The sequence below is a fragment of the Lytechinus pictus genome, chromosome 1, assembly GCF_037042905.1.
Source record: "Lytechinus pictus isolate F3 Inbred chromosome 1, Lp3.0, whole genome shotgun sequence".
In the NCBI taxonomy this organism is placed as follows: domain Eukaryota; kingdom Metazoa; phylum Echinodermata; class Echinoidea; order Temnopleuroida; family Toxopneustidae; genus Lytechinus; species Lytechinus pictus.
The window spans coordinates 24,858,583-24,930,671 of NC_087245.1; the positions used below are offsets into that span (position 1 = coordinate 24,858,583).

General features: G+C 35.8%; 1 protein-coding gene, 1 long non-coding RNA gene and 1 pseudogene across 2 annotated transcripts; 2 read left to right on the top strand and 1 right to left on the bottom strand.

Moving 5' to 3' along the window:
- The first annotated feature begins 10,423 nt into the window (after window positions 1–10,423).
- LOC135155157 (uncharacterized) lies at window positions 10,424–14,422 on the top strand (annotated as a pseudogene).
- A 2,378-nt stretch (window positions 14,423–16,800) lies between these two features.
- On the top strand, window positions 16,801–22,438 carry LOC135155649 (tolloid-like protein 1). Its single transcript, XM_064105363.1, has 4 exons — window positions 16,801–16,919; window positions 17,849–18,007; window positions 19,932–20,116; window positions 20,658–22,438. The coding sequence occupies exons 1-4, from the start codon at window positions 16,898–16,900 to the stop codon at window positions 20,811–20,813; spliced, it is 522 nt and encodes a 173-aa protein (XP_063961433.1). The 5' UTR covers window positions 16,801–16,897; the 3' UTR covers window positions 20,814–22,438.
- Window positions 22,439–58,457: 36,019 nt separating this feature from the next.
- LOC135155650 (uncharacterized) lies at window positions 58,458–68,764 on the bottom strand. The gene is made up of 3 exons (XR_010294811.1): window positions 68,649–68,764; window positions 67,994–68,160; window positions 58,458–62,738 (listed from the first exon to the last, which is right to left on the bottom strand). It is a non-coding gene; the product is annotated as an uncharacterized LOC135155650 (long non-coding RNA).
- Window positions 68,765–72,089: the final 3,325 nt, after the last annotated feature.

Here is a 72,089-nt window from a genome sequence, read left to right on the forward strand (position 1 = left end):
TATTTATACCGATGATTTGAAAGATGTTTTGTAATGAGTCTAGACAGATTCCATGTGGTAAATTATTGGTTATTCCTCCAATGATTGATTTAATCAGGTTGAGTTAAAAGAGAATCATACGCCTTGATACTCAATTATAGATACTCTAATCTTATTCTATTAAGTTCAAAATCAATTTATGGTAAATCACCAATCATGTATATACATATAATTTCACGAATAAGGCAATGATGATTATTGCTATTAACAGAAAAAATATTGGCCCGTTGCTCAAAGGGTTGGGATTTATCACAACTGGATTTTCAACCAATGTAAGAACCACGTATTCTGGGATTAATGCTTGTTTTATAAAAGTTGCTACATGTCTGTAGGGATTTTACATAATTATAAAAGGTCAGAATCCTGTTTACAAACAAAACTTTTTACATCTGCTGACCAGGCTCTGTGAACGCCTTTTCTAATCTATTTCGTAATTCTGTTATGAGAATAAGAAAATAAATTGCTTCTCTCTATTCTTTACTTACCTCCTAATTCAAAATAGAAACATAAAATATACACTATATTTTTTCCTCAGAGAAACATTCTTTATATTTACTCCAGCGTGCAATAAAGGATCGAAATGAATTATATCTAGAGATGGAATTATAGAATTTTATGACAACATTATTTTTTTATTTTTTTCTTCCATGATACAGCATGTAAGCAATCCATTACCGTTAATCATGTTTTAAAACATGACTGAGAAATGCAGAGGTTCAAGGGAAAATAATTATATTAAAAACTCTAATAAAGACGATATCTCTTCAAAATCGTAAATTGCGAATAATCAACGGCATACATTTTTAATAATAACCAATATATTTTGCAGTGTTGTTGCGGGTCGCGACAAAGAAAAGTGATCAAAATAATACTGGCCAAATACCTCGCAAATAAATTATTTTATCAGATTGAGGTTGAGAGTATTCTAACGAAGAAGTTTTATCGTCTTTATGTGAGTTAAAACCAACGGACGTAGAGGGCAGCAACACATAAGCTTCAAGGCCCTATATAAACAAGGTTGCGACAACAGGGGTCAAACGTCAAATTTGAAGGGTCTCGAATAGTTCCAACCGGGCCTTTTTGTCGACTGCTACCATTGGAAATGCGTGCAAAGTTTTGAATCATTTTTTTATAATTATATCGGAAATAGACATTAGAAATGTATTTTTACGCTGCACATTCATACCAATTAGCGACCACCTAAATTTATCAAATTTGTACGAGATTATAACAAAATACGTGAAATATCGTTGAGTTGAAAAATGGCAACCGAGACCGAGTTCGTCGCAAGCCGTAAATGCTCACTGCTGCTGGTAGCGAGCGGGACGCGACGCTGCACTAATTTTCCCCGGAACTGTCGAGCCTATGAGGCGCCGAATGTACCAATATTATATAGAACAATTATTTGTTATATAATCATTATTTATTAAATAATAACTATTATTTATATATAATTTACATTTTATTTGTAAATAACTACTATTATATAAAATATCATTTCTAATTATTTATATATAATTCCAAGTAATACTTCATTATTTGTAAATAATAATAGTTCGACATTCCATTATTTATAAATAATGATTATTTGTTTTTCATTATTTATAAATAATGATTATTTGTTTTTCATTATTTATAAATAATGATTATTTGTTTTTCATTATTTATAAATAATGATTATTTGTTTTTCATTATTTATAAATAATGATTATTTGTTTTTCATTATTTACAAATAATGATTATTTGTTTTTCATTATTTATAAATAATGATTATTTGTTTTTCATTATTTATAAATAATTTGTTGAGTTTTCCATTATTTATAAATAATGATTATTTGTTAAATAATGAAAACGTCTACTTCATTATTTATAAATAATTTTTTCGAGTGCACCATTATTCTCATTATTTATAAATAATCATTATTTAATGTTCGAGTTTTCCATTATTTATAAATAAAGATTATTTGTTAAATAATGAAATATCTACTTCATTATTTATAAATAATAATTTTGTTTCAATATCCCATTATTTATAAATAATCATTATTTATAAACAATTTTTACAGTTTGCCATTATATACAAATAATCATTATTTATATACAAATAACCATTATTTATTAAATAATGCCATTATTTATTAAATAATGGAAAACTCGCTATAACATGCAAATGTGGGACCGCCCATGATATGAATATTCATGATGCGATTTCCTTTTTCGTGATTTTTCTTCACAAATTTTTGTCCATTTCCTCTTCATAATGACATTTCTTGAAGCAATTTTCTAGGGATATGGTCTGATTGTAATATTCTTCATTTTCTATATAACTTCGTCTTCGTAGAAATATCAAAAAGTGTAATTTTATACGATTTTTCCTACAGTTCACAATCCCCATAGGCGCGCGTGTACGGTAGGGACAACCGGTGAATCGACGGAGTGCTCTTCATCGAAATACTACGTTGGTTGGTCCCCGGAAGTGGCGGGCGGAATTTAGCCCGAATCCTCGATGGAAGTCGATCAAGTGCATATGAGCTGAGAGAGTGAAATATCAGTGTACTTGTACAGGCCCTTCTACTTTTTATAAATATTTCTTGTTGCTTTTTTTGTTAAGTTAATTTTTCCTGGTGTAGAAATAAGTTTCAGTTCTAATAATGCACTTCAAATACATTTTGGAGTGTCTGTTTGAGGCGTTTGGGGCGATTTCACCCTGGCCCCAAAATGCTCGCAACGACAATACGGGGGCATGATGACCCCTAATTTTTTAAAAACTTATTTTTCTATTGAAAATTATCACAAAATTCACCAAAAGTGTGCACGAAAGCCTTCGTATTTCACTTTTAAAACTCCAAAAAGTGCCCAAATGACAAGCTTGGTCGCTTCGCTGTGTCGCTTTCAACTTGAGAACGTTTACGCGTCTGCTTCCCCCCCCCCCCCCCTCCTCCGAAAGAAATTCTGTATACGGCCATGCTCTAAAGAGCCTGGCACATTGATTTATGTATACTTCATTTTCATTATTTTTATCTCATTATCATCATGGCCTTACGTAGAATTTTTTCCGGGGGGGGGGGGGTGGGGGGAGCAGGACGCGCGTAAACTTTCTCATAAAAATCTTGAGAAAGCGAAGCGACCAAGCTTGTCATTTGAGCTTGGTCGCGTCGCTGTCTCGCTTTCAAGATTTTTTTGAGAAACTTTACGCGCGTCCTAGCTGCCCCCCCCCCCCCCCCCGGTAAAAATTCTGTGTAAGGCCATGATGATAATGAGATAAAAATAATGAAAATGAAAAGTACATATAAATCAATGTGCCATATGCTCTTTTGAGCATGGCTGTTCACAGAATTTCTTTCGGGGGGTGGGGGCAGACGCGTGTAAACGTTCTCAAGTTGAAAGCGACACAGCGAAGCGACCAAGCTTGTCATTTGGGCACTTTTTGGAGTTTTAAAAGTGAAATACGAAGGCTTTCGTGCACACTTTTGGTGAATTTTGTGATAATTTTCAATAGAAAAATAAGTTTTTAAAAAATTAGGGGTCATCATGCCCCCGTATTGTCGTTGCGAGCATTTTGGGGCCAGGGTGAAATCGCCCCAAACGCCTCAAACAGACACTCCAAAATGTATTTGAAGTGCATTATTAGAACTGAAACTTATTTCTACACCAGGAAAAATTAACTTAACAAAAAAAGCAACAAGAAATATTTATAAAAAGTAGAAGGGCCTGTACAAGTACACTGATATTTCACTCTCTCAGCTCATATGCACTTGATCGACTTCCATCGAGGATTCGGGCTAAATTCCGCCCGCCACTTCCGGGGACCAACCAACGTAGTATTTCGATGAAGAGCACTCCGTCGATTCACCGGTTGTCCCTACCGTACACGCGCGCCTATGGGGATTGTGAACTGTAGGAAAAATCGTATAAAATTACACTTTTTGATATTTCTACGAAGACGAAGTTATATAGAAAATGAAGAATATTACAATCAGACCATATCCCTAGAAAATTGCTTCAAGAAATGTCATTATGAAGAGGAAATGGACAAAAATTTGTGAAGAAAAATCACGAAAAAGGAAATCGCATCATGAATATTCATATCATGGGCGGTCCCACATTTGCATGTTATAGCGAGTTTTCCATTATTTAATAAATAATGGCATTATTTAATAAATAATGGCATTATTTAATAAATAATGCCATTATTTATTAAATAATGATTATTTGTATATAAATAATGATTATTTGTATATAATGGCAAACTGTAAAAATTGTTTATAAATAATGATTATTTATAAATAATGGGATATTGAAACAAAATTATTATTTATAAATAATGAAGTAGATATTTCATTATTTAACAAATAATCTTTATTTATAAATAATGGAAAACTCGAACATTAAATAATGATTATTTATAAATAATGAGAATAATGGTGCACTCGAAAAAATTATTTATAAATAATGAAGTAGACGTTTTCATTATTTAACAAATAATCATTATTTATAAATAATGGAAAACTCAACAAATTATTTATAAATAATGAAAAACAAATAATCATTATTTATAAATAATGAAAAACAAATAATCATTATTTATAAATAATGAAAAACAAATAATCATTATTTGTAAATAATGAAAAACAAATAATCATTATTTATAAATAATGAAAAACAAATAATCATTATTTATAAATAATGAAAAACAAATAATCATTATTTATAAATAATGGAATGTCGAACTATTATTATTTACAAATAATGAAGTATTACTTGGAATTATATATAAATAATTAGAAATGATATTTTATATGATAGTAGTTATTTACAAATAAAATGTAAATTATATATAAATAATAGTTATTATTTAATAAATAATGATTATATAACAAATAATTGTTCTATATAATATTGGTACATTCGGCGCCTCATACGAGCCGGATGTAAGGTTCTGCTGGTCCCCCACGGGTCGTTTTGAGAGCGAAAGGTGAGATGTATGTGGTGCCATAAATACTAGTTTCATATCCTAAATTCTTATTGTAGATTTTGTGCCGTTGTAAATTAAGCTGATCTTAATTTTTTATACAAGAGAGCTCAAAAACATGATTGATTTGAGCATATCTTTGACTTTGTGCTTTTGTCTTTGACTGAGTTTGACTTTGACTGTGAGAATTGTGTGAGAATTGATTTTTTTTTAATTTCTGATATTTAAACAGGCCACAGGGTGGCACATATCATCAACTTGGTGGTCTTCCATGTGACCCTATTAACAAAAAAGAGCAGCAAAAAAATATTACGACTACTAGATCTAAATAGGCAAGTCTAATTAAGAACAAGATCAGATAGACCTATAATACCACATAGATCTAGATCTACATGCAGTGAGTTATAAATAAACATGACAAAATACAGGCAAAAAATGTATGCAAAGATGTTATAAGAAAGGTAATTGGTATCCTTGGGAATTACGTTCATTTGATAATCAACTTTGACAGTTAGAATCAAATTTGTGAATTTAGATTTTGAAGATGAAACATATATTGCCTATTATTTGGTGGAAAGTGAGATAAGTGAGATATTCACTTTCACAAACTTTATTTTTAATTAGAACAAAATTAATTTCAAGAATTCAATTTATTTTGGGGCAAAGGCATAAGATGAATTTACAACCAGGACTGTACCAAATAATGAAGCATTTATCCAGTTTAGATCAAAAGAACATAAAAAAGAAAGTAAATAAATAAATACTTATTCATTTCAATCACCACACAGCACAGGGGTTACTAACTGAGGATAAGGTTAGGTTATGTCATAACCTTTTACTTTGGATAAGTGGTCTTGTCAGTTGTCACCAGAATTACAAAAGTCTAGAGCTAGTAATAGTAGTATCCCCTTATATTCCTATCGCTACATAATTTTTTATAGCATTCTTAATAATTCTACCCTTTATGCCCTGTAAAAACATACCATGGTGTTCTTTGGATTTTATACCACTTACATTATAATCATGCCTTACATACTTGTACCTCGGTGCTCTCGAGATTAACATGCCTTATTTTATTTTCATATATGATACAGGCCAGGGTTATCCTTATAGTTGCCACCGTGATGTAAAACTATTCCGAAGGCAAGTGAAATACCCAGGTAGGCCTAGTACAGTACTAGACCAAAAGCATCAGTCTCTGTATTTGGTTGTTTCGCTGAACTGCGTTGGCTTCTCTCACTTAGTAAAATGTCAGAAATTGTTAAATAAATCCCCAGAAACGACGGTTATTCCTGTCTAGCCTAGTACCGATTTGGCTATAAACTCTTTGTTGTGTACTGGGTGAGTTCAATTCTCCCGAGGCATATTCGAACATCATTGACCACTAGGTCTATGATAACCCTAAATGCTTTCATGGTGTCAGTACATGGACAAATGAGTTTAGTAATCCAGTTGGTTTGCATGTAGCTTCCTTTTTTTTATTATTTCATTTCTGCACTGCCAATATTTTGCCCATTTTCTAGACCAAAAAGCTCCAATATCTGTACCATCTCAGATGTTGTAACTTCTGGAGGTTTCCATGGCGAAGAAGAATAGTGTAGCAGAACAACATCTGAGATAGTGTAGTAGGTTTCATGGTATACCATGTATCTTTCTCGGGCAAATGTTGGTCCTGAAAAGGACCACCCAATCTCGACGTTTCAACAAGTGTGTTCTTATTGTCCTCAGGAGAATGATGAGATTGGGTGGTCCTTTTCAGGACCAACATTAGCCCAAGAAAGATGCATGGTGTACCGTGAAACCTACTGCACTATCTCAGATGTTGTTCTGCTTTGATTGGCTCCACTTACTCTACTGGTATACATAGTAGTCCTGGTAGCACTACATACGATTAATTACAAATGTATGAAGTTTTCAAATAAATCACCATAACTGACAACCTGTCTACCAATTTTCATGTTCTACACTTAACAAACCAGGGTTAGAAATGTAATCAATTGCATCCTAAGTTGATCTCTGTTGTCTCCATTCCAATTTTTACCAAAAAACAAGTCCAAATATGCTTACCAAGAATGCTTATAGCATTTCCATAGTCTTAGTTCTATTTACTTATTTAGGATAGAAGAGCTCTGTTGTTTAAATACATTGCTCAAGGGATAGGTTTTGTGGCCGGGGATCGAACGCCAGACTTTTGTGTGTCTAGTTAGGCTCCTTAGACTATGCGGCCAAAGTCTGATGTGCAAACCCTTCACTCGAGTTCAGGGTCTAAATGTGCAGCCTACTCATGCCTTGCATACTGAAAGCCCTCTTGCTCAGACAGCAAATTTTGTAAAAAGTGCTAGTTTTTGCGTGGAGACACACTTGTTGAACAAGTTTCAATCGGTTTGTGCCTGCTGACTAATGCGACCATGGCACCTCCACACCCATTCAATGCCATATAAAGTTCATATTGGCATTAAAATGTATTTGCTTAATAAAACACCCTCTTTACATCTATCTAAATTAACACATGATCCAACTATATTATTATTACATGTACACTAAATACAAAATAAAAGAAACAAGAGGTAGAGAGTGAGAGATTGACCCTCATGTTATGCTGTTGCCACCAATGAAAGTTCTGAACTTAAATTTGGAACTTCATGAGAGTCGAACTCATCCAACATTGCACAAAATGCGGTCAGAAGACAGGCGGACTGATACATGTATGCAAGATTTAAAGGAAATAATATAGAAAGATTAATGGCACAATGTAGCCCTACGTGTATGTAATATAATCACATCTTATTACTATCATGATGGAAATCAAACAATCATACTTTCACAGCTTACAGGCTTATCCAGTAGCTCCTCTCATCCAAAACAGATCAATCGGCATCAATCAGGGCCTATTTTATTGTCCATAATCAAATTTAAAAAAATCTACATGTAGATCTAACTTATAGATAAGTTTGGTGCATCAATGATTATCAAGTCAACTAAGCATGTATTGTCATTGGCTTTTGTAATCACTTATCACACCATACATATCAACAGAGTAGAGGTCTACATGTACATGTATGCTACATTGGGCCTTTAAATTATAAAAGTTTCTTTGAAAAACTACAAAGAATTGATTTTAATTCCAAACCATTTCAAATGACTTGGCCTAGTGAGGAAATTTTTTGGTCCAGATACCCAACCCATCCGGACATGCAACTAGTGGTATGATGGGGGCACTTATCCAATACTACAAGGTTGTGATAACATTGTCCGCAGTTAGTAACCTGTGTGGTGAACAAGATTGTCAACAAGATTGTCAATTTCCTCTTGATCCAGACTGGATAAATACTTGATTTTTTTTAACAGTCAATTTTTACTATACAGTTAATTCATCATAAAAAAAATGCCTTGGCACAAAACTAAATTGAATTCTTGAAATTATTTTTTTTCTAATTAAAAAGAGATTAAAAAGAGAGTCTGTGAAGATGAAGATCTGCATCAATCTCAGATTCCACCAATAGAGGGCCTCACAAAAATATACTCAAAATTAAAGGTTTTACAGCGCTCGGGTGAATTGAAAAAAAAAATGATTTCTAAGTCTAGAATGAAAATAACTGAATGGATCTGAGTTTTTTTATTGTCACAAAAGTGATGTTTTAAAGATTTTTTGAGTGTGCATTGTACATGTATGTTGCATAGACTCAACACACACAGGGTGGTTGAAGAGTGTAAGTCGATGGGTTGCTTCCACTCTTCCCGAAATTCGAGAAATTTTTACTTTTTCCAGGAAAGGTTCTGGAAATGAAAAAAATTCCAGGAAATTCAGGGAAATCCGAAAATTGTTTATATAGGACCTTGATAAGCTTGTGTGTTGATGCCCTCTACGTTCGTTTGTAATTGGTATATGGGCTCTGAAAACCTCACAAATTACCAGTAATAAAACCTCCCCCCCCCCTATTTAACATAAACCGTTGCAGAAAACATCCTGTTATAACAATTCGCCAAATGATCCTGTATTTTTTTTTTAAGTTTTTTTTTCTATTAAATGTTCTTTTGACAGTGTAGTCCACGATCATAATGTAATGATGTAACTATTTTTCGCGATTAGTAAAAATGACAAAGGAAATTAATGTGTTTTTGTCTAAGAATTGTATTATTTAAACCCTCAAATTACTATGACGTAAATGCATTTAGTTTTGATATCATTAAGATTGAATGACTTTAATAATAACTTTTAAAGTTATTGCTCTCTTATTGTTCATTTTTCTTTTATTGTTCGTTGATGTTTGCAAGTTCCAGTGGAAGGGTTAAATTCAATTCATTTAGTCGTTTCAATTAAAAACATTGAAATATGTACATTTCTCATTTAAGAATCCTATTGTATATGAATTGAAGAAAAAATACCCCTAACACGAGTGTAACAAAAGAAAATAATAAGATAAACTATGACAATTAAAAAAATGGAAAAGGGCGCACCTGCAGAAAACTTATTGTAGCATTAATGTGTCCAAATATATAAGTAATTGCTGTTTGATGGCTCAAATTCGTTCTTCTTTTTATTTTAGATTTTAAGACATTTCTTCGAATTCCAGTGAATTCGACAGGAATAAAGATTACGAATCAGAATCTTCGATACACCCATATGTGTGAGTATTCATTTTGTTTCTCGTAGTATCAGATAGATTAGAATTACTATCACCATGCACCATCTTTGCCATTATCATCATCGTCGTCGTCATCACCTTCATCATTATCATGTCTATCCGTACCATCATCGCCTTGATCATCTTCTCTTTCATCATTACCTTCACATTTCAATTATGAATATATCTCTATTCTGCGTTATGAACTCATTTTATCAAGTTCATTGAAATTCGTTTGAGGCTGTCATGTTTTCAAGCACATTTTGCGTTATTAATGACATTCCTTCTTTTTGCATTTAGACAAACCATGATTAATGCATATCGACTTTAACGTTTTGGTCGCATTTGCAAATATTTCTTTAGTTAATTTTTCACTATTTCTTAGATTTTCCCCCTTTTTTATTGCATATTATATTTTGAAACGTTTTGTGTCAAATAAATATGAATGCAGAAGAAAATAAAAACAAACGAACGACTTCGCTGATCACTGCGATAGTTTTTTTTTCTGCAGGGGCCACGGAAACGGGGGGGGACTGGGTTTTTTTTTTTCCAAAACTGTGTACAAAAACGTAAAAATGACCATCTGATTGTGATTTTGTGCATGGTCAGCCCCCCCCCCCCCACTTTCAAAACCGTTCTGTGGCCCCCTGATCTGTCCATCAATCCAATCTCCATCTCGGCTTCATCTCCCATCATACTCTCTCGACATTGTGCTCCTTACCGAACTCATCCCTTTTCCTGATTTCCAGCGGTTGAAGCCGACGGTGAGATAGTATTCCGCGGCGAGATGTTCATCCCTCCTCTGAACCAGCGATACAGCCACAGTGGTATGGTCATCAAGTATCTAGCTGATGCCTTCCACAACAGAGAGCACATCTGGGTACTATCCGGTCCCACCACTGCTGTCTTGGATGTATCCGTGATCTTACTACACAATCCTAGATACCTTGGGAGTCGGGTCAAACCTGACATCACATGAGAATACCACGCTCCTGTTTCTGAAACCGTCTTCTACTAGTAAGTCGGTCTATTGATAGTAAGGAGTTCACGCACCGCGATGTAGAACAGATTCAAGAACATAGAAAATATATATTGTCAGATGACCTTAATGACAAACAGCAACCAAGAAGTCTTTGTTGAAAATTGTTGAAAAGTGGTGAATCAAAACAGCAATTTTCAACCTGGACTTTCTGGACAAATACGGATTTGCAATTTTTCGTCAGCTCCGAAATGTAAGACAAAAGTGCTGTTCTTGAATCCATTTTGCGTCTCGGTGCCGCGGAAACTCCGCAATCTTGCAATGTCAAACGCGTCGGTCGCAGTATCAACGCACAGATAAGATTAGTTTTGTCTCAAAGCTTCTGTTATAAAGCCTTGTTATCATATTGATTCAGATGATCATGATTGCAGTTTTACGAGAAGAAACATAGTCCATGTTAATTTTGTATTACTATCGCTCCTAATTCTGTAAATAAATACAGTGAAATTTTCATTTGCCACTACTTATATTATATTGGGGTGTAGTTAGTTGACAATAATACTGATGACTTTAAATACGATTCTTTGTTATTTAGTTGGCAGCATGAAACTGTCAGTGGGTGCTCAGTGACGTGCGGAGGAGGGATCAAAAGCAGACGAGTCTTTTGTGTTGAGGTGAGTATTTATGATTAATAGTCAGCAAACGCGTAATATTTCATGTTTCTTTAAACTTTTGTATAGTGCTAGTTGTACAGATAACATAGAGGTTTCTGGTTCACCATTTTCTTAGTGCAGAAACGATCAGCTGGGATTGTGAAATGAAGATAAATGGATGAGAGAGAAGAGATAGAGATTGAGTAAATAACAACAGAGATGGTGTCCATATGAAAAAAATAAAATCTCAATTGAAATTGGGTGTTAAAGACGGAATGACGGAATAAGCCTTGTGTTTTTCGTGCATAATATTATTTTAACAATAATTATAAAAAATTGTTTCTGGAGGGAAAATATGCCGAAAAATTTTCGCCGCGGCCGCAGGAACGGCAGCTGGGGTTATGTTTTATCAGCATTATTTGCTTTATTAAAATTGATTATGGGTAATTCAATATTAAATATTTTGACAATAAATAGGAAACGAAAATGGCAGTCTGCAAAATTTAATGCATTGTGCTTAATAACTTTCATTAAAATAACAAAAGTTTCGACGTTCCTCCAGTAGTTTAAAGATACATGTATGTATATCTTCTTATCTGTGCAAACAGAATATTGGGGGTGTAGCAGCCGAAGTCAGTGATTTATTTTGTGACCCATCTAAGAGGCCCTCAGAGCATCGTAGCTGCTCCAATCAACCCTGCCCAGTACCTATATGGGTTGTTGGACAATGGAGTCTAGTAAGTTGATAATATATTCATATACACTTATTTTATAAAAAAAAAAATGATTTCAATATCGCTGCATAAATTCCAAAATTATTCAGAAAGAACGAACGGATATGACGATAAATGAAGTTTTTAGTCAGAAGGCAGTTCAAAGACGGCAATGTGACTTATGGCCATGCGTCTTGAACTTGCCCCACAAAAAATGTGGTTTTGTTACGCTTTTTCAATTTTCATTCGGTTAAACATACAATATCTCAATTAAACGGATTGATATTGTTATGAAATAAGTATTTTTTAAAGCTAAATATATACTCTATCATGTCTGAAAAAATGAGCGCAATAGCACATGAATTCGCGACAGAGCGATTGATAGAACGAACAAGGCATAATCGATGTTGTCACCCGTCCCAGAAGCGGCTCAAACGTTTAATTTGAAATCTTTAGATTCAGTATTGAAATCATTGTGTTTCTGAAAAATTAATGACTTGTTGTCATTACTCGGTAATCTATTTGAATGAAATTCCACTTGACACAGAAGAACAATCTCAATAATATAATGCGTTAAGTTCTTATGTTGCCCTGGCAGTGCTCAACGACATGTGACGTGGGAAGAAGAAAACGTGCGATAGCGTGCCTCCTGAATACAACTGGGGAACCAGTGCCTGGATTGTGCGATCCGAACCTCCAACCTGCAACCGAAGAACAGTGTGTTGAGGCACCCTGTCCTAGACCTACATTGGATGATAATGGTATTATCCTGTTCCGAACCTTGCATGTGATGGTCTTGTTATCTGTGAATGCATGCTTGCAGCTTTGAAAATGAATTATAGCGTGAATAACAACTAACGCATGTATATTAACAATCATAATGAGAGATGAATGACCATAATGTTATCTTTTATAATCAAATGAAAATCACTTTTGATAGCAGAAACAGAGTACGGCTTCATGAGCCGAATTATAAAGTAAAAGTTCATATCCAACCTAGATGAACATCTTTTGGTAAAGGCCCATTTATCTTGTGTCTTGGACCTTGTGAGTAAAAGAGCACATTGGTGATTGCCCATGCATATTGATTTAATCAGGCTTCTCTTTGAAAAGGAAAATTATGACAGAATCCGATTTAGTAGAAGATATTGGCCAATATTACAAAATTTGCAAAACCAGCCTTTCAGGTCAGTACATGATTTTGCATGTCATGCAATTTTAACAAAAATGAATTTTGACGTGCTTTGTGTACTAATTGCATGCTGCCTATGTTTAACCAACGTACCTGCTTGATTTACTTTGTTGCTATCCAGTGACCATGTTAATACATTCTGCAAGCTCTTCAATGGACGCGAGTGACTCGATCACCCCATCAACATCCACCTCGCAGCTGACATCATATAAGACGACAGCGACGGCGACGTCGCATCATTCTATATCGCACAGCATGCCACAAACAGTAGACAATGAATTGTATGCAATAGATAGTGATTCATTTACATCCGAGTCTCTTTCTTATATTAGTGACGTCGGCATATTTTCTACAGATGCAACCAGAAATTCTGAACCACCGAATAACCCATCAACGACTAGCAGTGAGGCCGAGACAACTGTTGGAGCTACGAACACGCATGCCACTCTTTCTAGCAGTTTTCCAACCACGAGTTCAACATCCGATGGATCAAAAAAGATTACATCTCAAACAGACACTCGTTCATCCCCGACTACAACCGCAGTAAGAAAATTGATATCAAAGTAACTTTATCCAAGTCTTTTAGTACCATCCTCAACTATATCCAATAGAGATGCCATATCCTCTTCCTCTTCTCCGATATCAACCACATCGCCATCCTTAGCGACATCATTGCCCACAACACCCATGCCCTCATCGCCGTCGCAATATCCATTGTCCCCGACATCATCATCGGCTTCGTCGGGATTATTGACTGCCCACTTACCTTTAAATGAATATTTACATGGTAACCAACTTCGTGACGTAATATATTCTTCAGATAGGGATGAAAATGTATTGGATGAATCAGTTTTGCATCCCAAACTAGAAACCAACCATGCAACATCGCCTGCATCGGTAGTGGAACCAGCATCGTCATCAGTGTCTTTGCATGGGAATGTATCTTATATCTTTTTGCGAGTCATTGTAGTTGCATGGATCGTTTTAGTTCTGCAATCGTTACCTCTCTTGGAAATACACTGAAAAGACTATAATGCATGTTCATTGTTACGAGTATAAACCAGTTCTAGCCACCCTTGCCTAGATTGATTAACTAGAAAAATATTTATAATAGTGGAATTATATATTTATGGACTTGATTGCCTTGCCTTCCCTTGCCAGAAGTCAGTTTATTGAAGAATAGCGATTCTACTGCATGATGCCTGTATACCATTTATCTTGAGTTTTGATGAATGAATGATTATCACCTACCTCACACCACTACTCTCACCAAAGCATGGCTCTTTCTCATTCCTTATCACGTATGTATATACTGTGTCATCTTCATTCTATGATTAATCTATAAATGTGCAGAATTTATCGCTAACATGTAAAGATGTGTCTATGAAAATGTTAATCAAGTTTCCCTTTAAATTTCATGAAACAATTGAATAGCACTACCTACCGTCTTACCCACAACGTTATACTGTATAAGTGATGGGAAAAAGTAAGCCATTGAAAGAGAAATTTAAATAACAATCGATAAGAATAGTAATCGTTTTATTGATTATTGCTTTCCAAAGCGTTTTCAGAATTTTCAACAGAAATGATTTAAAAAAAGAAAATATAGTATAACTCAGAAAGCAAGCATTATAAAACAATTTTCATTTTTAAAAACATACATCATATCATTATAAAAACACTTTAATAACGTGGATCTAAATTTGGATCTAAACATAATACTTCTGAATTTTCTACTACAGTGCGTCCCAAAAAAAACTATACACTTTTGAAATGGCTGCCAAATAAAAAATGTACCACTTTGGGGGAAAAGACTTATAGATATGGAAAGCCTATACAGTCAACTTTCAAATGACACCAAACAGTTGGAAAACTATTCATGCTTGAGCGAGCACTGCCCACTGAAACAAAGGGTATGAAAATTAGGGTGGGCTGGAATTAGCCTTCCAATTTCTTTCAGGTTTTTTTGTTTGGTACTTGCAAAGTTGATGGTTATTTGGTGAATTAAAGTTCAGTTGTGATCAGTTTATTGTTTGTGAAAATTTAATGCGTTATTAAATTGAAATTTAATGCATGAGTGATCATGAATTGGGTGCAGCATTTTGTCTTATCATGTGGATCTCAACAATGTGTTCACGACAGTCAGGAGAAGAGGGGGTAATATGACTTAGGTAGGTGAAGTACGTTGATGGGATAAAGGTCAACAGAACATTTAGCAACCCCTCTCTCAATCTCAACCCGCCCCGCTTCTCTCCTCCTGAGAGACTAAGCTCAGCTAGGCTGGGCAGGAATTAGCCTTACAGTTTTTTTGAGTGGTTAGTCCTTTGGAACTTGTTAAGCTAAATTAATGAGTGAGATAAGTTTTGGTTTCTTAGGCAAATTTCATGAGTTACTAAATTGAAATTTAATGCATGAGTGAACAGGAATTGTAATTTTATTGTAGCATATTCATCTTGTGAACCTCAGAAGTGTGTTCGTGAGAGTCAGAGTAATGTGATGGTACCCGTTACAAGCAAGAGGGCGAGATATGCTAAGACTTGGTTAAAAGGGCATTCCTCTTCTTTTTTTTCCTTTTACAAATTAAAAGTCATATGTACCCTCCCCTCTCCACCTCCATATCCCAGCCCCCCCCCCCTCTCTCTGTCTCACTTCCTGCATTGTAGCCTATTCAAAACTTGACTGCCAAGTGACCGGTGGCTGATGGTCAGTTTTTTTTTCAATGATTACCAAGAAATTTAATGATTATGATGATTAATGAAATAATGTATTGAAAAAAACTGAATGTTTGATTGATCACATTGCACATTGAATAAGTTGATTTACTGATAAATTGTTGATTAAATGATTGATAGGAAAAAGTTAATGTCCCAATTCAGAATTAATCATTAAATCAACATGCTGTTCTGGACTTCACGCGTACATGACAATAGCCATCAATCTCTAAACAGGAGGGGAGGGCGGGAAAGAGGGAGGGGGCGGGGGCTGAATGTTCTGTTGAACCTTATTCCATCAACCTACTTCTCTCACTTAAGTCCTATCTCACCCCCTATTCTCCCGACTCCCATGAACACATTGCTGAGATCCACATGATAAAGTTGAAATGCTGCCCAAAAAGAGATCCAATTGATAAAGTTGAAATGCTGCCCAAAAAGTGTAATTTGTGTTCACTCATGCATTAAAGTTCAATTTGATAATTTATAAAATTTGCTTAAGCAACCAAAACTGGTCATGGTTGATCATTAATTTATCACATCGCCCTTAACTTTGCAAGTTCGAAAGGATTTGCCTCTCAAAAACTTACATAAATTGGAAGGCTAATTCCAGCCCACCCTAATTTTCATACCCTTTGTTTCAGTGGGCAGTGCTCGCTCAAGCATGAATAGTTTTCCAACTTTTTGGTGTCATTTGAAAGTTGACTTTATTGGCTTTCCATATATGTAAGTCTTTTTCCCAAAAGTGCTACATTTTTTATTTGGCAGCCATTTCAAAAGTGTATAGTTTTTTTTGGGACGCACTGTAGATCGGAACTCAATGTAAATGTAGTTTCTTGCATGGTAATTAATCCTCAATAATTCTTTCTCTTTCAGTTGATATAAGATGCAATGGTATGACGAGAAGAAAGAATGGATACATTGATCAGATAAGCAGATCTACTGGTGGTGACTCGTGTACTGCTGTGATTGTAGCTCCTGTTCATAAAGATCTTATTTTCACCATTAAACAGATGTATATTGACTGTGATGCAGGTTAGTAACCCCTGTTATATTCAGTGATTTTAAACTTTTTTTTAAGTTTGTTATATAAATTTCATGTTAATTGTTTACAAATTAAAACGTGTCGCTTTTTATCACACGAATTTGCGGCTTTACCTGAAGATAATCTTTTTGACTTATTTTTTGTTTGCATTTCACCTTAATTTTCTTGGTTCACAGTCATAACGTTCATTCATCTTAATTTTTTTTCCTCTGGTTTTCGAAATGCAACATGCCATTATTATCATTCTCATTATTATTATTATTTATATTATTATTATTATTTATATTGATATTATTATTATTATTATTATTGTTATTATTATTATTATTATTATTATTATTAATTATTATCATCATCATCATTGATATTATTATCATTATTATCATTATCATCATCATCATCATCGTCATCATTATTACTATTACTATTAAATATTATTGTTCTTATCTCCTCTTTCATATGTTCTCTTCAGTTTGTCATGTATTTCCGTTGTTACGTCTCCTTTCTATTTTGAAGGATATTTAACCCGATAAGGGACAGAAGCTTGGCATCTTTTTACTTTATCCTTTACCATTTTCTTTCTTTCTGTTACCTCATATTTCTACTGAAATCATATGCATATTCCCAGTTATTTTTATGTCATTATTTCACGAAGCCATAATTCATATATCTGCTATATAAGTCAATAGATATTAGCATGTGAAATAAAATACACTGAATTCTTTAAAAGTCTGAATTAAAAGCGGAATGATAATTTATTTCCTGATACACTAAAAATGGGAAACGTGTGCTTATTGGTGACTTAAAGGTACAGATCATAGTCTTGTCTTGCTATTATAAAGGCTTACAAGTCAACTGAATAGTCTTTGTTATTTTGTTTCTTTTTTTCAATTTCATTTCTTTCCATGTGAATCATTAGAAATAAGAATAGGGGAGGAGAGAAGGAGATTTTGTGGTAAACAATACCAAGTTACTATGAAAACAGAGAGTAATGTGATAGCGATAGAACATAAAACACATAAACAAGGACATGGATATCAACTTCTTTATCATTCAAGAAAGAGTCGACATAAAAATGGTAAGTATATCGGTAGTATTATAGATTATTCTTAAGTAGGTAATATTTTTCATACAAAAGAACGTTTTAAACATTGTTTTACATGCAGGAAAGTTGGGATATTTTTAAGGACTCTTTGCAGGAACTCCTGATTGAATATATTATGTATGTCAATAATCAAATGATGCGAACGCGAAGAGCGAACTGAAAATTAGTGGTATAGCGAGCCAGTTGCGTAACTACGGGGGGCACGTGTCCCCAATCGGCTGGTCAAAAAAAAACCAGCGGAAAAGGGAGAAGAGGAGGGAGAAAGGAAGATAAAAATAGTGGGAAAGAATTATGTATTGTACTATATATTATTATATATATTATGTTATATTACAAAAGAAATATATTTTCATAACTTTATGAAACATAATTTGCTCAGGGCCTATGTGTTCATCGTTCTTGGTGCTCGCACTGTCTGTTTAACGAGATATATAATCCTGTTGTACTAAAACATCACGTTTTCAAGTCAATGTACACCAAATAAATATTTCCACGCACTTCGAGTTACTGTATTATTGTTTTATGCAGTGACATGTGCTTTTTTTCATGAATTCTTAAAGTGATTTGTTTTATGTAGTGACATATGCTTCTTTTTCATGACTTCTTAAAGTGATTGCTTCCTTTTAAGGTCTGAATATAAAACATTTCCAATCCGTGCTTACGTTCGCATGAGTGGATTGGTGAGATATGTCTGCTCTTCATGAATTCCTAAAATCAGTCCTTAAAATGTCCCTTTTTCTGATCTGAATATCAAAAACTTTCAACTCGCGTTTCTCACGCTCGCATCATTCGGGTAGTGAAATACGTATGGTCTTATTGAATTCCTACAAACAAGCCTTTGAAAGCACATCTTCAGGTCTGAAATATAAAAAAAATCAGCTCACGCTTCGCGCTGGCAATTTTTGATTAGTGAGATGCGTATGATAATCATAATTACAATGACTACAAAAACTGCTTCATGTGTCTAGATGTAATTCTAACAAAAAAAGCAAGCGCTTGGCACTCGCATTAGATGACTATTGTGAGATATGTATACTCTTAATGGATTCCTAAAAAATACTCCTTAAAATAAGCTGTTGTGGGTCAATATATAAAAAAAATTCCCGCTCGCATTGATTGTTTAGCGAGACAAGTACTATAATGATTACAAAAATTTGTTTTTAATAACCCTTTTTATAGCAGGTCTGAATATCAAAAATTTTCAGCTCACGCTTCGCGCTCGCATTATTTGATCAGTGAGATACATAACCGTTTAAGGGGAAAGTACTTAAAATGTCTCTATTAGGTCAGTATACCTGGCAATTAAGCGCGCTTTGCGCACCCACTAAGTGACTCAAATTTTTTGCTGGTGCCCCCCCCCCCCCCCTCCATGCCGTGACCGGCGGCACACCACTGCTGCGAGCTGAAAACGGGACATTTTAAGCACTGTTTGCCAAGTAAGAAAAATGGGAAGAGGATAATTATATCAGTAAGTAAATAATTCGAATGCGAAATGAGAGGTGAAATCTTTCGGAGATTTAGACCCGAAACTTGGACATTTGAATTAGCTCCATTTGTATTCATGAACAAGATGTATGTACATCTCAATTATACAAGATGTATATCTCAATTATACAAGATGTATATCTCAATTATACAAGATTTATATCTCACTTAACAAAATAACGAAAGCTCCGAGCGCGAGCAGATTCGCCCCTTTTTTCCTTTTTTTTGCACCGTCAATATGGAGACCGGGCCACTTCGATTCCCCACTAATCCGCCTTCTGTCTTTGCAATCCTTTGTCATTTTCACAACTACAAGACACATCATTACTCGACAGTCTATTTAAACAAAAATATGTTATTCGATTATTTGATTTAGTGATTCTGAGATACATTTCTTATTTTTCTTTTGCAGATTGTGATCAACTAATAACAGATAGAAAGACTATCGTTACGAGTCCAGAGTGGCCTTCTAAGTACCCAAGTAATATGAATTGTACCTATCGGTTTATAGGGGATCCCGGTAAGAGGATTACACTCAGGGTTAAAGTATTCAAACTTCAAGGAAAGGAACCAAGATGTAAACATGATAAATTAGAGGTGAGGAGCTGATTTTCTTGAATCTAATTGCAAGTTTGTTGTTTGGGATTCAATAGAATTATTTAATTGCTGTTGAGAAGAATAGTTTGATTTCAGTTGTTTCCTTTTTACATTCACTTTTGGTAAATTCCCATGCACAGGACATATACACTTACCCCCCCCCCCCCACACACACACACACTACACACGCACATCTACCCTCACACATACAAACACAAATTTGATTCTTCTATTTCCCCTCTTCGCTTCCCCTATCAAATATCCCCTGCATGCTATAAAAAAAAACATACCCTTGATGATTAGCACTTCAATCAAATGCTTTGAAAATCTGTCATTCACTTTCAATGTCAATTTTTCAGTTTTATTTATTTTCCACAATTCAATCTAAAGCGATATTCTGGGTGAAAAAAACAAGAAAATTCAAAACAGTAAAATACCAAGGATAAAAATATATATACATGTATCTGACATTTAAAAAGATACCAAATAATCTTACTATATTAATTTTGACCATTCATTTCTCCATTTCTTATTCTTTTAGATGTTGGATCTATTAACGGGTGAGAAGGTAGCACGATGTGGATCATCGCCTTCCAAATACAGCCTGCGATTGTCGGGATACGATGGATTAATGCGATTTATTTCAGACGAACCTGTACAGCTGGCTGGATTCAAAATAATCGTATATATCAAATAAAATCAGGTTAAACCAAATTATTGATTCACTGGATGGGTATGCAATACATTCTCACAGTAGAACATATGTTTTATTCTGTTGTGAAAATCCTCGAAAACACCCTCCAAATTTAGACTTGTAAGATTAACAGGGAATCTGTATTATGGTTGTCACATATTAACATGATTAATGTTTTAGCCAGCGTACGCCAACGTATAGGCTATGGCGAGCCGTTTTCTTAATCTTGGTTCTTGATGTCAAGAATTGCTTTTGTTCACAACTCAAAATAATTTAATCATATGAATAATTTGGAATTCTTGATATTTCATGTTATTGATAAAATACTTTTCTATGAAGAAATGTAATTTAAGGGAAAAATACTTCCTACCTTCGTCGACATATGCTCATTTGCTGTCTAAAACATCCAGTTGGGACCGCCCCAAAATTATACTAGCCAGTAGAAACGATCCCGCAAGGCATTTTGGGTAATTACATTCAGGTTAAGATTAAGATTCATAGTGATCAATATCGAACCAACTATATATTTATTAATGGTAGCCGTAAAATATTCGATCGGTTCATAATTTTGATGATATATGTTGCTCCAATGAAAAAGTTCATATTGATTAAGGTTTTCCCGCTCAATTTGAAGTTCTATCATTCAATTTTAATATTGTTCAGAGCGAATTCAAGAAAGCTTTTATCTATAGCGTCATTCAACATTTCATTATTTGTCATTCTTGGGAGTATTTTATTAACTTTTTTTGTCGGACAACTTTTCTGGATTTTGATTGGCCAAGAAGCACAGTTCCTATGGTAACTGTCGGATAAAACATTTTTTTGAGCAAAAATTATCCCAGATGTGATAGAAATTACCCCACATACTGTTAGGAAAATCTGCTCATTGGGAATTTGTCATTCATTTTCGTATAATCATAACTGGTTTTAAACTGAAGCGCATCTATATAAACCTATTTACCTCAGCTTAAACTCGAGCTGCCGTTTAATTCAATCGATCAGTGTATTCAAAGAATAATAGTGCTATGTACCCATTCACCTCACATGGGTCGAGTGCAGCAATAGAGAAATTTACCTGAAAAGTGATATTGATTGAGACTCATGAATATTGATTATTTTACCATACAGAGTGCGAATAACGTGCAATTCGACTTCTGTGATTGGCTAATGCTATTGCCCCACTTTTCCTAGCCCAGTTTCGTTTCACACTGCAATTGTGCTTGCACCACAATAAGTCGACTAACCCTGTTTTGGGGCAGGGCCAGATAGTACCGTACTGTTTACCGTGCTAGCCCACTTTGCTAAAACGTAGTGTGAAAACAAAGTTGGCTGAGCTTAACCCCGGGAAATTGGTGGGGCTAAGATCTCCCCTTAGCCTCAACAATTTCCCAGGGTTAAAGAAAAAAAAGTGCAGTGTGAAAAGCATATATTATAAGAGTAACAACCCTATCGTGCAAATTTCATACTTTGTCATTTATCAATATCACTTTTCCCGTGCGACTTGAAAACGGCACGTATATATACGTTAAAACAGTTTTATTCTATTTCAGATGTTTTTGTTTGATATATATTTATTGTTTCAAGCTGATGTTACTTGCTTTCAGAACGATTAAAGTTTATTTTTTCTGATATCGATTTTTTGTGTATTTGATTTTCAAGTATATAATGCTCTCCAGGGGCGGATCTAGCTTTTTTCCAAGAAGGGGATTTGATCGAGAAATTTGACAAGCAAAAAAGAGGAGGGGAGGGGGGGCTTCACTACAAAATGAAGGTAATTTTGGTACCGGAAAATTTGTCAAGCAAAAAAAAGGGTTTACTATAAAATGAAGGTAGTTTGGGGTTGGCTCCAAAATGTAGGTCATTACTTTTTTTTACTTAGCAGCCCCTCCCCTTGTCAGATCCGCCACTGCTATCAATAAATAAATAGTTATCGTTGTTGCCGGTTTTAAGGGTTTTTATAAAGTAGGCCTGCATATTGGTTTTGATGAAAATAGAAAATGAGAGAAACCTATCAACGAAAGAAAATATAATATTGTTGTTCATGTAACAAGAAGCTACCTCATCGTTGTCCACTTTCTTTATAACACAACCCCCATCATCACCCTAAAAAGTTTAGCGCCATCTCTACATTTTATTATTCTAATGTACATTTAAAAGGGCGGCACCATTCTATTTTGTTGGGGCGGCTAACACGTCTAAATGACCTCTTTTCTTAACAAGATATGGTGCAATACACTGTGCGATTTCCAGTTCGATTTTGGGTGTTAGAAGCACAAGATTTCCTTTCATTGTTTCAACATTAACTAATCTGAACAATAACAATGATTTCAAAAAATTGAACTCGGTAATGATTTCAATGTTGACACCTCAAAGAACGGACCCCCCCCCCAAAAAAAAAAAAAAGGAAGAAAAGGAATGGAAAAGAGATAGAAAAAAGAAAAATAAAGGATAAGGGAAATAAACAGAAGGTAAAGAGGAAAAGAATGAAAAGAGAAGGGGAAGGAAAATAAAAATAGAGAGAGGATGAAACAAAGTGGAGAAGGGAAATAAAAATAAAAGGAAAAGAAAAGGACAGGGGACTTGGGGACACTACTTGATAAATCAAAAGGGCAGTATCTGACTATTCGCTCCCATCGTAGCGGTGCCCCTGGTCATAGGTGTGAAAAAAGATTTATTTTGTGCATGGAAGCACCTAAACATTTTAACTTATGGAGAAGCCGTTACGTCATTTTAATGCAATTTCTTGACATCAAGCACTCCATTCTTCATATCAAGAAATGCATTTTTCTTAATAACAAAATCAAGAAATCACATTATCTGTGCCTAAAATGAAGGTGAAGAGGGGGAATATACTTATTCATTATTGTGATGATTGACGAGTCACAGTGGGTTTTAGCAGTTTATAATGCATACTCAAAATGCAAAAGCTTGCCGAGGGGGGGGGGCGAATATCCGAAGCAGTTAACAATAACATGAATTTTGTACAACATTGGCCGCAAGTGGGTGGCATCATCCGGTGGAGAATAAACACTAATGAATGAAGCGGGGTGCAGGAAGCCTTGGCATATACCAAAAAAAGGGAAAGTGAATGTGAAAAGTGGGAAAATAAAATAAAATAATAGAGCATAAGCGAATTAGAAATATGACTTTTTATGACTATCAATTTCATTTTGGGAGGGGGGTTCGCGAGCATCCCCCAGAAACTTTTTGTTTACTTGTCTCAATTCCTGACAGGATAATGTCGACCAATGCCGGCTGCACAGAAACGTTGTTCGCCTAACAGAGCTCTAACAGTATTTAGCCATTGTTGTAACATTAGGCATCACTGCCACATTACCGGTTGCAACAGTGCCTCTGTTAGCGCTAATGTTTCTGTGCGGTCCGTACAGGTTTTTACTTGAAAACGTTTGTCTGGGTAATTTTTATTTTTTTTTATTTTTGTATTCTTTTATTTTGTATTTCTATTTTCATTATATATATATTTTTTTTTTTTTTTGGGGGGGGGCTTATCGCATTTTCTGAGAGATTCTTTTTACCACTTTTTTTTACTTCATAACCGTTCGTTTTACTTTCTCTCTCCTTGTCAGCTTTTCCAGGAGCAAAGTGGGTGCTATATGACACGTTCCCCGCCCCTCTTCCCATTTACTTACCTGTACATGGAGAGGGGCTTTTTTCGTTCTTTTTGCAACCATTTGGGAGCCCCTGAATCCGCTTATGTCTTTCCATTCCCCTTTTTTTCTTTATATAAGGAGGCAATAACTTTTAGGCTCTGAAGGAGCAAATTTTGCGAAAAAATGCACCTGACATTTCTTCTATTTCGAGCTCTCCTTTTCGGTCCTTTAGTTTCGTTTTTATTTCTTCCTCTCCCCCTCTCTCTTTCTTTCTTTTTTTCTTTCTCTCTTCATTCTTTCTCCCTTACTTTTTTTTATTTTTATTCTTTTATTTATGGTCACTGTATTCTTATTACATAATTTCCTTTCTATTTCCTTAATCATGAGTATGTTCTCTTCATTTTCCTTACTTTTTCCACTTTTTTCCCTTCTCTTCCACCTTTTTGATGGGTGCCAAGCCCCCTGCACTTCCGTGTCGGCCCATGATGCAGCACCGTTAGATGAGGTTTTATAAAACTGTTCGTATACATATGAATTATGAAGGGTCAAAGGCCAAAAATAATTCTAACACTACACAAACTATTACACTGTACATGAATCTAATGGTTTATTTATTTAGACTGGTACTATCAAGATAGACATCTGTCAAATGAAACTTTTTTTGCGATTGGAAATCACACAAGATTCGTTCGTGAGGTCGTGTTAAGACTACGAATCGTCATGTATCATATCCTTTTGCAGTGGAGGACGTGGTGATTTATTTACTCAGAAGGCAAGCAACCAGTGGACCGAATGCCTAAGTTACTCTCTAATGCTGTTGTAGATGTTCACCCTGATGAAAAATTGGTTGAAACAAAAGAGAAAAATACAACAAAACGTTAGCAAAGTTTTAATTAAAAATCAAAGAAATAACAGTTATGATTTTTTGTAACAATAGTGGGTCTAATTTTATATTCATCGAACAAAATAAAATCGCTTTCAAAATTTTGAGAAAGTTGCATTATTTTTTTCATATCACACCGACGTATGGACATGACGGAGGAGCTGCTCGTTTGTGAAGTCACAAAATCTAAAACTTCAAAATCCATGGCTCCGTTATTGGAAACGGGAGATGGATAGGAAAGGGAAAGAGAAAAGAGAAAGAAAAGGGAAAGTGAGGAAGGAAGGTAAGGAAGGGAAAAGAGACATAATAGAAGGGAGAGAGCAAAGATTGAAAAAAAAGAAACAAAAGGGAAATTGCGAGGGGGGAAGGTAAAGGAACCGCAAGAAAAAGATGAGCAAAAAATGAAAGGATGGAGTCATAGATAAATAAAAGGGAAATAGAGAAAGGGAAGCAAACAAGGGATACGGAGAGCGAAAGAAAGGAAATAAGAGAAAACGAGACGGTAGTCACGGGAAAGTGGAGGGGAAAGAAGAGGAAGGGGAGGGGAAAGAAGAGGAAGGGAAAAGGAGAGAATGACAGAAGCACATGGAAAGGGATGAAGATAAAATGGAGGGAAAGAGAGCGAAAAAGAGGAAAACGGAGAAGGGGGAAGAAAGACGGGAGCAAGACAAGTTAAAAAGGACCATCCCCGCTCCTGCATGGGCGTGGGTTGATAATACAAAGGGCAGGGCTAACTGTAGTTTTATTTTTTTTCTATCACTCATATTTTTTCCACATCTTTTTTTTTTCACAAAGTAGAAAAACAGAATGTGAAAGGACCTTGCCTGCATATCGAGCAACCCCCCCCCCCCCCCGCAAGGGTAAAAGAGGAAATGAAGAGAGAAAGAAAGAGAGCGTTTCGGAACAGCATTGCATCCGAACTCCATGAAAAACAAAAATAACGAAGATGGAAGAAAAGAATGGAGAAGTACGGGACTAATTTCTGAAATATCAGTTGTTTTTTTTACAAAATAAATCTATAGAGCCTATAAGCCCTGGCCGCAGCTTGTACCAAATAAAATAGATAAGGAAGCGAAATTAAAAGATATAGGGGGACCTGGCACTGCAGCTGAAAGGGCCTCGAATTTGTGGAACAAAGAAAAAGAAACACCATGAGAGAAATGGATATAAATCAATTCATGTTAATTGCTGCTTTAGTGGTGCAAGGGCATTACATTTTGTGCAACATCTTTACATCTTGTTCTGCTGGCTAATTATTCGTTTTGGATCTTTTTGATTGTGTATAGAACTATTTTCAAAAAGTGTGGGCAAATTTTTAAAGATAAGTTCAAATATTTCGGCAAAGTTTCCTGCCAATTGCATTTGTGATGCCCTTGCACGTTAACAGGATCACCGCGTGAAGGTAGCAGCATGACCCCGGGTTAGTAGAACAGAAAGGTGATAAACTAAAATAAATAAAAGAGAATCATGTAATGTAAATATGGTTAGTAAAAAGCCCCTAATGAATGGAAGATGGATAAATGATGAATAGAACATGAACATATTTAACAAATTTCACGAACAGGCATAGACATACATATACACATGTAGGCACAAACATACACAAGTAGGCACAAACATACATATACACAAGTAGGCACAAACATACATATACACAGGTAGGCACAAACATACATATACAAAAGTAGACACAAATAGACATATAAAGACAGAAAAAAAGATGAAAACGTTTCCTCATATGTTAGCAAAATTACAATAAAATCTAAAATGGTTGCCTTATAGGTAAATAAGAATCATTAAGGGGAATAAACACATATAATTATAAAAACATATTTCATTCTATATGAACAATGGAAGATTACCAATAAAACCCGAAATAAGAATTATTGATAAGGGGAATAAAGACATATAAAAACATTTCATTCTGTTAGCAATCCAATACAGCTGGGAAGATGGAAAAAAATGAAGTGGCTACCTGACAAGCCCGAGGTAAATAAGATAAAGGTAAATAATTATGTTACCAATACAGCTGGAAGATCGCCAATGGAAATCCGTAGTTGCTACCTTAGGTAAATAAAAATCATTATTAAAGGTAATATCATCATATGAAAACATATTTCATTATGTTAGAGATTTTCAGCTAGAAGATTACCTATAAAATCCGAAGTGGCTACCTTCATTTTTAATAAATAAACTTTAATCGTTCTGAAAGCAAGTAACATCAGCTTGAAACAATAAATATATATCAAACAAACAATCATTATAAGGAGATAAAAGATTCTGTTAGCAATACGTAGTGCTTACCTTTGGTAATACGAATCATTAAGGGTGATAAAAACATAAAAAGAAATATTTCATTCTGTTAGAAATAACAATAAATTGTGAAATAATTTTCCTGGATATGTAAGCATAGTAATGAAAGATGAATACATATTTCATTTAGTGAAGAATACAGCAAGAAGGTTATTACGAATAAATTCCGATGTTGCTCCTTAGGTAAATAAGAATTATTAAGGGGAGTGAAACATGAAATTACAATTTATTTGATTCTGTTAGCAATACATCAATATTGGTTACCTGAGGTAATAAAAATCATTAAGGGGGATAAAACAATAAAAATATATGAAAACTTATTTTATTCTGATATCAATACTGCTGGAAGATTACCAGTAAAATCACAAGAATCATTACTAAGGGGAAAAAAACATATGGAAACATATTCCAGCATTCTGTTGGCAATACATCTGCATGGAACCTTACATAAAATACAAAGTGATTGCCTTAGGTAAATAAAAACCATTTACGGGAATTAAAGCATAAAAAGGATAACGGGGAATAAAAACATTGAAAACATTTTTCATTCTGTTCGCAATGCACTACAGCTGGAAGAATGCCAACGAAATCCGAATTGGCTACCTTATAAGGATCATTAACGGGAATGAAACATAATGAATACATGTTTATTTCTGTGACCAGTTTTCAGCATGGCATAACCAATAAAACTTGAAGTAGCTACCTCAGGAAACATTCACTATCAATGATAAAACATGAAAACTTATTTCATTCTGTTAGCAATACGGCTGGAAGATGAAAATACATAATTCAATTATGTTAGCAGTACATCAGTATTGGTTACCTTAGGTAATTAGAAACATTAAAGGGGATAAAAACATATGAAAACATATTTCATTCTGTTAGCAGTACGGCTGGAAGATGAAAATACATAATTCAATTGTTAGCAATACATCAGTATTGGTTACCTTAGGTAATAAGAATCACCAAGGGGGATAAAAACGTTTATGAAAACATATTTTATTCTGTTATCAATACAGCTGGAAGATTAACAGTAAGATCACAAGAATCATTATTAAGGGGAATAAAACATATGATAACATATTCCATTCTGTTGGCAATACAACTGCATGGAACCTTACATAAAATACAAAGTGGTTGCCTTGGGTATATATAAGAACCATTTAGTTTAGCATTCAGCATAAAAAGGATAACGGGGAATAAAAACATATGAAAACATTTTTCATTCTGTTAGCAATGCAGCGTGAAGAATGCCAACGAAATCCGACTTGGCTACCTTAAGTAAATAAGGATCATTAACGGGAATTAAACATAATGAATACATGTTTAATTCTGTGACCAGTTTTCAGCATGGGATAACCAATAAAATTTGAAGTGGCTACCTCAGGAAACAAATAATCACTATCAATGATAAAATATGAAAACATATGTCATTCTGTTAGCAATACGGCTGGAAGATGAAAATACATATTTCAATTCTGTTAGCAGTACATCAGTATTGGTTACCTTAAGTTATTAGAAACATTAAGGGGGATAAAAACATATATGAAAACAAATTTTATTATGTTATCAATACAGCTGAAAGATTACCAGTAAGAATCATTAATAAGAGGAATAAAACATAATTTCATATTCCATTTTGTTGGCAATACAACTGCATGGAACATTACATAAAATACAAAGTGATTGCCTTAGGTAAATAAGAACCATTTAGGGGAATTAAAGCATAAAAAGGATAACGGGGAATAAAAACATTTTTCATTCTGTTAGCAATGCAGCTGGAAGAATGCCAACGAAATCCGAATTGGCTATACCTTAGGTAAATAAGAATCATTATTAACGGGAATTAAACATATTGAATTATGTTACCAATTTTCAGGATAACCAATGAAATTTGAAGTTGCTAACCTAAGAAACAAATAATCACTATTAATGATAAAACATGAAAACATATTTCAATCTGTTAGCAATACGGCTGGAAGATGAAAATACATAATTCAATTCTGTTAGCAGTACATCAGTATTGGTTACATTAGGTAATTAGAAACATTAAGGGGGATAAAAACATGAAAACATATTTTATTCCGTTATCAATACAGCTGCAATATTACCAGTAAGAATCATTAATAAGGGGAATAAAACATAATTTCATATTCCATTCTGTTGGCAATACAACTGGAACATTATAAAATACAAAGTGGTTAATTTAGGTAAACAAGAAACATTAAAGCGGAATAGAAATATATGAAAACATATTTCATTCTGTTGACAATACAACTAGAAAATTATAAAATACAAAGTGGTTACCTCAGGTAAACAAGAAGCATTAAAGGGGAATATAAATATATGAAAACATATTTCATTATGTTAGCAATACACTTGGAAGATGGAAACAAATCTGAAGTGGCTACCTAAGGTAAAAAATAATTATTATAAAAGGAAATAATCTGTTAGCATATGAAAACATTTTTCATTCTGTTAGTAATGCAACTAGAAGAATGCCAAGGAATTCCAATTGGCTACCTTAGGTAAATAAGAATAATTATTAACGGAAATGAAACAAAATGAAAACATATTTAATTCTGTTACCGATTTTCAGCTGGGATAACCAATAAAATTTGAAGTGGCTACCTTAGGAAACAAATATCACTATCAATGATAAACATATTTCATTATGTTATCAATACGGCTAAATGATGAAAATACATAATTCAATTTGTTAGCATCAGTATTGGTTACCTTAGGTAATAAAACATATATGAAAACATTATATTCTGTAATCAATACAGCTGGATGATTACCAGAAAAATCACAAAAAATATTACTAAGGGGAATAAAGCATATGAAAACATATTCCATTCTGTTGGCAATACAACTGCATGGAACATTACATAAAATACAAAGTGGTTGCCTTGGGTAAATAAGAACTATTTAGGGAAATTAAAGCATAAAAATGATAACGGGGAATAAAAACATGAAAACATTTTTCATTCTGTTAGCAATGCAGCTGGAAGAATGCCAACGAAATCCGAATTGGCTACCTTAGGTAAATAAGGATCATTATTAACGGGAATGAAACATAATTAAAACATATTTAATTCTGTTACCAATTTTCAGTTGGGAGAACCAATGAAATTTGAAGTTGCTAACCTAAGAAACAAATAATAACTATTAATGATAAAACATGAAAAACATATTTCATTCTGTTCGCAATACATCAGTCATTGGTAACCTTAGGTAATAAGAATCATTAAGGGGATAAAAACATAAAAACATATTTCATTATGTTAGCAATACGGCTGAAGATGAAAATGCATAATTCTGTTCTGTTAGCAATACATCAGTATTGGTTACCTTAGGGGGATAAAAAGATAAATGAAAACATATTTTATTCTGTTATCAATACAGCTGGAAGATTACCAGTAAGAATCATTAATAAGGTGAATAAAACATATGAAAACATATTTCATTCTGTTGACAATACAACTGGAACGTTATAAAATACAAAGTGGTTACCTTAGGTAAACAAGAAACATTAACAAAGGGGAATAGAAATATATGAAAACATATTTCATTCTGTTAGCAATACACTTGGAAGATGGAAACAAATCTGAAGTGGCTACCTAGATAAAAAATTATTATTATAAAAGGAAATAATCTGTTAGCAGTACAGCTAGAAGATTGCCAATAAATATCTGAAGTGGCTACCTTAGATAAATAAGAATCAACATTAAGAGGAATTAAAACACATAGAAACATATCAATTATACTAGCAGTACAACTGAGAAGATAACGAATTAAATCCGAAATAGTTACCTTGGGTAAATAAGAATAAAAACATTTGTAATCATATTTCATTCTGTTAATACAACTGAAAGAATACGAATACATTCCGATGTGGCTCCTTAGGTAAATAACTATTGTTATTAAGGGGGATAAAAACATATGAAAACATAATTTAATTCAGTTAGCAAGACGGCTGAAAGGTCACCGATAAAATACTTAGGTAAATAAGAAACATTTCATCCTGTTATCAATAGTCAGTAAGATTACCAAAACAAAATGTCAAGTGGCTCCCTTAGATAAATAAGAATCATTATCAGGAGGAATAAAAATACATGAAAATATTTTATTCTGTTAGCATCGCATGCAGGAAGCATGCCAACAAAATTCCATGTATAGCTATACCTTGATAGGTAAAGAATACTAGTAATCATTATTTAGATGAACAAAAAACATGTGAAAACGTATTTTATTCTGTTTGCAATACAGCAATTTTTAACTGATTCCTACCAATCAGATAAATCTCTTTAAGCATGTTAAGAATACAGCTGGAAGAGTGACAATATAAAAATTCTGAAGTGGCTACCTTTGATAAATAACAATCAGTAAAAAGAATAGCACATAAAAACATTTTATTCTGTAAGCATCATGGCTTGAAGAATACCAATAAAAATCCGAAGTGGCTACCTTAGAAGAATAATTATTAAAAGGAATAAAAGCATATGAAAACATATTCCATTCTGTTAGCAATACAGCTTGAATATTACAAATAAAATCCGAACCGGCTACCTTAAGAATCCTCATTAAGGCAATGAAAACATTTCATTCTATTATAAACACGGCTTGAATATTACCAATAATATACGAAGTAAGATTAAAGGCAATAAAAAGCACATGAAAACATATATTACTCTCATGTAGCAATAAAGCTGGAAGATTACCCTAAGGAGATGGCCACATTCAGAGTCTTTATATTATCAGGGTCAATGAGAGGCCGCCAATATCAACTGAAGTAGTTTGCCTTGTTAAAAAATTGAATTGAATTCAACTTCCTACCAAAATAATCACTGCCAGCATGGTCAGGTACATTGACATGAAACAGTACATTATAAAAACATTTGAAAATTGGAGGGAAAAATGAAGAGTCATTAGAGCGCATCCTGTCGGAAAAGAGAAAAATACATCATTAGTTATGGGAAACGAGAATACACATACTTACAAAGTAATTACAATTTCAATTCAGGTAAATATGAAAAAGAAAATTTGAAAATGACTTTCTTTTCTGTATCATCTACGCTGATTTTATTATTCTAAATAAAAGATGAGAAGTAAAACAAATATGTTAGCAGGTTCGCTGAAAGAACCCCAGCAAAAAAAAGGGGAAGAAAAGTCGATCAGTGATTAGAAAAGGAATAAACATGTTAGCTGGGCCCGGAGGAGCGCCAATAGAAGCCAGAGTTGCTCCCCCAGATTAAAAAAAAACCTCCTCATAAAAAACAGCCTGAAAAGAGAAATAAAAATACATTTGTACGAAGAAACAGACATGTACTAGAATTGCATAGTTAACAAAAGCTTATGTATTTCAATAAATAATATTGCATGTCCTGTAGGCATATATTTAAAAAATGTGACTATTGTTTTTTGTAACAGCTACTCTGGATTTGAGAATGGAAGAAAGGAATAAATGCAAATATTTTGTTAGTAAGGGCCGCCGGAATACCGCCAACAATAGCTGAAGTGGCTCTCCTAGAAAAATAAGAGTAATTAAAACATACTTTAACAGAGCTGCATTAAAAGAACAAATATTTATGTCGACATATGAATGAGCATTAACATTTGGTAGTTGGAAAGAAAAAAAGAGATGAATCATGAGAACGCATCATGGCGGAAAAGAGGAAAATACGTCAGAAATTCTGGGAAACGAGAATGATTGATTTAAAAAAAATATGTTAGCAAGATCGCTGGAAGAACGCCCAAAAGTCGAAGTTGATAATGTGTGAATAAGAATCAATTAGGAGCGCCATTATAAGCAAAGTGGCTACCCCATGCACGTGAAAAAAAAATCTTATTGAATAAAAAAACCGCCTTCAGCTTGAAAAGGGGAAAATATACATATTAAGATTCGCATAGTTAACAGCTTATACATTTCAATCAATATTACATGTCATAAACGTAGATCTTTATTGAAAAACCGGACTTTTGTCTTTGTAACAGTTACTCTGAATTTGAGAATTGAAGAAAGGAATAAATGCAAATATGTTAGTTAGGGCTGCCGAATACCGCCAATAAAAGCTGAAGTGGCTACCCTAAAAAATAAGAATCATATTTATGGGTATTAAACACACTTTAACAGAGCTGCAGGAAGAACACAAATAAAACCCAAAATGGCACCCTGAGTAAACAAGACGTGACATTAATAGCATACATTTTAATTGATGTCCAGTAGGTCCGGCCGTGTGTAGGGTTAATTAAAGTCGCTAGCAAAGTAGAAAATCAAGATTTCAACATTCAACACTGCCAATAAATGCTGATGTTACCCTGTGCAGACAAAATTTATTATCAATGTTATGAGCATGATTCATAATTATCCAGCGTGAAAACAAGAAGTGAGGGGATTCGGAGAGAAAATGAAATTGAAATGATCCAGGAAATGTATCCTGTGTATCAATGTCTCCCTTGGTCTTGGACGCCATAACTATGTTTTCACCAGAGCTTTCCTGAATATAAATGATCATTATGATACTGTTAAGATTACATAATATAAAGAATTTAGAAATATCAAATTTTAGGCATTTTAATTCCAATTGGCCTGATCAAAGATTAAGTTGACTTTCCTTTTATTTAACAGCACATATGGGATACACATTTAATAACAAGTATACAACTGTAAATGTACGTTCTCGTTAAAATTCGATATCTCTTAGAACTCATTCCATTTTGCGGAATCTTTGAAGATTGTACTTTCTATGTAATTCCTTCTTTCTTTCCTTCTCATAGTACAAAGGAGATCATTTAAGTGAATAATAGAATTATGTATTTCATAAAATTATAGGTTTATGGCTTGTGATTAATGTCGGAGCAAGATGGCAGATCAGTTGAAAATTACCTACCTTGTTTCTTACCTTTGTATGCATTACAGAGGGTAAACATAATCGGCAGAAATGTTGGATGAAAGGGCGACATGTTGGATGGAAGGTGACTTGTTGGAAGGGCGACATTTTGGATGAAAGGCGACTTATTGCTACATGATGAAAGGGTGACATGTTGTATACGGAAGGTGGCTTATTTCTGTATGATAAAAGGGCGACATTTGGATGAAAGACGACTTCTTGGATAGAAGGCGATCTGTTTCTGTACGATGGAGGGCGAAATTTTGGATGAAAGGCGACTAGCTGCTGTATGATGAAAGGCATCTTGTTTCAGATGAAAGGGCGACTTGTTGCTGTATGATGAAAGGGAAACACGTTGGATAGAAGGCGACTTGCTTCTGTATGGTGAAATGACGACATTCTGGATGAAAGGCGACTAGTTGCTGTATGATGAAAGGCGTCTTGTTTCAGATGAAAGGGCGACGTGTTGTTGCATAACGATGAAAGGGTTTCATGAAAGGTGACTTGTTGCATGATAAGGCGGCTTGCTTCTGTATGATGAAAGGGTGAAAGGGCGACATGTTGGATGGAAGGCGACTTTTTTTCTGTATGGCGAAAGGGTGGCATTTTGGATGAAAGGCGAGTTGGTGTAGAATGATGAAAGGCTGACATATTGTACAAAGGGTGGCTTGTTGCTGTATGATGAAAGGGCGACATTTTGGTTGAAAGGGCGACTTGTTGGATGAAATGGTGACACTTTGGATGAAAGGCGACTTGTTTCTGTATGATGAAAGGACAACATTTTGGATGAAAGGCTACTAGTTGCAGTATGATGAAAGGGCGACATTTTGGATGAAAAACGACTTGTATGATGAAATGGTGACATATTGTACGAAACGTGGCTTGTTGCTGTATGATGAAATGCGTCTTGTTGTTGTATGATGAAAGGGCGACATGCTGAAATATGATGAAAGGGTGACGTGTTACTGTATAATGATGAAAAGGTCCATGTTGTACGAAAGGTGACTTGTTGCAGTATGATGAAAGGGCGCTATTTTGGCTGAAAGGCGACTTTTTCCTGTATGATGAAAGGGCGACATTTTGGATGAAACGCGACTAATCCTGTATGATGAAAGGGCGACATTTTGGATTAAAGGCGAATTATTCCTATATGATGGAAGGCCGACATTTTGGATTAAAGCTGTCTTGTTGCTGTATGATGAAATGCGTCTTGTTTCAGATGAAAGGGCGACATGTTGCAGTATGATGAAAGGGTGACGTGTCGTTGCATAATGATGAAAGGGTCTCATGACAGTTGACTTGTTGCATGATAAGGCGGCTTGCTTCTGTATGATGAAATGATGAAAGACAACTTTTTGTAGCATGATGAAACGGTGGCTTGTTCCTATGCGATGAAAGGGCGACATGTTGGATGGAAGGCGAATTTTTTTCTGTATATATTGTACAAAAGGTGGCTTGTTTCTGTATGATGAAAGGGCGACATTTTGGTTGAAAGGGCGACTTGTTGGATGAAATGGTGACATTTCGGATGAAAGGGTGAGATTTTGGAAGGGTGGCATTGTGGATGAAAGGGCGACTTGTTGCATTATAAGGCGTCGTGTTGATGTATGATTAAAAGAGCGACTTGTTTTGGATGGAAGGCGTCTTGTTGCTGTATGATGAAAGGGCGATATTTTGGATGAAAGGCGGCTTGCTGCTGAGTGATCAAAGGGCGACATTTTGGATGAAAGGCGTCTTGTTGCTGTCTGATGAAATGACATGTTGGATGAAAGGCGACTTGTTGCGGTATGAAAGGGCGATATTTTGGATGAAAGGGGGCTTGCTGCTGAGTGATCAAAGGGCGACATTTTGGATGAAATGAGACTTGTTGCTGTACAATGAAAGGGCGACATATATGAAAGGCGACTTATTGCATATTAAGGCGGCTTGATCCTGTATGATGAAAGGTGACTTATTGTAATATGATGAAAGGACAGCATTTTTGGATGAAAGGCGACTAGTTGCAGTATGATGAAAGGGCGACATTATTTATGAAAAACGACTTGTGTGATGAAATGGTGACATATTCTACGAAATGTGGCTTGTTGCTGTATGATGAAATGCGTCTTTTTGTTGTATGATGAAAGGGCGACATGCTGAAATATGACAGGGTGACGTGTTACTGTAAGATGAAAAGGTCTCATGTTGTACGAAAGGTGACTTGTGACAGTATGATGAAAGGGCGCTATTTTAGATGAAAGGTGGCTTTTTCCTGTATAATGAAAGGACGTCATGTTGCAGTATGATAAAAGCGACATGTTGAGCACACTGTATGGTGAAAGGGCGATAATTTGGATGAATTGGCGACATTTTGGAGGAAAGGGTGACATTTTGGATGAAAGGAGACATTGTGGAAGAAAGAGCGACATTTTGGATGAAGGCCGACTTGTTGTAGTATGATGAAAGGGTGACATTATGGTTGAAAGGGCGACTTGTTAGATGGAAGGCGTCTTGTTAGATGGAAGGCGTCTTGTTGCTCTATGATGAAAGGCGTCTTATTTCAGATGAAGGGGTGACACGTTGCAGTATGATGAAAGGGCGACATGTTGCTGCATAATGATGAAAGGGTCTCATATAGTAGGAAGGCGACTTGTGGCATTCTGGCGTCTTGTTGTTGTATGATGAAAGGGCGACATGTTGCAGTATGATGAAAGGGTGACATGCTGCTGCATTAAGATGAAAGGGACTCGAAAGGTGGCTTGTTGCTGTATGATGAAAGGCGTCTTGTTGTAAGATGAAAGGGCGACATGATTATTGCAGTATGATGAAAGGGCGACTTGTTCTGCATAATGATGAAAGGGTCTGTTGTACGAAGTTGACTTGTTGTAGTATGATAAAAGCGTGTTATTTTTAATGAAAGGCGGCTTATTCTTGTATGATGAAAGGGAGACATCAAAGTTTTGGATGAAAGGTCACTTGGTGCTGTATGATGAAAAGGCGACAATTTGGATGAAAGACGATCTGTTGTATGATGATAGGGTGACATGTTAGATAAAGGCGACTTGTTGTGGTATGAAAGGGCGACATGTTGAATGAAAGGGCAACTTGTTTCTGTATGATGAAAGGGCGACAATTTAGATGAAAGGTGAATTGTTGCTGTATGATAAAAGGATGACATCTTGCTGTATGATGAAAGGGCGACATGTTGGATGAAAGGCGACTTGTTAATGTATGATGAAAGGGCGGCATGTTGGATGAAAAACGACTTGTATGATGAAATGGTGACATATTGTACGAAACGTGGCTTGTTGCTGTATGATGAAATGCGTCTTGTTGTTGTATGATGAAAGGGCGACATGCTGAAATATGATGAAAGGGTGACGTGTTACTGTATAATGATGAAAAGGTCCATGTTGTACGAAAGGTGACTTGTTGCAGTATGATGAAAGGGCGCTATTTTGGCTGAAAGGCGACTTTTTCCTGTATGATGAAAGGGCGACATTTTGGATGAAACGCGACTAATCCTGTATGATGAAAGGGCGACATTTTGGATTAAAGGCGAATTATTCCTATATGATGGAAGGCCGACATTTTGGATGAAAGCTGTCTTGTTGCTGTATGATGAAATGCGTCTTGTTTCAGATGAAAGGGCGACATGTTGCAGTATGATGAAAGGGCGACGTGTCGTTGCATAATGATGAAAGGGTCTCATGACAGTTGACTTGTTGCATGATAAGGCGGCTTGCTTCTGTATGATGAAAGGATGAAAGACAACTTTTTGTAGCATGGTGAAACGGTGGCTTGTTCCTATGCGATGAAAGGGCGACATGTTGGATGGAAGGCGAATTTTTTTCTGTATATATTGTACAAAAGGTGGCTTGTTGCTGTATGATGAAAGGGCGACATTTTGGTTGAAAGGGCGACTTGTTAATTTATGATGAAAGGGCGACAATTTAGATGAAAGGTGAATTGTTGCTGTATGATAAAAGGATGACATCTTGCTGTATGATGAAAGGGCGACATGTTGGATGAAAGGCGACTTGTTAATGTATGATGAAAGGGCGGCATGTTGGATGAAAGGCGATTTACTGCATTATGATTGAGGCAACATGTTGCTGTATGATGAAATGGCGGCATATTGTATGAAAGGCGACTTGTTGCTGTGTGATGAAAGGGTGACATGTTGGATGAAAGGTAACTTGTTGCGGTATGAAAGGGCGATATTTTGGATGAAAGGGGGCTTGCTGCTGAGTGATCAAAGGGCGACATTTTGGATGAAATAAGACTTGTTGCTGTACAATGAAAGGGCGACATATATGAAAGGCGACTTATTGCATATTAAGGCGGCTTGATCCTGTATGATGAAAGGTGACTTATTGTAATATGATGAAAGGACAGCATTTTTGGATGAAAGGCGACTAGTTGCAGTATGATGAAAGGGCGACATTATTTATGAAAAACGACTTGTGTGATGAAATGGTGACATATTCTACGAAATGTGGCTTGTTGCTGTATGATGAAATGCGTCTTTTTGTTGTATGATGAAAGGGCGACATGCTGAAATATGACAGGGTGACGTGTTACTGTAAGATGAAAAGGTCTCATGTTGTACGAAAGGTGACTTGTGACAGTATGATGAAAGGGCGCTATTTTAGATGAAAGGTGGCTTTTTCCTGTATAATGAAAGGACGTCATGTTGCAGTATGATAAAAGCGACATGTTGAGCACACTGTATGGTGAAAGGGCGATAATTTGGATGAATTGGCGACATTTTGGAGGAAAGGGTGACATTTTGGATGAAAGGAGACATTGTGGAAGAAAGAGCGACATTTTGGATGAAGGCCGACTTGTTGTAGTATGATGAAAGGGTGACATTATGGTTGAAAGGGCGACTTGTTAGATGGAAGGCGTCTTGTTAGATGGAAGGCGTCTTGTTGCTCTATGATGAAAGGCGTCTTATTTCAGATGAAGGGGTGACACGTTGCAGTATGATGAAAGGGCGACATGTTGCTGCATAATGATGAAAGGGTCTCATATAGTAGGAAGGCGACTTGTGGCATTCTGGCGTCTTGTTGTTGTATGATGAAAGGGCGACATGTTGCAGTATGATGAAAGGGTGACATGCTGCTGCATTAAGATGAAAGGGACTCGAAAGGTGGCTTGTTGCTGTATGATGAAAGGCGTCTTGTTGTAAGATGAAAGGGCGACATGATTATTGCAGTATGATGAAAGGGCGACTTGTTCTGCATAATGATGAAAGGGTCTGTTGTACGAAGTTGACTTGTTGTAGTATGATAAAAGCGTGTTATTTTTAATGAAAGGCGGCTTATTCTTGTATGATGAAAGGGAGACATCAAAGTTTTGGATGAAAGGTCACTTGGTGCTGTATGATGAAAAGGCGACAATTTGGATGAAAGACGATCTGTTGTATGATGATAGGGTGACATGTTAGATAAAGGCGACTTGTTGTGGTATGAAAGGGCGACATGTTGAATGAAAGGGCAACTTGTTTCTGTATGATGAAAGGGCGACAATTTAGATGAAAGGTGAATTGTTGCTGTATGATAAAAGGATGACATCTTGCTGTATGATGAAAGGGCGACATGTTGGATGAAAGGCGACTTGTTAATGTATGATGAAAGGGCGGCATGTTGGATGAAAAACGACTTGTATGATGAAATGGTGACATATTGTACGAAACGTGGCTTGTTGCTGTATGATGAAATGCGTCTTGTTGTTGTATGATGAAAGGGCGACATGCTGAAATATGATGAAAGGGTGACGTGTTACTGTATAATGATGAAAAGGTCCATGTTGTACGAAAGGTGACTTGTTGCAGTATGATGAAAGGGCGCTATTTTGGCTGAAAGGCGACTTTTTCCTGTATGATGAAAGGGCGACATTTTGGATGAAACGCGACTAATCCTGTATGATGAAAGGGCGACATTTTGGATTAAAGGCGAATTATTCCTATATGATGGAAGGCCGACATTTTGGATGAAAGCTGTCTTGTTGCTGTATGATGAAATGCGTCTTGTTTCAGATGAAAGGGCGACATGTTGCAGTATGATGAAAGGGCGACGTGTCGTTGCATAATGATGAAAGGGTCTCATGACAGTTGACTTGTTGCATGATAAGGCGGCTTGCTTCTGTATGATGAAAGGATGAAAGACAACTTTTTGTAGCATGGTGAAACGGTGGCTTGTTCCTATGCGATGAAAGGGCGACATGTTGGATGGAAGGCGAATTTTTTTCTGTATATATTGTACAAAAGGTGGCTTGTTGCTGTATGATGAAAGGGCGACATTTTGGTTGAAAGGGCGACTTGTTAATTTATGATGAAAGGGCGACAATTTAGATGAAAGGTGAATTGTTGCTGTATGATAAAAGGATGACATCTTGCTGTATGATGAAAGGGCGACATGTTGGATGAAAGGCGACTTGTTAATGTATGATGAAAGGGCGGCATGTTGGATGAAAGGCGATTTACTGCATTATGATTGAGGCAACATGTTGCTGTATGATGAAATGGCGGCATATTGTATGAAAGGCGACTTGTTGCTGTGTGATGAAAGGGTGACATGTTGGATGAAAGGTAACTTGTTGCGGTATGAAAGGGCGATATTTTGGATGAAAGGGGGCTTGCTGCTGAGTGATCAAAGGGCGACATTTTGGATGAAATGAGACTTGTTGCTGTACAATGAAAGGGCGACATATATGAAAGGCGACTTATTGCATATTAAGGCGGCTTGATCCTGTATGATGAAAGGTGACTTATTGTAATATGATGAAAGGACAGCATTTTTGGATGAAAGGCGACTAGTTGCAGTATGATGAAAGGGCGACATTATTTATGAAAAACGACTTGTGTGATGAAATGGTGACATATTCTACGAAATGTGGCTTGTTGCTGTATGATGAAATGCGTCTTTTTGTTGTATGATGAAAGGGCGACATGCTGAAATATGACAGGGTGACGTGTTACTGTAAGATGAAAAGGTCTCATGTTGTACGAAAGGTGACTTGTGACAGTATGATGAAAGGGCGCTATTTTAGATGAAAGGTGGCTTTTTCCTGTATAATGAAAGGACGTCATGTTGCAGTATGATAAAAGCGACATGTTGAGCACACTGTATGGTGAAAGGGCGATAATTTGGATGAATTGGCGACATTTTGGAGGAAAGGGTGACATTTTGGATGAAAGGAGACATTGTGGAAGAAAGAGCGACATTTTGGATGAAGGCCGACTTGTTGTAGTATGATGAAAGGGTGACATTATGGTTGAAAGGGCGACTTGTTAGATGGAAGGCGTCTTGTTAGATGGAAGGCGTCTTGTTGCTCTATGATGAAAGGCGTCTTATTTCAGATGAAGGGGTGACACGTTGCAGTATGATGAAAGGGCGACATGTTGCTGCATAATGATGAAAGGGTTTCATATAGTAGGAAGGCGACTTGTGGCATTCTGGCGTCTTGTTGTTGTATGATGAAAGGGCGACATGTTGCAGTATGATGAAAGGGTGACATGCTGCTGCATTAAGATGAAAGGGACTCGAAAGGTGGCTTGTTGCTGTATGATGAAAGGCGTCTTGTTGTAAGATGAAAGGGCGACATGATTATTGCAGTATGATGAAAGGGCGACTTGTTCTGCATAATGATGAAAGGGTCTGTTGTACGAAGTTGACTTGTTGTAGTATGATAAAAGCGTGTTATTTTTAATGAAAGGCGGCTTATTCTTGTATGATGAAAGGGAGACATCAAAGTTTTGGATGAAAGGTCACTTGGTGCTGTATGATGAAAAGGCGACAATTTGGATGAAAGACGATCTGTTGTATGATGATAGGGTGACATGTTAGATAAAGGCGACTTGTTGTGGTATGAAAGGGCGACATGTTGAATGAAAGGGCAACTTGTTTCTGTATGATGAAAGGGCGACAATTTAGATGAAAGGTGAATTGTTGCTGTATGATAAAAGGATGACATCTTGCTGTATGATGAAAGGGCGACATGTTGGATGAAAGGCGACTTGTTAATGTATGATGAAAGGGCGGCATGTTGGATGAAAAACGACTTGTATGATGAAATGGTGACATATTGTACGAAACGTGGCTTGTTGCTGTATGATGAAATGCGTCTTGTTGTTGTATGATGAAAGGGCGACATGCTGAAATATGATGAAAGGGTGACGTGTTACTGTATAATGATGAAAAGGTCCATGTTGTACGAAAGGTGACTTGTTGCAGTATGATGAAAGGGCGCTATTTTGGCTGAAAGGCGACTTTTTCCTGTATGATGAAAGGGCGACATTTTGGATGAAACGCGACTAATCCTGTATGATGAAAGGGCGACATTTTGGATTAAAGGCGAATTATTCCTATATGATGGAAGGCCGACATTTTGGATGAAAGCTGTCTTGTTGCTGTATGATGAAATGCGTCTTGTTTCAGATGAAAGGGCGACATGTTGCAGTATGATGAAAGGGCGACGTGTCGTTGCATAATGATGAAAGGGTCTCATGACAGTTGACTTGTTGCATGATAAGGCGGCTTGCTTCTGTATGATGAAAGGATGAAAGACAACTTTTTGTAGCATGGTGAAACGGTGGCTTGTTCCTATGCGATGAAAGGGCGACATGTTGGATGGAAGGCGAATTTTTTTCTGTATATATTGTACAAAAGGTGGCTTGTTGCTGTATGATGAAAGGGCGACATTTTGGTTGAAAGGGCGACTTGTTAATTTATGATGAAAGGGCGACAATTTAGATGAAAGGTGAATTGTTGCTGTATGATAAAAGGATGACATCTTGCTGTATGATGAAAGGGCGACATGTTGGATGAAAGGCGACTTGTTAATGTATGATGAAAGGGCGGCATGTTGGATGAAAGGCGATTTACTGCATTATGATTGAGGCAACATGTTGCTGTATGATGAAATGGCGGCATATTGTATGAAAGGCGACTTGTTGCTGTGTGATGAAAGGGTGACATGTTGGATGAAAGGTAACTTGTTGCGGTATGAAAGGGCGATATTTTGGATGAAAGGGGGCTTGCTGCTGAGTGATCAAAGGGCGACATTTTGGATGAAATGAGACTTGTTGCTGTACAATGAAAGGGCGACATATATGAAAGGCGACTTATTGCATATTAAGGCGGCTTGATCCTGTATGATGAAAGGTGACTTATTGTAATATGATGAAAGGACAGCATTTTTGGATGAAAGGCGACTAGTTGCAGTATGATGAAAGGGCGACATTATTTATGAAAAACGACTTGTGTGATGAAATGGTGACATATTCTACGAAATGTGGCTTGTTGCTGTATGATGAAATGCGTCTTTTTGTTGTATGATGAAAGGGCGACATGCTGAAATATGACAGGGTGACGTGTTACTGTAAGATGAAAAGGTCTCATGTTGTACGAAAGGTGACTTGTGACAGTATGATGAAAGGGCGCTATTTTAGATGAAAGGTGGCTTTTTCCTGTATAATGAAAGGACGTCATGTTGCAGTATGATAAAAGCGACATGTTGAGCACACTGTATGGTGAAAGGGCGATAATTTGGATGAATTGGCGACATTTTGGAGGAAAGGGTGACATTTTGGATGAAAGGAGACATTGTGGAAGAAAGAGCGACATTTTGGATGAAGGCCGACTTGTTGTAGTATGATGAAAGGGTGACATTATGGTTGAAAGGGCGACTTGTTAGATGGAAGGCGTCTTGTTAGATGGAAGGCGTCTTGTTGCTCTATGATGAAAGGCGTCTTATTTCAGATGAAGGGGTGACACGTTGCAGTATGATGAAAGGGCGACATGTTGCTGCATAATGATGAAAGGGTCTCATATAGTAGGAAGGCGACTTGTGGCATTCTGGCGTCTTGTTGTTGTATGATGAAAGGGCGACATGTTGCAGTATGATGAAAGGGTGACATGCTGCTGCATTAAGATGAAAGGGACTCGAAAGGTGGCTTGTTGCTGTATGATGAAAGGCGTCTTGTTGTAAGATGAAAGGGCGACATGATTATTGCAGTATGATGAAAGGGCGACTTGTTCTGCATAATGATGAAAGGGTCTGTTGTACGAAGTTGACTTGTTGTAGTATGATAAAAGCGTGTTATTTTTAATGAAAGGCGGCTTATTCTTGTATGATGAAAGGGAGACATCAAAGTTTTGGATGAAAGGTCACTTGGTGCTGTATGATGAAAAGGCGACAATTTGGATGAAAGACGATCTGTTGTATGATGATAGGGTGACATGTTAGATAAAGGCGACTTGTTGTGGTATGAAAGGGCGACATGTTGAATGAAAGGGCAACTTGTTTCTGTATGATGAAAGGGCGACAATTTAGATGAAAGGTGAATTGTTGCTGTATGATAAAAGGATGACATCTTGCTGTATGATGAAAGGGCGACATGTTGGATGAAAGGCGACTTGTTAATGTATGATGAAAGGGCGGCATGTTGGATGAAAAACGACTTGTATGATGAAATGGTGACATATTGTACGAAACGTGGCTTGTTGCTGTATGATGAAATGCGTCTTGTTGTTGTATGATGAAAGGGCGACATGCTGAAATATGATGAAAGGGTGACGTGTTACTGTATAATGATGAAAAGGTCCATGTTGTACGAAAGGTGACTTGTTGCAGTATGATGAAAGGGCGCTATTTTGGCTGAAAGGCGACTTTTTCCTGTATGATGAAAGGGCGACATTTTGGATGAAACGCGACTAATCCTGTATGATGAAAGGGCGACATTTTGGATTAAAGGCGAATTATTCCTATATGATGGAAGGCCGACATTTTGGATGAAAGCTGTCTTGTTGCTGTATGATGAAATGCGTCTTGTTTCAGATGAAAGGGCGACATGTTGCAGTATGATGAAAGGGCGACGTGTCGTTGCATAATGATGAAAGGGTCTCATGACAGTTGACTTGTTGCATGATAAGGCGGCTTGCTTCTGTATGATGAAAGGATGAAAGACAACTTTTTGTAGCATGGTGAAACGGTGGCTTGTTCCTATGCGATGAAAGGGCGACATGTTGGATGGAAGGCGAATTTTTTTCTGTATATATTGTACAAAAGGTGGCTTGTTGCTGTATGATGAAAGGGCGACATTTTGGTTGAAAGGGCGACTTGTTAATTTATGATGAAAGGGCGACAATTTAGATGAAAGGTGAATTGTTGCTGTATGATAAAAGGATGACATCTTGCTGTATGATGAAAGGGCGACATGTTGGATGAAAGGCGACTTGTTAATGTATGATGAAAGGGCGGCATGTTGGATGAAAGGCGATTTACTGCATTATGATTGAGGCAACATGTTGCTGTATGATGAAATGGCGGCATATTGTATGAAAGGCGACTTGTTGCTGTGTGATGAAAGGGTGACATGTTGGATGAAAGGTAACTTGTTGCGGTATGAAAGGGCGATATTTTGGATGAAAGGGGGCTTGCTGCTGAGTGATCAAAGGGCGACATTTTGGATGAAATGAGACTTGTTGCTGTACAATGAAAGGGCGACATATATGAAAGGCGACTTATTGCATATTAAGGCGGCTTGATCCTGTATGATGAAAGGTGACTTATTGTAATATGATGAAAGGACAGCATTTTTGGATGAAAGGCGACTAGTTGCAGTATGATGAAAGGGCGACATTATTTATGAAAAACGACTTGTGTGATGAAATGGTGACATATTCTACGAAATGTGGCTTGTTGCTGTATGATGAAATGCGTCTTTTTGTTGTATGATGAAAGGGCGACATGCTGAAATATGACAGGGTGACGTGTTACTGTAAGATGAAAAGGTCTCATGTTGTACGAAAGGTGACTTGTGACAGTATGATGAAAGGGCGCTATTTTAGATGAAAGGTGGCTTTTTCCTGTATAATGAAAGGACGTCATGTTGCAGTATGATAAAAGCGACATGTTGAGCACACTGTATGGTGAAAGGGCGATAATTTGGATGAATTGGCGACATTTTGGAGGAAAGGGTGACATTTTGGATGAAAGGAGACATTGTGGAAGAAAGAGCGACATTTTGGATGAAGGCCGACTTGTTGTAGTATGATGAAAGGGTGACATTATGGTTGAAAGGGCGACTTGTTAGATGGAAGGCGTCTTGTTAGATGGAAGGCGTCTTGTTGCTCTATGATGAAAGGCGTCTTATTTCAGATGAAGGGGTGACACGTTGCAGTATGATGAAAGGGCGACATGTTGCTGCATAATGATGAAAGGGTCTCATATAGTAGGAAGGCGACTTGTGGCATTCTGGCGTCTTGTTGTTGTATGATGAAAGGGCGACATGTTGCAGTATGATGAAAGGGTGACATGCTGCTGCATTAAGATGAAAGGGACTCGAAAGGTGGCTTGTTGCTGTATGATGAAAGGCGTCTTGTTGTAAGATGAAAGGGCGACATGATTATTGCAGTATGATGAAAGGGCGACTTGTTCTGCATAATGATGAAAGGGTCTGTTGTACGAAGTTGACTTGTTGTAGTATGATAAAAGCGTGTTATTTTTAATGAAAGGCGGCTTATTCTTGTATGATGAAAGGGAGACATCAAAGTTTTGGATGAAAGGTCACTTGGTGCTGTATGATGAAAAGGCGACAATTTGGATGAAAGACGATCTGTTGTATGATGATAGGGTGACATGTTAGATAAAGGCGACTTGTTGTGGTATGAAAGGGCGACATGTTGAATGAAAGGGCAACTTGTTTCTGTATGATGAAAGGGCGACAATTTAGATGAAAGGTGAATTGTTGCTGTATGATAAAAGGATGACATCTTGCTGTATGATGAAAGGGCGACATGTTGGATGAAAGGCGACTTGTTAATGTATGATGAAAGGGCGGCATGTTGGATGAAAAACGACTTGTATGATGAAATGGTGACATATTGTACGAAACGTGGCTTGTTGCTGTATGATGAAATGCGTCTTGTTGTTGTATGATGAAAGGGCGACATGCTGAAATATGATGAAAGGGTGACGTGTTACTGTATAATGATGAAAAGGTCCATGTTGTACGAAAGGTGACTTGTTGCAGTATGATGAAAGGGCGCTATTTTGGCTGAAAGGCGACTTTTTCCTGTATGATGAAAGGGCGACATTTTGGATGAAACGCGACTAATCCTGTATGATGAAAGGGCGACATTTTGGATTAAAGGCGAATTATTCCTATATGATGGAAGGCCGACATTTTGGATGAAAGCTGTCTTGTTGCTGTATGATGAAATGCGTCTTGTTTCAGATGAAAGGGCGACATGTTGCAGTATGATGAAAGGGCGACGTGTCGTTGCATAATGATGAAAGGGTCTCATGACAGTTGACTTGTTGCATGATAAGGCGGCTTGCTTCTGTATGATGAAAGGATGAAAGACAACTTTTTGTAGCATGGTGAAACGGTGGCTTGTTCCTATGCGATGAAAGGGCGACATGTTGGATGGAAGGCGAATTTTTTTCTGTATATATTGTACAAAAGGTGGCTTGTTGCTGTATGATGAAAGGGCGACATTTTGGTTGAAAGGGCGACTTGTTAATTTATGATGAAAGGGCGACAATTTAGATGAAAGGTGAATTGTTGCTGTATGATAAAAGGATGACATCTTGCTGTATGATGAAAGGGCGACATGTTGGATGAAAGGCGACTTGTTAATGTATGATGAAAGGGCGGCATGTTGGATGAAAGGCGATTTACTGCATTATGATTGAGGCAACATGTTGCTGTATGATGAAATGGCGGCATATTGTATGAAAGGCGACTTGTTGCTGTGTGATGAAAGGGTGACATGTTGGATGAAAGGTAACTTGTTGCGGTATGAAAGGGCGATATTTTGGATGAAAGGCGTCTTGTTTGAGATGAAAGGGCGACATGTTGTATGAAATGCGACTTATTGCATAATAAGGCAGCTTGTTGCTGTATGATGAAAGGTGACTTGTTGTACTATGATGAAAGGGCGGCATTTTTTTTATGAAAGGCGAGTTGTTTCTGTATGATGAAAGGACAACATTTTGGATTAAAGACGACTAGTTGCAGTATGATGAAAGGGCGACATTTTGGGTGAAAAACTACTTGTAGTATGATGAAAGGGTGACATATTGTACGAAAGGTGGCTTTTTGCTGTTTGATGAAATGCGTCTTGTTGCAATATGATGAAAGGGTGACGTGCTACTGCATAATGATGAAAAGTTTTCATGTTGCACGAAAGGTGACTTGTTGCAGTATGATGAAAGGAAGCTATTTTGGATAAAAGGCGACTTTTCCTGTATGATGAAAGGGCGACATGTTGGATGATAATCGACTTGTATGATAAAAGGCGTTTTGTTTCAGATGAAAGGGCGACATGTTGCAGTAAGATGAAAGGGCGACATGTTGCTGCATAATGATGTGAGGGTCTCATATAATACGAAGGCGACTTGTTGCAATCTGGCGTCTTGTTGTTGTATGATGAAAGGGCGACATGCTGCTGCATAAAGATGAAAGGGCCTCATGTTGTACGAAGGTGACTTGTAGTATGAAAGGGCGACATGTTGAATGAAAGGGTGATATTTTGCTTGGAATGCGACTTGTTGTATGTTGAAAGGATGACAAGTTTCTGTATGATGAAAGGGTCCCATAAAGGGCTTGTTGCTGCATGATGAGAGGGCGACATGTTTTATGAAAGGCGACTTGTTGCTGCATGACGAAAGGGTCATATGTTGTAAGATATGCGACTAGTTGCAGGATGATAACAGGGTGATATGTTGCTGTGTGATGCAAGTGCGACGTGTCGTATTCACTTTAGAAGTAGAAAAGTAATTTGCGAAAGTGTCTAAGTTCATAGTTGAAAGAAAGATGGCCCATTTGACGAATCATTTGTGGCAGGAAACCTGTAAAATAAACTTCGACCTTCAGAGGACCTGAAATTACTACTCAAACCATTGCATTTATGTAATTTATACCGTAAGGTAGAAGACAATAAAGATTATAGATCACCTACAATCACATCTTACGAAAATAATATCCTACAAAAAATACCTAATAATTGTTTTACTCGTATTCCCTTTACTCCATTCCTCTTTAATAACTTGATAAACTGTTCAGTTGTATCCATGTGAGCTTTGCTGTAAGAACGCTGCATTGATGTAGACCTACAGGCCAAGTGACTTGCGAAGAGCTTGATTCATTTTTCATGAGGTTTCCCGTCGACAATGTTGCAGCTCCTCTTTAAAACAACGTGAAGGTATATTCACATTCCTGTCCTATACGGCATAAAGTTTCATGAGGCTTTTCCAGGTCGACATGGTTCGAACAGGAGCTTCTCTACAAAACTGCGTGAACATAATGACGATCCGACCCCAGACCTGCATGGCATTAAAAAGAAACTATTAATAACATTTTTGTCTCGACTGATTGGCATCTTAACTTTATTTAATTTCAATTACATAACTCATTTATCATAAAAGATCTAGAATTAAAAACTACCTTTGCGAATTGCTGTTAATAACAGTCATCCTGTTTGCAGAGTTTATTTCTACTTATGATCTAGATCTAAAGCCGGGATAATAGCAGCGATTTGTATCCTCGGGCAAAAAGCTCTATATAAATCCAGCTATCATTATTATCAACAGAAGTAGTCGTAGTAGTCTCTCAAAATAAGTATCAAACCAATGTTGCTGCTAGTTTTATGATGATCGATTTTAGCCTAATTTGTCGAAAGCCCTAAGATTCGCGGTAATTAAGGTATGTCTCCATCACTGAGCATTTATTAGCTAGTTCTCAGTAAAAAAATCAAACCTAAATTACGAAATTTAAATTACAGCTATGTTAATTAACGAATGAGGCTTATATAAATGACTGATTGGTATAAAGAAATTGTTAATGATTAATGATTTTAAACTTACCGCACTAATTCAAACGAACGATGTAATATGTCCGACACAGAAAGCATAAGCACAGTGATCAGCGACTCAACGAATAAACGCACTAATTATATTAACATTTTCTTTTTTGCTAGCCGAAAGTCGAAAGGCTAAATGCCAAACGATTGAACGTATAGCACAACCACAAATGTTTTTTTTTTTCGAAACAGTCGAACTATACAAGTCACGATAGAAAAAAAAATCTATAGGTGACAATGCAGCAATCCTCTTGACATGAAACGAGCTAGTTTGAGAATAAGCTTAAACTGCCAGGCTCCTACTGGGGACCTAATGTATCAATTTTGCCTAGAAATCCTGACACTAAACTTGGCCTCAAGAAACCAGCTCGATAAAATTCATACTTTCATTAAGGTCATGAAGAGTCATCACTGTATTGTTCGACAAGTAAATTACTCGTGCAGTAATTTTGTTCACTTTCATAAAGTTTCCTCAGGAAAAACGCAGACAAAAGCCATGAATGATTAATAGCGTCCTATGCCCATATTCGTAAAACTTTACCGTAATCAAATTGTGACGATCTAAACTTGCCTCTTAGTTATACATGTGTAGATACTGTTGGGCCATTCCACACCAGTCCTGAAACAGAAACACAAAAAAATCCACGTTAATGACACTTTGGTGCTAATAATGGTTTCCATGAATTCAAATATATAAATGCTAGTTATAGAATATACAAGTGGAGCGCCTCTGGCAGTCTCACCTGCATCGCGCGATTCAATATAGCAGCAGTGATAACTTTGAAAACTACTATCATTATTTACACAAAAAAACATTCATATAATGATACCATACTACGTTCATTGACAATAAATGACATTTGACCTTGATCATGCGACCAAGACTTGTCAGTGATACTTGATTACCCATTTATCCACATTTTATAAACTATATCTATAAACTTTGAAAGTTATGACAGCAATCTAATAATTACCTCCAACATGATCAAAGTTCAATGACCTTAAATGACCAATGACTTTAGTCATGTGACCTGAAACTCGCATGAGATGTTCAGTTATACTTGATTACTACTCTTATGTCCAGGTTTTATGAACTAGATCTATACACTTTCAAAGTTATGATGGTTATTCAACAAATACCCCCAACTTGGCCAAAGTTCGTTGACCTTAAATGATTGTCATGATTGTCCCAAGGGACCTTGCTCATGTAACCTGAAACTCATGCAGGATATTCACTGATAATTACTTTTATGTCAACGTTCATGAACTAGACCCATATAATATGATGACATTTCAAATACTTAACCTTGGGTAAGATTTCAATTTTGATTCCCCCCAACATGGTACTATTAAATTCATTGACCCTAAATGACCTATGGCCTTGGTCATTGGCCTAAAACTCAGGCAGGATGGTCAGTGATACTCAAATACCCTTATGTTCAAGTTTCATTCGGCCTAAATAATTCCATGTTCTTTCTAAGTTATGATATTTCAAGTACTTAATCTTGGTTAAGATTTCAATGTTGATGACTCCACCTCACTTGTCGCCGCCGCTGGAAAACAGGCGTATACACTCTGTTACAACATTCAAATTCCATTAACCTATTTCTTTCCTGAACCTTTAAGTTAGCAAAGCAGACTTCAATATCTGTAACCGATCAAGGTAATAAAGGGAGATAAAAGAAAGGAAGAAACTGGCTATATGTCTTGTTATACCTTTGAGGTATTGCTGATTTCAAAGTCAGTCTCTTACCTCGGTTAAAGATACTTCACAAAAAACACAATTTTATAAGATCAACTTCACTATTAGACTAAAAATATACATTTGCAATTCACAAAACATTCCGTTTCCATGTACTTATTTCTTTCCTGAACCTTGAGTTAGCAAAGCTTTTCTCAGTATCTGTAACTGATCTAGGTAATAAAGAGAGAGGAATAGAGAGAAAAATAGAGAAAGAAAGGACAGGAATGGCTACTCCAATTAGAGTCATATTGCATAGGAGCTATTGCTGACTTCAAAGTCAGTCTTTTACCTCAGTTAAAGATACTTCACATATGAAATACATAATTTTATGAGTTAAAACCCACTTCACTCTCAGACCAAAAATACATGTTCGGAATTCACAAAACAAAATTTTTTCCATGTTTATATCTTTCCTGAACCTTTGAGTTAGCAAAGCTTTTCTCAGTATCTGTAACCGATGTAGGTAATACAGAGAAGAGAAATAGAGGGAAAAAGAGAGGGAATGAGAAAGAAGGGAAGAGACTGGCCACTCCAATAGGTCACATTGCATAGGAGCTATTGCTGACTTCAAAGTCAGTCTTTTACCTCAGTTAAAGATACTTCACATATGAAATACATAATTTTATGAGTTAAAACCCACTTCACTCTCAGACCAAAATACATGGTCGAAATTCACAAAACAAAATCATTTCCATGTTTATTTCTTTCCTGAACCTTTGAGTTAGCAAAGCTTTTCTCAGTATCTGTAACCGATGTAGGTAATACAGAGAAGAGAAATAGAGAGAAAAAGAGAGGGAATGAGAAAGAAGGGAAGAGACTGGCCACTCCAATAAGTCACATTGCATAGGAGCTATTGCTGTCTTCAAGTCAGTCTTTTACCTCAGTTAAAGACACTTCACATGAGTTAAAATCAAATTCACTCTCAGACTAAAAATATGCGCTCGGAATTCACACAACAATATTCCGATTCCATGTACTTCTTTCCTGAACCTTTGAGTTAGCAAAGCTTTTCTCAGTATCTGTAACCGATCGAGGTAATTAAAGAACGAGAAACAGAGAGAAAAAGGGAGAAAGAAAGGACGAGAATGGCTACTCCAATTAAAGTCATATTGCATAGGACCTATTGCTGACTTCAAAGTCAGTCTTTTACCTCAGTTAAAGATACTTCACAAATATGAAATACATAATTCTATGAGTTAAAACCCACTTCACTCTCAGACCAAAGATATGTTCCGAATTCACAAAACAAAATCGTTTCATGTTTATTTCTTTCCTGAACCTTTGAGTTAGCAAAGCTTTTCTCAGTATCTGTAACTGAACGAGGTAATAGAGAGAAAAGGAGAGGGAAGGAGAAAGAAGAGAAGAGACTGGCCACTCCAATAAGTCACATTGCATAGGAGCCATTGCTGACTTCAAGTCAGTCTTTTACCTCAGTTAAAGACACTTCTCACGAGTTAATATTAAATTCACTCTCAGACTAAAAATATGCGTTCAGAATTCACACAATATTTCGATTCCATGTACTTCTTTCCTGAACCTGTGAGTTAGCAAAGCTTTTCTCAGTATCTGTAACCGATCGAGGTAATTAAAGAAAGAGAAACAGAGAGAAAAAGAGAGAAAGAAAGGCTACTCCAATTAAAGTCATATTGCATAGGAGCTATTGCTGACTTCAAAGTCAGTCTTTTACCTCAGTTAAAGATACTTCACAAATATGAAATACATAATGTTATGAGTTAAACCCACTTCACTCTCAGACCAAAATAATATGTTCAGAATTCACAAAACAAAATCATTTCCATGTACTTAATTCTGTCCTGAACCTTTGAATTCGCAAAGCTTTTCTCAATATCTGTAACTGATCTAGGTAATACAGAGAGAGGAATAGAGAGAAAAGGAGTGAAAGAAAGGACGAGAATGGCTTCTCCAATTAATTGCATAGGAGCTATTGCTGACTTCAAAGTCAGTCTTTTACCTCAGTTAAAAATACTTCACAAATATGAAATACATAATTTTTTTAGTTAAAACCCACTTCACTCTCAGACTAAAAATATGCGTTCAGAATTCACACAATAATATTCCAATTCCATGTACTTATTTCCTGAACCTTTAGGTAAGCAAAGATATTCTCAGCATCTGTAACTGATCGAGGTAATAAAAGATATATAGATAGAAAAAGACAGGGAATGAGAAAGGAAAGAGACTGGCCACTCCAATAAGTCACACTGCAAAGGAGCTAAAGGCTTATTTCAAAGTCAGTATTTTACCTCAGTTAAAGACATTTCACATAAATACATAATTTAATGAGTTAAAATCAAATTCACTCTGACTAAAAATATGCGTTCAGAATTCACACAACAATTTTCTGATTCTATGTACATGTACTTCTTTCCTGAACCTTTGAGTTACCGAAGCTTTTCTCAGTATCTGTAACCGATCGAGGTAATAAAGAGTGAGAAATAGAAAGAAATGAAGAGACTGGCTACTCCAATAAGTCACATTGCATAGGAGCTATTGCTGACTTCAAAGTCAGTCTTTTACCTCAGTTAAAGATACTTCACATATGAAATACATAATTTTATGAGTTAAACCCACTTCACTCTCAGACCAAAAATACTTGTTCGGAATTCACAAAACAAAATCATTTCCATGTTTATTTTTTTCCTGAACCTTTGAGCTAGCAAAGCTTTTTCTCAGTATCTGTAACCGATGTAGGTAATACAGAGAAGAGAAATAGAGAGAAAAAGAGAGGGAAGGAGAAAGAAGGGAAGAGACTGGCCACTCCAATAAGTCACATTGCATAGGAGCTATTGCTGTCTTCAAGTCAGTCTTTTACCTCAGTTAAAGATACTTCACATGAGTTAAAATCAAATTCACTCTCAGACTAAAAATATGCGTTCAGAATTCACACAACAATATTCCGATTCCATGTACTTCTTGAACCTTTGAGTTAGCAAAGCTTTTCTCAGTATCTGTAACCGATCGAGGTGATTAAAGAAAGAGAAACAGAGAGAAAAAGAGAGAAAGAAAGGACGAGAATGGCTACTCCAATTAAAGTCATATTGCATAGGAGCTATTGCTGACTTCAAAGTCAGTCTTTTACCTCAGTTAAAGATACTTCACAAATATGAAATACATAATTTTATGAGTTAAACCCACTTCACTCTCAGACCAAAAATATATGTTCAGAATTCACAAAACAAAATCATTTCCATGTACTTAATTCTTTCCTCAACCTTTGAGTAAGCAAAGCTTTTCTCAGTATCTGTAACTGATCTAGGTAAAAAGAGAGAGGAATAGAAAAAAGAGAGAAAGAAAGGACGAGAATGGCTACTCCAATTAAAGTCATATTGCATAGGAGCTATTGCTGACTTCAAAGTCAGTCTTTTACTTCAGTTAAAGATACTTCACAAATATGAAATACATAATTTTATTAGTTAAACCCACTTCACTCTCAGACCAAAAATGTATGTTCAAATTTCACAAAACAAAATCATCTCCATGTACTTAATTCTTTCCTGAACCTTTGAGTTAGCAAAGCTTTTCTCAGTATCTGTAACTGATCTAGGTAATAAAGAGAGAGGGATAGAGAGAACAAGTGGAATGCCTCTGGCGGTCTCATCTGCATCACGCGATTCAATAGAGCAGCAGTGATGTTCAGTGATAATTGGTTACTTTTATGTCCACGTTTTATGAACTAGACCAATACACTTACAGAGATATGATGGTAATTCAACAAATACCCCCAACATTGCAAAGTTCATTGACCTTACAAGACCTTTGACCTTGAACATGTGACCTAAAACTCGCACAGGATGTTCAGTGATACTTGATTACTCTTATGTCCAAGTTTCATGAGTCAGATCCATAAACTTTCAAAGTTATGATGGTAATTCAACAGATACCCCCATTATGGCCAAAGTTCATTGACCTTTGACCTTGGTCATGTGACCTGAAATGCACACAGGATGTTCAGTGATACTTGATTACTCTTATGTCCAAGTTTTATGAACTAGACCAATATACTTTCAAAGTTATGATGGTAATTCAACAGATACCCCCACTATGGCCAAAGTTAATTGACATTTGACCTTGGTCATGTGACCTGAAATGCACACAGGATGTTCAGTGATTCTTGATTACTCTTTATGTCCAAGTTTTATGAACTAGACCAATATACTTAAAAAGTTATGACATTTCAAAAACTTAACCTTGTTAAGATTTTGATGTTGATTCCCCAACGTGGTCTAAGTTCATTGACCCTAAATGACCTTTGACCTTGGTCATGTGACATGAAACTCGAACAGGATGTTAAGTAATACTTGATTAACTATACGGCCAAGTTTCATGAACTAGGTCCATATACTTTCTAAGTTATGCTGTCATTTAAAAAAAATAACCTTCGGTTAAGATTTCGTGTTGACGCCGCCGCCGCCGTCGTCGGAAAAGCGGCGCCTATATTCTCACTCTGCTATGCAGGTGAGACAGAAGCTATATTCACTGTATTTCAATTGACATTCATCAATATAATCATTGTTACGATGAACCTCATTTTATCTCTACTTCCTATCATATTACTAACACAATCATCGTAAACCTTTTTTTACTTCAAGCATGAAATAGCTTGGTTCTGGCATGGACCTATTGGTACTGGTAATGGTTTTCATAAATTTGAAGTAGAGATGAAGCACTATATAGATCTCGAATAAAATACAAACTTCCATGTTGATCTTAATAGCTTGGCTTTGAAAGCGCGTTTCTATAAATTTGAATACACAAATTACGAGTTAGATCTACAATATGAAACAAACTTTTTTTATTATTTTAATCATTATTTAACCACCATCAGCTCAAACTTATTGGCTATTTCTGCATCGTATCATCATTATCACCCTATACCTGTTTTGTTACTTCTAATTCTGTTTCAGCTAGGTCTAAGAACAGACAGTTAGGCCCTTGTTTTGCCAGGAGTTTATGACTGTTCCCGTTTTCCTTTATAAGTTGATTCGTTGATAATAACGTTTATCTAAAATCCACAGTACTTCTAGTACCAACCGTGGAAACTTGTCTACATCTACTAATATATTACGTACATGCAAGTATTTGCAAAAGTTCATACAGCAATTTCAATAACAAATGATAAAATCGTACTTATATCAATGATTGATGTTTACAAGACATGTAAAAATAATTCAGCAAAAAGAATGTTAATGATATTAAACGTACCTTCAAACGAACGAGACGGTCGATGGTTGTATGCATATTGAGCAATGACTAAAGCGAGAAAAAAATGGTCGTACGAAAGATTTAACGAATAACCGATAGATGAACGAATATTTGAAAATTAACAGGTTTTCTGTTTGTTTTCTTGCTCGCCGAAAAACTAACTCCGGAAGGCGAAACGCTGAACAAAAGTTTTCGTCAAACAGTGTCAAAAGGCGCGACCTCAATTGTTTTTTCAGAATAGTCGAGCAACCCTAGTCACTTTCGAAAAAATATAACTTTTAGTTGACAATGCAGCAATCTTCTTGACATGAATTAATAAATCTTAACGAGCTGGTTTAAGAATAAGCTTAAAAGTGTCAGGCGCCTATTGGGGACCTACTGTACAAATTTTGCCTAGAAATCCTGACACTAAACTTGGCCTCACAAACCAGCTCAATAAAATTCATAGTTTCATTAAGATCATGGAGTGACTGCTGTATTGTTATACAAGTTATAAAATACTAGCGCAGTTAGGTTTCCCCGGTTGAGACACCGACAAAACCCACGAAAGATTTTACTCTCGCGGACCAATATTCATAAAACCTTGTAAGTCTAGAAATCATCTATTGTGAACACGGGATGTGAACTAACTAGACTTGCCTCCTAGTTTTAGTGCTATGTTAGATATTCGGGAGCAATCCATACCTGAAACGTAAACATAAAAAATCCAAGTCAGTGAAATAGCTCGGGTTCGATAATGGTTTCTCTAACTTGTAATATACATGTATATATAATGTTAGTTCTTTACCAATGTTATAAAACGATATTCACTGTCTTTGTTTTATTTGACAATAATCATTATCAATATCATAATCATCGGTACGATGAGCCTCATTTTATTTCTACTTTCTATCATTATTGCTAACACAATCATCATCATATACGTTTTTTGTTACTTCAAGTAAGCTTGGTTTTGATGTTTTCCATGAATCTAAATCATCAACCAAGCACTAGATCTAAAATAAAATACAAACTTCCATGTTAATTTAATAGATTTGTTCTGAAAGCGGTTTCTATAAGTTTGAATACACAAATTATGAGCTAGATCTACAATATGAAACAAACTTTATTTTCTAATTTATTTTATCATTATAACTACCATCGGTTCGACTAAACAATTTTTTGCTATTTCGGCATTGTATTCCTTATCACTTTCATAATTATCACCTTAAACCTTTTTTTTTTGTTACTTCTACTTCTTTTTCAGCTAGATCAAATAACAGAAAGTCGAGCCTCTGTTTTGCCAGGAGTCTACATGTATGATTGTTATCATTTCCCCTTTCCTATCTAAAATCCACAATAACTTTAGTCCCAATACCAACCCTGTACATTTGTCTAGATCTACTAGTATTATTATATTACGTGCGTGTAACTATTGTTAAAACTTCAAACCACAATTTCAATAACAATTATACTTATATGAATGATTGATGTGTATAAAACATGGAAAAAGAATTGTCAAAAGAATGTGAATAGTATAGACGTACCTTCAAAGGAGCGAGACGGTCGATGATTATGTGCATATTGAGCATGACTAAAGGCAAGAAACAAATGGTCGTATGAAAGATTCAGCGAATAGCCGTGTGGATGGACGAATAATTTAAAATTATATTTACAGGGGTTTTTTTCGCCGAAAACCTAACATCGGAAGGCTAACGCTGAACAATTTATTGTACGTTTAACGCGCGACCTCAACTTTTTTTTTCAAAATATAGTCGAGCTATCCCACTGAGGCTAAAAATTACGTAACCTTTAGTGACAAAGCAGCAATCAACTTGACATGAAATAATAAATCTTAACGAGCTAGTTTAAGAACAAGCTTAAAGTGTCAGGCGCCTACTGGGGACCTAATGTATCAATTTTGCCTAGAAATCCTGACACTAAACTTGACCTCAACAAACCAGCTCGATAAAATTCATAGTTTCATTAAAATCAAGAAGTAGTTACTGTATTGTTCTACAAGGTAATTACTCGTGCAGAAATTTATTCATGTTGATAAGGTTTGCTCAGGTCTCCATAATAAATCCTTAATAAGTCCAGTAACTGTGGTAACCATCTTTTTTACTGATGACTATTCAAACTAGACTTGCCTCCTAGCTATATATTACTGTGTAGATATTTGGGGCATTCCATGTACCTGTAACATAAACACAAAATTCATGTTAATGAAATATCTTGGCTCTGATGGTCTCTCTAAATTTGAATACTTAAATTATTCGCTAGATCTAGAATATACAACAAAATTCCATGTTAATGAAACAATGTTTCTGAAAATGATTTGTATAAATTCGAATACATGAAAATAATACACTAGATCTAGTAACATTACTTGTTGAAATAGCTTGATACAAACTTCAATGTTAAAAAAAAGCTTGGTTCTTATAATTACTATAATATACTGTAGAATACTTAACTTGTGCACAAGAGCTAGAATATAACAAGAAATTCCATATTGATTAAATAGCTTGGTTCTGATAATGACTTCTTTAAATTCAAATACATGAATACACTAGTCCTAGAATATAAAACAAAATTCCATAATAATGAAATAGCTTGGTACAAACTTTCATTAAAGAAATAGCTTGGTTCTTATTTCTATAAATTCGAATACACCTGTACATGTACATGAATTATGCATAAGATATACAATAGAAATCAATTTTTTATAATAATCTTTATTATTATCACGGTTATACTAATCATAATTATTACCATCGATACAAAACTACCTGTCAGAAATTGATAGGCTCTGATAACGGTTTCTATTAATTCAAAACATAAGTTATGCACTAGATCTAGAATGTAGGCCTAAACAAAATTTCATTTAATAGCTTGATTCTGATAATGCTTTTTAACAATTCGAATACATGAATTAGATAAAAAATATAAAAATAAATTCATTGTCATTTCTTTAATAATCATCACTTTTGTACAATAATCATTATATCTATCATAATCATACATATTGCCATTAACTCAAATTCCATGTTTGGCTCTAAAAATGGTACCTATAAAGTATGTGCAATAGATCTATAGACTATAAAACGAAATTCATTGTCCTTTTCATTTCACAATAATCCTAAATATCATCACTGTTATAATCTAATCTTCTACTTCTGTTTCAGCTACTTTCTGAACAGAAAGAAAGGCTTATGCTTCTCTCAGGTACTTGTAGTTATGATTGTAAAATAAATTTGTTCTCTTTGTATGCAGCAATAGCCCATTACCATCTCAAATCCGCGATCATTTTACCACCATGCTTGCAAACGATATCTATATCTATAATGACATTATGTGCGTGGGACTATTAACTTCAAATTGCAGAACAAAAATTTAGACAAATACAATCTGAGCATATACAATTTAGATCTACTTTGTATGAAGAAGGGGAATTCTAAGCTATTCTCGTCCTTGTCCACCTTTTGAATTTGAACATTGGCCCTTTCCCATATGCACTCTTTATATGGCTATATGTCTACATTGTGCCTATTATTCATAACCCATCCAGTCTCGCTCATGCATGTCATACTTGACTTGAGGATTACCAAACTAATTTTCCATGGGCTTACAACTCGATTACGGTACTATTCAATGAACCACACTTTGATGATTAAGAGTATAATGTTTAGCTATAAAAATTAAAAATATAATCGGCATACCAACATGAAATACACAAGATTACGGCTGATAAAATCAATGCAACCAATCTTACCTTGAAAACGAACGAAACGGATAATCTATAATTAGCATACCGAATAAAATCTACAAAATTAAAGCAATATATCTCACCTTGTATTGAATAAACGTGACGTCCGTGTCTTTTCAGACGCGAAATCGATAAACGCCCGAATTATCGAAATGTGTTTTTATGCTAATTTCACCAGCCAGAATCTTGGCGTGTGAAAGTAGTTTCATTCAGGGGCGGTGCTAGGGTATCATCATCATTAAGGGGCTTGATGACGTAAAAGTGACGTCATTTTTTCATCAACTGAATGATTCAGATATTATGATATTCAAAATTTACTGTCATGCTCAAATAAAATAAAATTACATTAGCATAAAAATCATATTCCAATATTGGTCCAATAGAATTAAACGATCCAAAACTCTTAATATATACAGTCCCTTCGTCTTAATTCGTTTTCTATTTCTCATCTTTGTTAGTATTATTTAGATCATCACTTAAAAAAAATCATAGGGGATAAGGCCCCTGCCCCCTCACCATGGCACCGCCCCTGTTTTTTTAGACACTACGCACAATACTCGCTAAAGAACGATTAAGCGAGATTGTCGGGGTAAAAGCCTTACTACCTTTTTTCCAAAAAAAAGTTGTAAAGCTTTCGGCAAACATTTTATCAAGAAAAATTATGCAACTAACTTTGATTACCAGTAGGTGACAACACAGCAATCTTCTTGATATGACACGATGAACTTTATGGAAAAAGGCTAAAGAATACATTTCGGCCAGGCGCCTATCCTAACGGGGGGGGGGGTGTAAATGAACTTACACTACGAATCCTGACACTAAAACCTAAACTTAACCAATTTCCATAAAATTCATAGTTTCATTAAGATCATGAAGTGATATTGCCGTATTGTTCTACGGGTAAAAGGACTCACTCATACAGCAACGTTTGATCAGTCTCAGCATGTTCATCTGTCCAATCCAATTTAATCAAATCCAATTCAATGATAGCATCGTCATGTATCCATGGTCACAACACAAAGTTAGCGTCAAACACATTTTCATCTCAGGTCCAATGAAGGAATCTTTCTCCATAGCTTCATAATCATGTCTCTGACCGCTGATATTCACAAAATCATCAAGTTCAAATTGATTATCAAGGGTAGAACGACCGTCCGGAGACCCATCAACAAACCCGCCGTAAGGTTCGGATAGTCTCGGCGAAGCTCTACCGTTAAAATGGTGTCTAGGCCGCACACAAAAAGTGAAGAGTTTTCCTGTTCAAGAATAAAACGTTGTAAACTAATTTTGTATCCCAAGTTTTCCAGTTAATAGTCCAATGTTTTAATATTCACCAACTGCCTGTAAAATGGTTTCTAAAGTACATTCTGTCCCGTTTGAGAAGCGTCAGTTTCGTTGAGCGTACTTGGCCCATCCTCGGAGAAAAAAATGATTCCAGGTTTAATCACGTGATGGAAATGTGACGCATAAATTTATGTCCAGAATTCAGTTGGCGCCGATTACTGAATGTACCTGTGCAGTGAGCGAGGAAAAAGGGGCCATGTTTAGCTTCCTTCTTGTCCATCTTCTAAAAGTTTTAAAGTGGTAATGTGCGTCGTACTTCATTCCATTTTAATTTCCCAATTTCAGAACTAATTCTAGATACCTTGCGAATTCCCAAATCTGTAAAATTAATAAAAGACAAAAAGGGATCATAAATATCTGCATGTGCAATAAAGAGGGAGGGATTGCATTTATAATTTTCATTTCAAAATTTAACAAAAATTTAAAATGTAAGGCAAAACAAGATAATATACAGAAATGAATAAAAAGGAACCCACTGGAAAGCAAAGTTTGTTAATGTGGGTTCCCTGCAATAAACAGTTGATTCAAGTTAATCCTTCAATAAAATTTAAATCGTAATTAACAAGGTTCAATATCGAAAAATACTAATACTACTAGTCTTAAGGAAAATACATATCAGGACAATAAACCTAAGCGATACTATTATGCCCAAATATGGCCTGTATTCTGCAATGTGTATGGTCATGTTTGGACCTTGATAATTGTGGGAAAGATGTCTGTTGAGAATTGATGACAATTTTGTGAGAATTATGCAGGGACGGCAAAACTGGGGGCAGGAAAGCAAGTTCATTCAAGGCAACCTTGTTATAGGCCTGCGATCCGATTTTGGAATAAAACACATAGTAAAATCTGATGCGAATATTGAGACATAGAATATCTTACTATTTAAAGTTCTAAATCATCTTTAAAAATGAGGTTCAAATTATGTTGCAATACTACTTGTTAAAATTTAAAGCGATTTGAATATCCAGTCTTTATGACGTCATAGCAATCGTATGATTGGCTACGATTTGAATCCAATTTGGCCTATAATCCAAAGTAAAGGGCAAAATGTTTGTAAAATTTGTAATCATCAAAACTTGTTATATTCGTATTCTTACCTTTAATTTTCAAATCAAATAAAGAGATATTTTTAATTCACATTTTAAGAAAATAAGCAAAATGTGATTTGTTCCAAACTCGGATCGTGGACCAGTCTTAAGATGTGCGGAGGCTTCAGGACACCTGACTGCGTGACGTGATATGACCATAGATACGACAGTCGGCACGTGCCGCGCACGCTTTAATATATTATTGATTATCTGTCAATTAAATTAACGGATCGAGGAAATATACCTAGTAGACTTGTTAACTGCAAAAAAAGGGGTGAACGCTGCATTTTTTAGTACAAATGTCCCACTTGGCACAAATGTTCCTTGAGTAAAAAAAAAAGGATTCATCCAAAGAGACACGCTGTATCTATGCAAATAAGCAAGTAATTTGCATAAATTTGCATATTATGTCGATATAGTAAAAACAAGTATTTCAGAATATATTTTTAACCAGAACTGCCCTAAAATTGGAAATAAAGACTTAGGGTAAGAAAGGGAAGAAAATTGTCATAAAATATTGGGATATCCTTGTTTATTATTACCTAATTTACATAAATTATGCAAATTATAATTTAAAACAAAGTATGTTTTCATGAATCCTGAACTGTTTTATAAATAACAGCAATTAATACACAATGTCAACATTCTACATGAAAGATAATATATCAGCGAAAACATCGATATGCTTCATGACAGTATTAGTGTCTTAATTTGCTTAGAAAGAGGGCAAATATGTCAAAATGTATGACGTGATATTGCGCTAAAACGAGACCAAAACAACCTCTATGTCACAGTCACACTCACGAATCGGACAATAAAGCGATCAATGGTATGTCATTCGAGATAACACAATCTCAACACAATAGCTTCCATCGGCTTCTCGTATCGCTTTTGTTGGTGTGTCTGCAACACCGTAATCTATGGTATATACGGGCAAAATGCATTTCGGTATCGGTAAAACACTATTAATTTTGTTTTATTTGTTTCTAATTTGTTTCTCTTGGAAAATTTACAGGAGACATTGCTTTGCAGGTTACTGCTTTAATGAAGCTCTGGCACATGAATCATGACGAATGTACCCCACCTCAATCCATATTTTAACTTTGTTAAAATATATATCTTTTGGAGACCCCAAAGTGGCAAAACTGCATTCCCCGCGGCATTCCCGCTACTTTACAAAACCAGTTTGACTTGTATTATCAACTTAGAAAAGACAGTTGTATGAGACATCAGTTAACATGTTTCCAGAAGATAGTTTTTTTTTATTTAAGCCTACGTCCATGGGAGCCCTCCGAATTTACCCCATCCCCTCTCTGTATTTCGACACTAAATAAAAAAAAAAATATCGTGTTTTAAAGCCACCGGCAAGGCAAATTGCGTTTTTGGTATAATAAAGCAACTTTTATATCTATATTTCATATTTATCTATATTAATATTATTATTATCATTAATATTATTATTATTATAATTGTTATTATTATTATTGTTGTTGTTGTTTTGCAGTTTGTAATAATGCTCTAGCACAGTAAAGGCTATAACCCAACAGGAGCATGCCTAGGATACCCTTTCCCCTTTTGGTTTTATGTATTCAAAAATAGTTTATTGTCTTTAGAACTCATATCTTGGAATAGATTGAGGTGAAAATACTCTACAATTGGCATGTAGAAGAGCTGTGGTACATTGAAGAAAAGCCACACGTAAGCTCTAAAATACCCCTTTATTGATTCCACTCTATGTTAAATTTAAATATTTTTAGAGTCCATTCGGAAGAAAGATACATTTCTACTACACACAGTAAAGCCTCTTTACTTTCTCCTCTTGAAAAAAACAAACATAGAAGGCATTGTTTTATATCGCATAAAATAAGTTCGTGTACATGACGGTGGCCTGTCAAAGTTGCCCAACCCTTTATTTTGTTTTAACAATATATATTTAGAATATCGTCTAAATGAAGCCCTCATCTGGAAAAGGGCACTTATTAAAGGCAGCATCTACATTATATAGAGGAGGCTCTGGTACTTGGAAGCGGGGGCTGAAGCACCCGCAAGATTTTTCTGAAGGGGGGGGGGGCTGTGCTGCGTGTGTTATTCTCCATAGACAGCACCCCCTGGAATTCCGGCAGATGTGACAAAACGAAAAAAAGAAACGTTACCAAAAAAAAACCCTTCATTTTGTAGTGCAATCCATTTTGTTTATTTGCTTGTTAAATTTCTTGATGTTAATTTGAAAAGCAAAAAAGTTTCAATGTAAAATTTTGGTCCGAAGAAATCTAACAAGCTTCAGCCCCCTCTTCCCAGTGCCAGGGCCTCCTCTATATAATGTAGATGCTGCCTTTAAGAAGTGCCCTTTTCCAGATGAGGGCTTCATTTAGACGATATTCTAAATATATATTGTCGAAACAAAATAAACGGTTGGGCAACTTCGACAGGCCACCGTCACATACACGAACTTATTTTAAGAGATATAAAACAATGCCTTCTATATTTTTTTTTTTCAAGAGGAGAATGCAAAGAATATAAAAATATAGATATAAAAGTTGCTTTATTATACCAAAAAACGCAATTTGCCTTGCCGATGGTTTTAAAACACGATATTTTTTTATTTAAAGTCGAAATGCGGAGAGGGGATGGGCCGGGGTAAATTCGGAGGGCTCCCGTGGGCGTAGGCTTAAATAAACAAAAAAAAAACTTTCTTCAGGAAACATGTTGCCTGATGTCTCATAAATCTGTCTTTTCCAAGTCGATTATACAAGTCAAACTGGATTTGTGGCGGGAATGCAGGGGGGTGCAGTTTTGCCACCTCGGGGTCTCCAAAAGATATATATTTTAATAAAGTTAAAATATGGATTGAGGTAGGATACATTCGTCATGATTCATGTGCCAGAGTTTCATTAAAGCAGTAACCTGCAAAGCAATGTCTCCTGTAAATTTTCCAAGAGAAACAAATTAGAAACAAATAAAACAAAATTAATAGTGTTTTACCGATACCGAAATGCATTTTGTCCGTATGTATCATAGATTACGGTGTGGCAGACACACCAACAAAAGCGATACGAGAAGCCGATGGAAGCTATTGTGTTGAGATTGTGTTATCTCGAATGACATACCATTGATCGCTTTATTGTCCGATTCATGAGTGTGACTGTGACTTAGAGATTGTTTTGGTCTCGTTTTAGCGCAATATCACGTCATACATTTTGACATATTTGCCCTCTTTCTAAGCAAATTATGACACTAATACTGTCATGAAGCATATCGATGTTTTCGCTAATATATTATCTTTCATGTAGAATGTTGACATTGTGTATTAGTTGCTGTTTTTTAAAAGCAGTTCAGGATTTATGAAAAAATACTCTGTTTTAAATTATAATTTGCATAATTTATGTAAATTAGGTAATAATAAACAAGGACATTCCAATTATTTTATGACAATTTTCTTCCCTTTCTTACCCTAAGTCTTTATTTCCAATTTTAGGGCAGTTCTGGTTAAAAATATATTCTGAAATACTTATTTTTACTATATCGACATAATATGCAAATTTATGCAAATTACTTGCTTATTTGCATAGATACAGCGTGTCTCTTTGGATGAATCTTTTTCTTTTGACTCAAGGAACATTTGTGCCAAGTGGGACATTTGTACTAAAAAATGCAGCGTTCAACCTCTTAACAAGTCTACTAACCTGTCTTTTTTAATTAACACATATTATCATGCTTGAAATGTACAACACCCTCAGATAGAATGCAAAATAATGTTGATTTTAAAAAGCCTCTCTTGTTCTTTTCATAAATTGATTGACAACTATTTACATTCAAGAATTTCTGCTGGCGAGATCGAAGATGGCGAGAGAGGGGGGAGAGGGGGGGGCAGGGGGTCATCTACTCAGAATTAGCTGCAGAATGAATTCTTTCATTGAAAATTATTTTCAGATGCTTTTATTATTTGTTACCGTAATACTAGAGCAAAGGATGAAAGAATAAATACATGTCTAGGGAATTTTGAACGTGTATATAAAAGTAATATCCGTTTAATCTCGGGCCTTTCTCGGTCTCTCAAGTTTGAGACCAGGAATCATGTAAACACCAAAAACGCTCTTCGGCTCTTGATGTTTACAAGTCAATACATGTTTTCATTATGCATTTAACATATCAAAGTTGATTTCCAAACCTCAGTATTATTTTTATCGAAAATGTCAAAATTCTCGATTTTATTCCCACAGTGTATAAATGCTGTTTAACTTTAAGTCCATCACGCTAAAAACTAATTATTTAAGCTTTAAAAAGGATGTTAAACTGTTTTGAAGTTCTTTAAAAATAATTCACCAATTAAGAATTATATTAAATGTTTAAACAACTTGGGAGTTATGGGCTGAAACGTGCTATTTTTTTTACCATGCAGATTATTTCAAATTATAACAAAGTAACAAAAGTGGTATCAACTTGAAGGAATGTAATTTTCTTTCATATAAAGTATTTTCTTACTTAGATCGTCCAGCGTTCTCGATACAGCCAGGATATAGGCAGCAGCTTGGCGCCCTCGACTTCTGATCTGGGCTGCTTCTTGCCAAGGTGGTTCTCCGCCGCTTTGAGTTTCAGTGTCTCCCTTCCAGCTATTTCGAAAGCCGACACCGTCTCCTCCTCCCCGCCTACTAGATGACAAAACAAAATTAGGGCAGTATAGTGTTAAATCTCGCGTCTTAATATGAATTAATATGATCTCGCTAAATGCTGACAATGCGGTGGTTTTTTTTTATGTCAAACCGTGAGTGAAATGAAAACCCCCTCTGTTGATTAGGCCTACGGCCTTCTCGTTAAAAAAATGGATTAGGCGTCTTTCTTACATCATATAATTAAATGTACTTTAAAATAAATTACAACCAATGGAATAAGCTTCACTATCTTTGTATTTCAGTAGAAATGTAAATTAATCATATTGATTTTAATACAAGCTTGAAGAAATAAGTTTCATTATCTATCAAAGCAAAGGGATAAACCATTTGACCACATCATCGCATAGGCTCTGAACATTAGCATGCCTCTGTTTAAAGTAACAAAAAGGTCATTAAAATTTAACTTTATGCCTTTAACAGTTTATAAAAATACATGATTCAAATAATAATCTAACCTTTATTCTTACCTTTCTGATGACATTAAATATCTAAATCTGAAGGATGCTATTGATAAACGTGAAATCGTAGCCCCTCATTCGAACAAAATGCGATCTAATAATGATCTGTTAAAGCGCGGATGAATAAATTTTCGCATCTTGGGTTAGCGGTGCATGCATCTGGCATAACAACAACGGCATTCGCCATCGTAAAACTTTAATCCAAAACAGCCTTCCAATCTGTCAGTGGTGACTGGGGACGGATACAGGTTTATTCAAATGATGAGGGGGTGGCACAAGACATTGCTGACCACCCCCTAGCCCCCCCCCCCAGAAAAAGGGGTTATCATGCTAATAAGTAATAATTTCCTTCTTATTTTAGGGACAGTTTTCAGCATCCCCCCCCCCCGATCCACCAATAGTAATCATGCATTGGGTAGTTTTAAAACACCGCAAGTATGAAAAGAGGGTATATAAGGATAAATTAATTATTGAAACGAAACTGTTATTATATTAACAGACATGTATGAATGTTGATAGACCAAAATCGAATACAAACTGAGACTATTAAAAACAAAGGACAAACGATTAATAATACAATTCCATTTTAGTTAGATGGCTCTGATGAAAATTACATCAGTTTTCAACACACCTTCTTTTCCCAGTTACCAAGGTGATACCCTGCATGCCCCCACCCATAGACGTAGTCCATGCACTATTTTCTTTTCGGTGGATAAACTCGAATAAAGTAAAGCGGTCATTTGGCAGTCCGTCAGCCGAAGATTTGTTTGACGGCGAAATATCTAATTCACCTGCATTTTATTTGTACTGGTCATTATCAGGGGAGTGGTTCATGAAAGAAAATAGCCAGTGATTTTCACTAACAAATTGACTCTGAGCCAATCGGATGCAACGATTTTGGTAGCTTATAACAATAGTCAGTTGCCGTTAGCATGGTAGACCAGATATACTCAATGACGCACTATAGCTTGTGGCAGGTGTCTTGCATTCTTATACGCCAAGATAATAGATGTTTATTTCACTTTAGCTTGCGCGATTAGACAATTAACTTGGATTCCTTGTTATGTAGATTTTTTAAAGTCACTTGCAATGAATGAACAGAGTATTAATCTGCGCATGAAAAAGGCACCATGTTATATTTAAACGGAACCAGTTTCATAAATTAATTTTGCACAGGTCTCCATTAACTGCGCCCCTCATACAGTTATCATGTCCCCCCCCCTGATTTTACCAAAGAATTTTTCATTGTGTTTACTCTCTTGCGGAAAATGTTCCCCTATTGAATTAATTACCTGAAACTTCTTCCTCTAAATATTTATTTATATTCATACATTCATTGATAGCTGGATTGATTCGTCAATTTATGTGTTTCGTCATTTATTCATAATTACTTTGTTGATTCATTGCTTGTCAGAAACATATGCAAATATTTTTTACTGATGCTTATCCGGCGTAGCAACAATAAATACAGTGTATTCTATCCATTTATAGAATAATAATAGCTGTATTTATGAAGCGCCTTTTGCCTGAGGATACAAAGCGCTGCTTTTATTACCCCGGCTGTAGCTCGAGCTACCATCAACGGCGCTCAGTGCATGCAAGGAAATAATCCTGCCGGGTACCCATTCACCTCACCTGGGTCGAGTGCAGCACAGTGCGGATAAATCTCTTGCTGAAGGAAAACACGCCATGGTTAGGATTCGAACCCACGACCCTCTGTTTGAAAGGCGAGAGTCAGAACCACTAGACCACGATTCGCCATCGTCAAACGTTAATCCAATAAACAGCCTTCCAATTGTGTCAGTGGTCACTGGGGCGGATTAAGGTTTATATAGAAATGATGAGGGGATGGCACAAGAAATTGCTGACCACCCCCTAGCTTCCCCCGGAAAAAATGGCTTATCATGCAAATAAGTAATAATTTCCTTCTTATTTTAAAAGGGACAGTTTTCAGCAGCACCCCCCCCCCCCATTCAGCAATTGTAATCATGGTTATCACATTGGGCAGTTCTAAAACACCGCTAGCATGTAAAGAGGTTATATACGGATAAATTAATTATTGAAACGAAACTGTCATTATAATAACAGACATGTATGAATATTGATAGACCAACATCGAATACAAACTGAGACTATTAAAAACAAAGGACAAACGATTCATAATACAATCGAGAGCGGGGAGAAGAATGCACATGGGGGTTTATTTTTAATTGGTCTAATGCCATTTCGTCCAATTACCCACTCGTGTACTGTCATTTGGTCTACCATCATTTCATCCACTATCGACACGATCTAATTGCCATTTCGTCCACTCACAATTTCGTCTAATAACCTGTTGGTCCAATAACCATTTAGTCCATATACTATTTGGTCTAATTGGACTAAGTGTTAATTGGGCAAAATGAATGAAAATGAAATGGATATTAAACCAACTGATTATTATACGAAATGGTCATAGACGAACTGGTGATTGGACGAAATTATGATTGGACCAAATAGTCGTTAGACGAAATGTTGATGGATGGAATGGCATTAAATTAAATGAAGGTAGACCATGTGATGAATGGATGAGTTGGTAATAGACGAATTGGCAATTTACCCACATGGGGCGCGTCAAAACTGACCCCAGACAGAACGATGGTGGTGTTTGGTCAGTGTCATTTTATTGTTTTATTTCACTATTTTCATAATCAAATTTGAGAAAATCAGTATTGTCTATAATATTCCATTTTAGTTAGATGGCTCTGATAGAAATTACATTAGTTTTCAACACACCTTCTCCCCCCACTTTTTTTGTCAATCCTTGAAAAAAAAAATTACCTAGGTGATATCCTGCATGCCCCCACCCATAGAGGTAGTCCATGCACTATTTTCTTTTCGGTGGATAAACTTGAATAAAGTAAAGCGGTCATTTGGCAGTCCGTCAGCCGAAGATTTGTTTGACGGCGAAATATCTAATTCACCTGCAATCTTGTGTACTGGTCATAATCAGGGGAGTGGTTCATGAAACAAAATAGCCAGTGATTTTCACTAACAAATTGACTCTGAGCCAATGGGATGCAAGGATTTTGGTAGCTTATAACAATAGTCAGTTGTCGTAGCATGGTAGACCAGATATACCCAATGACGCACTAGCTTGTGGCAGGTGTCTTGCATTCTTACGCCAAGATAATAGATGTTTATTTCACTTTAGCTTGCGCGATTAGACAATTAACTAGGTTTCCTTGTTACGTAGATTTTTTAAAGTCACTTGCAATGAATGAACAGAGTATTAATCTGTGCATGAAAAAGGCACCATGTTATATTTCAACGGAACCAGTTTCATAAATTAATTTTGCACAGGTCTCCATTAACTACGCCCCTCACACAGTTTTCATTCTCCCCCCCCCCCCTGATTTTACCAAAGATTTTTTTCATTGTGCTCACTCTCATGCGAAAAATGTTCCCCTA

Bases quoted from the DNA above. Each gene is read 5' to 3' on its own strand.
- LOC135155649 (XM_064105363.1), top strand. From the start codon at position 16,898: ATGTATATTGACTGTGATGCAG. The intron at 18,008-19,931 runs GTAAGTATATCG...TTTCTTTTGCAG, and splicing joins AAAGAGTCGACATAAAAATG to ATTGTGATCAACTAATAACA. The intron at 20,117-20,657 runs GTGAGGAGCTGA...TTATTCTTTTAG, and splicing joins GTAAACATGATAAATTAGAG to ATGTTGGATCTATTAACGGG.